This window comes from Pistacia vera, unplaced genomic scaffold (assembly GCF_008641045.1).
Source record: "Pistacia vera cultivar Batoury unplaced genomic scaffold, PisVer_v2 Contig593, whole genome shotgun sequence".
Classification (NCBI taxonomy): Eukaryota; Viridiplantae; Streptophyta; class Magnoliopsida; order Sapindales; family Anacardiaceae; genus Pistacia; species Pistacia vera.
This window is the reverse complement of record NW_022196438.1, coordinates 142,858-214,946: the sequence shown is the minus strand read 5'-3', so window position 1 is coordinate 214,946 and position 72,089 is coordinate 142,858. Positions and strand designations below refer to the sequence as shown.

At 37.0% G+C, this 72,089-nt stretch overlaps 4 protein-coding genes across 4 annotated transcripts; 3 read left to right on the top strand and 1 right to left on the bottom strand.

The window, feature by feature from the left end:
- Positions 1 to 12,616: 12,616 nt before the first annotated feature.
- LOC116110043 (calcium-dependent protein kinase 24) lies at positions 12,617 to 16,465 on the top strand. Its single transcript, XM_031396283.1, has 8 exons — positions 12,617 to 13,195; positions 13,741 to 13,864; positions 13,968 to 14,111; positions 14,388 to 14,540; positions 14,671 to 14,786; positions 15,374 to 15,541; positions 15,657 to 15,890; positions 16,289 to 16,465. The coding sequence occupies exons 1-8, from the start codon at positions 12,617 to 12,619 to the stop codon at positions 16,463 to 16,465; spliced, it is 1,695 nt and encodes a 564-aa protein (XP_031252143.1).
- A 1,787-nt stretch (positions 16,466 to 18,252) lies between these two features.
- On the bottom strand, positions 18,253 to 26,677 carry LOC116110048 (probable E3 ubiquitin-protein ligase ARI7). The gene is made up of 15 exons (XM_031396289.1): positions 26,313 to 26,677; positions 24,760 to 24,884; positions 24,573 to 24,678; positions 24,357 to 24,447; positions 23,801 to 23,973; positions 22,823 to 22,927; positions 22,650 to 22,738; positions 22,419 to 22,526; positions 22,104 to 22,194; positions 21,892 to 21,981; positions 20,641 to 20,688; positions 20,033 to 20,104; positions 19,344 to 19,443; positions 19,117 to 19,243; positions 18,253 to 18,789 (listed from the first exon to the last, which is right to left on the bottom strand). The coding sequence occupies exons 1-15, from the start codon at positions 26,487 to 26,489 to the stop codon at positions 18,609 to 18,611; spliced, it is 1,683 nt and encodes a 560-aa protein (XP_031252149.1). The 5' UTR covers positions 26,490 to 26,677; the 3' UTR covers positions 18,253 to 18,608.
- Positions 26,678 to 45,846: 19,169 nt separating this feature from the next.
- LOC116110057 lies at positions 45,847 to 48,958 on the top strand. The gene is made up of 4 exons (XM_031396296.1): positions 45,847 to 46,443; positions 47,791 to 48,375; positions 48,495 to 48,783; positions 48,871 to 48,958. Exons 1-4 carry the CDS (start codon positions 45,847 to 45,849, stop codon positions 48,888 to 48,890), a joined length of 1,491 nt encoding a protein of 496 aa, XP_031252156.1. The 3' UTR covers positions 48,891 to 48,958.
- Positions 48,959 to 56,600: 7,642 nt separating this feature from the next.
- Positions 56,601 to 63,695, top strand: LOC116110042. Its single transcript, XM_031396282.1, has 7 exons — positions 56,601 to 57,000; positions 57,093 to 57,559; positions 60,629 to 60,781; positions 61,667 to 62,269; positions 62,478 to 62,765; positions 62,868 to 63,017; positions 63,090 to 63,695. Exons 1-7 carry the CDS (start codon positions 56,601 to 56,603, stop codon positions 63,693 to 63,695), a joined length of 2,667 nt encoding a protein of 888 aa, XP_031252142.1.
- Positions 63,696 to 72,089: the final 8,394 nt, after the last annotated feature.

The window sequence follows — 72,089 nt, the reverse complement described above, 5'->3', positions numbered from 1 at the left end:
CAGGTCGAGGCGAGGAAGAATCCAGTCTCTGGACTGTCCTGAACCGCAACCGAGAAGAGAGGGCTCGCACGGGTGAAAACAACCCCCAATTGGCTCCATTACTGCAAATTGAGGAGCTGCAGCGAGCTCTAGATAGGTTAAAGGAGTAGCAGAACGAACAGGCGCAGGTCGCCTCTACATCCTCATTTTCTCCGGAAGTGCTAGCTGCCCCACTTCCACCAGGGTTCAGAATGCCAGATATGCGGCCGTTTGATGGAAACTATGATCCGCAGGATCATTTATATGAGTTCAACGACCTGATGGAGCTCCACTAGGTTTCAGACCTTGCGAAGTGTTGTTGTTTGGCTGTGACGCTGACTTCTCACGCCAAACGGTGGTTAAGGTCGCTCCCAGCAGGATCGATCAGTTCGTGGCCTCAGATGAGCACGACGTTCTTGCGGCATTTCCAAGCCAACCGGAAATTTTCAATGCCTTTGAGCTACCTCAGCAACATAAGGCAAGAAAGAGACGAACCCCTGCAGTCTTACGTTGATCGCTTCCACAGGGAACTCAACAAGGTGGCTCATGCCCCAAAAGAGTCCATCCGAACTCTTATAATAGCCGGAGTTCGCCCGCAAACCGACCTGTGGAAGGAGCTGCAGGCGGATGACGATATTTCCCTCACCAGATTCTACAACCTGGCTGAAAAATATCTCCGAATAGAGAATTCATTGGCGGCACTTCGTCGTCGCGATCACGGCACCTCTAGCAGTGTGTCAGGTCGGGGAGACAACAGGCGAGCTAATCGCAAAGGAGACAATGACGATCAGCGAAAAGGGAAAAAACCCCGCTACGAGCAGAAAAAGTCATATGCTCTTGTTCCCCATCACGACCGCGACAGGGTCCAATACACTCCGTTGAATGTGTCCATATCTGCGATCCTCGACAAATCCGAGGAAGCCAACCTGCTCGGTGAGCCAGAACCTATGAAAACTCCTGCAACGGCCAGGAACAGCAAGAAATACTGTCATTATCATCGGGATAACGGGCATCACACTGATGAATGCCGAGCTCTAAAGCAGGCTATTGAAGAGCTTATCAAGAAGGGACACTTCAAGGAATACATTGACGACTCCCCTAAAGAAAACCAAGGGGAGCGAAAGAACAAGCGCCGTGGTCGCAGCGGGTACAGCAGTGTGAACCTAATTTTCGGAGGTCCACACCTCGCTGGAAACACGCGAGGGGCGCAGGACAGGTATGCTCGGGAAGCACATCATGACCCGATTAGGGTCATGAGCACATCACAGCGACCTCAAAAAGCCAGGAAGGAAGAACCAATCACCTTCTGCGAGAAGGAGGCAGCTCGCTTGCACCACCCGCACGAGGACGCTCTGGTAATCACACCCCTGATAGGGTGTCACAATGTCTGTAGAATGCTTGTGGACAATGGAAGCGCTGTGAACATTCTGTTCAAGTCCGCTTTCGATAGAATGAACCTGGTCGAGGCCGACCTGAAGCCAGCCTTGATGCCTCTATACGGTTTTACAGGAGATCACCTGATCCCCAGCGGAACAATCCAGCTCCCAGTCACGCTCGGTGACTACGACGAGGTGACTAAGGTTACAGAGTTCCTAGTCGTGGACTGCACGTCGGCCTTCAATGGAATCCTAGGGCGACCTCTACTGAGAACCTTCAAGGCAGTTACTTCCATTTATCATCTCAAGATGAAGTTCCCCACTCCATCGGGGATCGAGGAGGTAAGCAGGTCACATAGCGCGTCACGCGAATGCTATGTAAAGGCGGTCCAAATGGCCGACAAAGGGAAGGGCATTTCGCGGTGCGCACCCCGCCAGGCTATGGCGATCAGCCGGATCGAGCCATAGCCTGGTCCAGCGGAGGATGATATAGATCCACGAATCCAGGAAATTCCCCCCAGCGGCCCGGTTGAGGATCTGTCCGAAGTTTTGGTTGATCCAAAAGAGCCGAGCCGAATGCTAAAGATAGGGAGCCGTCTCAATCCTCAGCTCGCTTTCGAGCTGGTGAACTTTTTGAAGGAGAACATTGATGTGTTCGCCTGGTCGCATGCTGACATGGTCGGGATCAGCCCCGATGTTATTTGCCATTCCCTGAACGTCAGCAGTGAAGCTAAGCCGGTGCGCCAAAAGAGAAGGGCGATGGATCCAGAGCGGTACGCCGCGTTAAAATCAGAAGTGGAGAACCTTCTCCGAAATGGATCTGTTCGCGAGGCTCTCTATCCGACCTGGGTCGCCAACCCGATCCTGGTAAAGAAGCCAAATGGCAAGTGGCGAACCTGCGTAGACTTCATTGACCTGAACAAAGCTTGCCCGAAAGATAGTTTCCCCCTGCCAAGGATTGACCAGCTCGTTGATGCCACCTCAGGGCACGAGCTGTTAAGCTTCATGGATGCATACTAGGGATACAATCAAATCCCAATGTATAAGCTAGATGAGGAGCATACGACCTTCATTACGGATCGGGGGCTATACTGCTACAAAGTAATGCCATTCGGCCTCAAAAATGCGGGTGCGACCTATCAGAGGTTGGTCAACCGAATGTTCTCCGACCAGATCGGGAGGACAATGGAGGTCTATGTAGACGACATGCTGGTTAAGTCCCAGGTCACCTCAGAACATATTAAGCATCTCGCTGAGATGTTTGACATACTCCGACTCTACAGAATGAAGCTGAACCCTCTCAAATGTTCATTCGGGATATCGTCAGGAAAATTCCTGGGGTATATGGTCAACCAGCAGGGCATAGAAGTAAACCCTGAAAAGATTCAGGCTCTGCTCGATATGAAGAGCCCGAACAGCAAAAAGCAGGTCATGAGTTTGAACGGGCGAATAGCGGCACTCAGTCGCTTCATATCAAGGCTAACCGACCACTGTTTACCATTCTTCAATGTTCTGAAGGCCAATAAGAAATTCGAATGGACTTCCGAATGCGAGCAGGCATTCCAGAGTATAAAAGAGCATCTGTGAAAGCCACATCTTCTCTCTAAACCTCTTCCATAGGAAATCCTGCTTATCTACCTGTCCGTGTCTCGGTTCGCGGTCAGTGTAGCTTTAATACGGGAAGAGGGAAAAGCTTAGTGGCCAGTGTATTATGCAAGTAAATGTCTATCGGATGCCGAGATGCAGTATCCGAAAATGGAGCGACTAGCTTTTGCCTTATTGGTCGCGTCTAGAAAGCTACGACCTTACTTCCATGCCCATACGATCAATGTAATGACAAATTACCCCCTAAGGCAGGTCCTCAAGAAACCCAAGGCATCAAGAAAACTGCTGAAATGGGCCATGGAGCTGAGCCAGTTCGACCTGAAGTATACGCCCAGGTCGACCATCAAAGGGCAAGCTGTTGCAGACTTCATCTCGGAATTCTCCTATCTCCTAAGCGAGCAACAGTCTAGCGAAGTCGGGCAAGAAACTATTCGGGACCTATCGACCTGGAGCCTCTACGTCGACGGGTCATCAAACAGGAAAAGAGCCGGTGCCGGTCTTCTCCTGGGAAGCCCTGAGGGGATCCGAATTCATAGAATCCTCCGATTTGGGTTTAAGGCGACCAACAATAAGTCTGAATACGAAGCTCTGCTCGCCGGGTTGTGACTCGCCAAAGAGATGGGTGCAACCGCGATCAGTATTTACAGCGACTCCATGCTGGTCGTCAACCAGATTCTAGAAGAATACCAGGCCAAGGAAGAGAACATGGTCCGCTACCTGAAAGAAGCTAAGGTCTCTCTGGGGTCGTTTAGGCACTTTGAAATCGCTCAGATCCCCAGGGAGAGCAACTCTATAGCGGACGCCTTGGCAAAGATAGCCTCATCATTAGATTCTGAGGCTCCTGATAGTATTCCTGTTCGTTTTGTCGACGCTTCGACTATCAGCTCGACCGAACAGGCTGTGAACGTGGTTCAGCCAGACTCCTGGATGACTCCCATTGTACAGTACCTCAAGGACGGGACCTTGCCTAGCGACAAGGTCAAGGCAAGGATCCTGCGAGTAAGGTCTGCTAGTTTCACACTCATCGGGGATCAGCTATACAGGAGAGGATTCAATGCCCCTCTCCTCCGATGTGTAACCAGTGAAGAAGCAGACTACATCATGAGGGAAATTCATGAAGGGATCTGCGGTAACCACACAGCAGTTCGATCTCTCGCAAACAAGATTGTTCGTCAGGGATATTATTGGCCCCAAATCCAAGAAGGTGCGCACAGCTTTGTCAAGAAGTGCGACAAATGCCAGCGGTTCGCGAACATTTCGCGAACACCATCTCACGAGCTGGTTACTATGTCAAGCCCCTGGCCATTTTCTATGTGGGGGATCGACCTTGTCGGCCCCATGCCAGTTGGAAAGGGAGGGGTCAAGTACGCCGTGGTCGTGGTTGACTATTTTACAAAATAGGTCGAAGCTGAGCCGCTAGCCACGATCATGACCAGGAAGTTAAAATACCTCGTTTTCAAGAACATAGTGTGTCGCTACGGAATTCCTCACACCCTTATCTCAGATAATAGAAAACAATTCGATAATGAGGAGTTCAAGCAGTTCTGCGACGAGCTGGGCATCTATAAAAAATTTGCCTCAGTTGCCAGGCTGCAAGCGAATGGCCAAGTTGAAGCAGTCAATAAGACCATCAAGCACACCCTGAAGGCCAAGCTAGGGGCAGCCAAGGGAAATTGGGCTGACGACCTCCCCGAAGTTCTATGGGCGTACAGGACAACCCCAAGGACCTCCACCTCGGAAACCCCATTTTCATTAGCCTATGGCTGTGAAGCGATGATCCCTGTAGAGGTCGGGACCGGTTCTCTTCGGAGGGACCTGTACAACGAGGACGACAACGAAGCACTTTTGAGAGCAAGTTTGGATCTAATTGAAGAGCGTCGCAGCAAGGCTTCGCTAAGGATAGCAGCCTACCAGCAGCGAGCAAAAAGGTTCTTCGACTCAAAGGTCCGGCGAAGAGACTTCCAGGTCGGAGACCTGGTGCTAAAGGAAGTTCTCCTCGGGACCAGAGAGCCAAGTGCGGGGGTACTAGGGCCTAACTGGGAAGGTCCGTACCGGATCGACAAAGTGATCAGACCGGGGAGCTACCATCTCAAGAGATTGAACGGCTCCAAGGTACCCCGAGCTTGGAACGCCGAGCACCTTCGGCCATACTATCAGTAATCCCAAACTCAGCTCAGTTTTTGATAATTTCTTTTTCAAGCATTACTCTGTTTGCTTAAAACAGTTCGAATGTGTTCTGTTCGCATGTCAAAATTTATATGTAATCGCTCATGTAAATCACAATTGTAAATAGTGCATATTTATAAAAAAGCAAACTTCAATTGCAAAGAAAGTCATATACAAAAAGTCTAAGACTCGGGTACAGTGGGAACAACTCTCTTAACACTAAGGCTGGTCGGGAAGATCCTTCGAGCCAGAGCCACCTCCCTGATCGGGTCCCTGGGCGGTCGCGGCGGCCCGGTCCTCCTCGGCCATGATCCGAAAGGTCGTCTGCCAGAGCTCCAGGAGGTCGGAGAAGTCCAAATCGGGGTTCTTTGCACACAGGGTGTAAATGGATCCGATCACCCAGTCCGCGGCCTTCTCCTCCATCCCCTCAGATTGATTCTGCATTTCCGCAGCCAGTGCAGTAACCCTCTCCCGACTCTCCTGAAGCTCGACCTCAAGGGCTAGCCTTTCTTGTTCGAAGGCCCCTTTATCTTCTTCAGCTCGCTGAGCCCGTTCGAAAGTCGCCCGTATTTCCTGGTCCTTTTCGCCGACCTCCTTGGTGAGCCGGGCGGTTTTCCTTTGAAGCTCTTTGATCTCCTCCGCACGTCGGTCGAGCTCAGCCTTTTGGAAATCCACTGATCGCAAGGCGGCATCCTTTTGGTGCAGATACCTGTCCGCTGCTTCGAACGCTTGTGTTCTTTCAGCTTCGACGGACGCCAAGCTCTGCTTAAGTTTCGCGACCTCCTCTTCCATGTCGCTTGTCCCCTTTGCGTCCCCCAGACGCGTCTTCTCCATGGACATCCTCATCACATGCAATCCCTACGAGCAGAGTACAAGTTAGAAATAGACCGGATTGAAATTTCAAGTATGGCTAATTTACCTTGCTCAGATGCTGAAATGACGTAGCCAACAGGTCGTCACCCGTGTCCGCAAATTCGTCATACGACTCTGATAGCTCGCAATCTAGCAGGCTGTAAACAATTGGTTGCAGGTACTCGGGTAGACTCCCCAACGAGTCTAAAACAGGTGCATCCTTCGCCTTGTTACTAGCACCTGCCTCGCCGACGGGCTCCTTGCCTGACCTCCGGGATCCCTGGCACGACCTCAGAGGTTCTCCCTCAGATTCAGTCTCCGGCCCTTCGGCCTGAATCTGTTTCCTTTTCTTCGACCTCTGGGCTGGAACCTTCCGCTTGGGACGAGCAGTCGGCGCCTGAGCGGCCTGTTTTGACCTGGTTGCCCCTTGCGGGGCGGGGCGGGGCTGAGGAGCTGGGACTGTTCGCACCAGCTGTGCCGGGACGGCACAAGCAGCCTCAGCCTCCCTCTCAATTCTCGATCAAGGAAAGACAAACGGTGCTCGGCGGGACTGCCCAGACTCCTTTGGGGGCATCGTTCCTGCATTCAAGGTCATTAGTAAACGAAACCAATTCACGACCAGAAGGGGACCAAATGTAACTTACCTTCTGGAGGTTCTAAAGACGCCTGGTCGCTGAAAAAACCGTACTTCCGCAAGTTCGCGGTGGTCACAAGCTTTCTCGTGTCGCGACTATCCTCGTCCAGTACCCCGAAGGATACAAGCCTGTCCGGATCAGTGAGTAGCGACTGCTGGGTCGTTCTATTAACTGCAAAACAAAGCAAGTCATTATTTTGGATCAGGCAAGCAGATAATGAACTCAGCGAGAAAACCTACTTGGATCTTGAAAACGGCCATAGCCGTTGTAAAAGAAAAAGAAGAACTTCGTCTCGTAGGCTCCCGCATTGCTGGGATAGCTGTGTATCCCCGCGGCGATGGTAGGTCGCCGAGACAAGTAGTACGAGTCCTTGTCCCTACTCTTCTTAAGGTAGTAGGCGACACCAAGCTCCACCGCCGTCGGCTCTCCCAAGCCGCTCTCGCAGCACGCGATGTACATCGCGACAGCGATGACATACGCGTTNCAATTTATTGGGTAAATTGTGAGTAGAAGAAGTGTTAGGTTCTTCTGATTGAGACGCTTGTAGTAGTTGTCTTTGAGAGTAGATTACGGGTGATTGAAGGTTGGATGATTGTGTGATTTGAGTGGCTATTCTTGATTGAGTTGTAATCTGTAATTGGATTGATCCTTATAGTGCAGTGAGCCTCCATTTTACTTGGAGCTCAACGTGGCCGTAGTTTATTCCTTTGGGATAAACGAACCACGGTAAAATTGGCTGTGTTCTTGGTTCTTGTTTTTCGTTATTGTTTGTGTTATTTCTTAAGTGTTTGCTGGTCGTGGTTGATAAGGAACAGGTTAGATTTGAGTTTGATTGATTCTTAACAAAAAATAATTATTTTCCAAATTAATTAATCTTCATTAAAAACTTTAAAAAAAAAAATACCAAATAAACACTAAATAAAATTCATCAAATTACTAATCGTTAAACTCGATCATATATATGTAAACGCTAAATGAAATTCCTGAAAACAAATCCTTGAAAAGATCATCCACATCTTCTCCATTCCAACTCTATCTCCTCCACTTCAACCCATTGAACCGACTCCATTACCTTATTCATTTTTAATTTTAGCATTTTGATGTTTGTGTATTATAAACTTAAGTAAGAGAAATTCATGGGTTTAGAATATTAGATTTTAGGGTTTGATTAGGCTTTTGTTTTTATTTTATGTTGGATGAGAATAAAAATGCCCAATAAATTAATGGATCAACGTAGATGGTTAGGACAAATTAAAAATAGGGTGGATAGGCAATGGTTCCATTTGAGTATCCGCGATTTAATTGGGGGGCCATGGCGGTGGGTGACTCCACTAATCCTTCACGAGGATTAATCGAGATGCACATAAACTGACTCAAACACTTTGATTACAAGAAGAAGAAAAAGAAGAAGAAGAAGAAGAAAAACAAATGGTAATAAGAATCATTTCATGTTTTGGCGTCACATTTTTCGCTCAAACACTTAATTTAATGTGTTGACATTTACTAAGTGAAACCGCATTAGTGCCTTTGCGCCATTAAGTTTAATGTAGTTTCCAAACTGAGAGGTGGCAATCCATTCCCCAAACTTAGGGTGGAAAAGTGGTATTTAAACCTACAAGTTTTAACCATTATTCCAACGAAATCTAATACTTATTATTTTAATACCAATTCAGCAATTATTAAACCATTAACTTATAATATCTCAAGCACTAGAATTAAATTAATTTTCTGCCTCAATAATGAATCTACCAATGGAGTGGGTGATACGTTGGTACATATAACCTGGTCCTGGTCCTAATTTAATGCGTTTATAAATACACTGTAGATTCTATAAAGATTTAGTGAACGTGCATCTATGGGCTCATCATGCATGAAAACGACAAATTAAATTAGCTACATTATAAAGTACTAATCAAATAACACCACTTGACCAACTTTCTTTTGAGATTCAATGAATTAATAAACTCTCTCGCAACTTCCATCACTTTTCTGACAAGCTTGTATACATTGAATCTTTTTTTCTAGATATATATAGAACCAAACGATACTATATCTTATAAATTATCTTCTGTTTTCTCCCACAGCTCTCTGAAAAATGTTGTCGTTCTTCAATTTCACAGAAGAGTTCTATCTCTGTGTGGCCATCTCACTGCTTCTTTTCTTCTATCTTTTCTTGGTTGTTTTGGAGTCTTCATGGAGCAACAAAGGAGTTCAATATTGGTTGCCTCAAGATTGTTCTTTTCCATCACTTGTACCGTTAGCTTCTGAATCTAACATCTCCAAAATGAGAGATTGACTTTCTTTTTAATATGGCGATTTTGCTTTTGTAGAAAAGGAGATCAAGATCTGGAAATAGGAGGAGATTTGGTGTGCTTAATTTTTAGTTTACAGAGAATTTTGTTTATATTTCTATGTACAAATTCGGGAATTGTTAGCTATTATAAACCCTTGATTAAATTAGCCATATTTATTTATTCTTGATGTTTGTTCATCTTGATTGATTGTTCAAATGAATGGTTATAATTTCGAGGAAATTTTCATTGATGATATAATCATTTTAGGGTTTACTACTTAACTGGAAAAGTATTGGTCGCTGAAGTGGGTAACGATACTCCCTGTAAAACCTGTAGATCTCACGGATCATATTGGGGGTATAACATACCTTCAATTTTCACCCTTTGTGTTTTTCTCCAGGGTTTATGTTCTGAGTCAAGATCTAATGGCCAGTAGTTATTGCATATACGGATATATTCTGCATTATACCATGATCAAATTATTGCCAAATTATATGGCTTCATTTAGGTTCTCTGGTAAATCTGTTACATTAAATACATTAAATAGATACGTTTATATAATTTAATGATCGGTTTTTTTTGATAAAGTCTATAAATCAATTAAATTATGGTATAGGTGATTTTTTGGGTGTCGTCTTTTATAATTGATGAACCTATTTCTAATTTTCAGTAAAATCAATACTATAGTAATTACTATTTGAACAATTATATCAATTATTAGGCATCACTATAGAAATTGCGATTGCACTGTGGACAGAGGCTTATATAATATATTAATATGAGTTATACTAACATCATTGGTGCCGCTTCATGATGTTCCTCTCTCAAGGATGAGATAATAAATCTGAAAATGTAATAGTGTGAGATATTTGGAACAATAATTGAGCTTGTTTAGGGAAAGCCCTTTGCAGTTCTACTAGTTTATTTATTTATTTATTTTTCTCACATAATAATGAGCCCACATGCATGACCGCAATACTATTCTGAACATAGATAATAATTGAAGCAATCCTTCCAGAAGATATACAGCAGGGGCCCTGCCTTCTACCGTGTAAAAAAAAAAAAGGAAATACTCTTTGTTATTGATAAAAATAGATGGTTTCCTCCAATCAAGCAAATAATAAATTTTATGAATATTTTACATTATTTTTGTAGCAATAGACACGTAATACTATATTTTTATTGGTAAAATTAAAACATATTTAAAGAATAATATTATACATATAAAACAAAAAATCTTCCGTATAAAATGACTTCACGAATAAGAATGAATGAAGTTATAAAAAATAAAAATAAGTCTAATAAAGACATATAAAATGACATGACTATGATATGTGCTCACACTAGGGGTGTGCAAAAGAACCGGCCCGAACCGAAACCTATGGCTACCCGGAAACGACCCTTATAGGGTAAGTTTTGGTTCTAGAAATCAAGAACCGACTAGTTTCGGTTTCACCTCTGCAAGAACCATGACTTGGAACCAGAACCAAGATCCGGATATCCAAGTAGAAATCGAGACTAAATTGTAATGTTTATAAACTCTTGGGGGTATGTTACAGTTTTTAGAGGGTTTATTTGTCATTTTTTAAAAAGTGGGGGTAATTGAAAGTAACCCAGGTACTTGGAACCGGAATTGGAACCAATGTTTCAAGTTCCGGTTCTTGGGTTCTAGGAACTGGAATCAATCAGTTCTGGTTCCCGTTCCAAATCCAAGGAACTAACCAGTTCCTGTTCTTTTGAATTTGGGTGGGTACCCAAACTCGCTCACCCCTAGCTCACGCCAAGTTAGCCAAGTTATAATAAGTCTTTAATTATTTTTACTGTTATTGTGTTGATTGTTATTGGAACGAGTCTTGTGTTAGTGGAGTCTAGGTGTCAAGATAATATGTCCCATCATTTAGCTTAGTGGAATTAGTTTAGATGTAAGAAGCCCTCTCTCTCTTTAAAAGTGGCAAGGGGTAATTGAAATTAACTCGGGTACTCGAAATCAAAACTAGAACCAATGTTTTAGATTCCGGTTCCTGGTTTCTAGGAACTGAAACTAGAATCATCGGCTCCGGTTCCCGTTCTCGTTCCAAATCCAAGGAACTGATCGGTTTCGGTTCTTTTGAATTTGGGTGGGTACTTAAACCCACCGACCCCTAGCTCACACCAAGTTAGCCAAGTTATAATAAGTCTTTAATTATTTTTACTATTATTGTGTTGGTTGTTATTGGAAGGAGTTTTGTGTTAGTGGAATCTGGGTGTCAAGATAATATGTCTCATCATTTAGCTTAGTGGAATTAGTTTAGATGTAAGCACTTATCATCATAACATTCCGAAGCCCCCTCTCTCTCTCTCTCTCTCGTTAAAAGTGGCAAAGGCCAAAGGAGAAGGAGGGGGGAGGACAACAAAAAGGGACCAAACAAGAAGAAGAAAAATTTCTCTGTGGTCCAAACATCAGCTCCAAAACCCCAACACCATCCCACACACCCCACCCCACACCACCACCACCTCCCCCCTCCCTCCTCTTGTATCCCAATGTCGAATGACCAAATAAAATATCAATGGCAATAGGCCTTATTCGTTTCTTGGCTGAAACCATTTTAAAAACATCTAGTTTTCACACCATCCTTCGGGAGACGCATTACTACCTTGGCCACCACCGTGTGTGGGTTGAGTCTTCTTTGTTGTTTCCCAGAAATCACGCACCCATCCTATTCGGTTCTCCCCAGAGTCAACCGAATATCTCTAGTTGACATGTGTTTTCGTCTCGACGCTGTAGTTGGTACGGAAATTCACATCAGCACAATTTTATATGGTTGTATTATAGCCAAAGCCACTTTTCAATTCACCCACAGAATATAGAGAGGATCTAAAGTCAACAACAAGACCCCTTTAAATCAAATCTTCAATTCCCCCTTAAATTTTTGTCTAACTATAGAAGAGAACTAAATATGATGTATTACTCATAATCATATCGAACTAAAGGTATATATTGAATATTTTATTATAAATATAGCATTACAATTAACAGTAGTGTTATTAAAAACGAAACAAAATTAATAGTATTATTTGAGCCCTTGAAAAAGTTTCTAATTTTAATTTATTTAAAAAAATAAAAAAAAAATCCTCCTCTCTATGATCCTCAGATTTTGTAGTCTGTATTTTTTTTTTTTTTTTCATATTATGTTTTAGTTAGATATTCAATTATTTCATGAGGACTATAGAAAGATTTTGTTCACTAATTGAACACATAATTTTTCTTTCCTTAATTTACCTTTACATCACTTAATTGCATAAATAGTGTCTTCGGGTCAGCTTTCAAACATTCATTCTCAAAATATTTTAGTTTTTATTATTATTCTTTTATATGATTTTTTTTATGAAAACTCATCAAAACTGTTAAATATGTACAATGTTCAAACATTTCCTAAAAATATGGCGGGACTAACCAAAATGAAAGAATCCTATAACTACTTTTCAAACTTGTTCAACTATCTTCTCTAAATTTAGTCTCTCTTTGCTGTTAGACTTTCTATTTTTCTCTCTCTCAGAAAATGGGAAAAAGCTCTCTCGACAATATTCTCAATTCGATGTCAGCTTCCCATGGGATGTTCTTGCTCTTAGCTTGAAAAATTCTTATCATCCCAAAAACAACCCTAACCAAGCATTCATAGCCTAATATCTTATGGGAAACTGCATATCCTACACTAGAAAATCTAGTGCTACGAGCAAGAAACGACATGGAAATCATAACTACGAGAGCACGAAAAACCCGTCCTCGAAACACGTTTCCGATGAAGTAGTACCTGTACAAGAACCGAAACAAAGTTTCAAAGCAATGTCTTTGACAGATAAGCTTATGGGGAATGTACAGATCCAGAATATTATTTCGAACCCTAACGAGGGCAATATCTATGAGAAATATAAACTTGGAAAAGAATTAGGGCGCGGCGAGTTCGGGATCACGTTTCAATGTGTTGAATTAGGGACAGGTGAAACTTATGCATGCAAAAGGATTACAAAGGAGAAGCTGAAAACTGAGGTGGATGTGGATGATGTGAGGAGGGAGGTGGATATCATGAGGCGATTGCCTAAACATCCAAATATTGTGAGCTTCAAGGAGGCTTATGAGGATAAAGAGGCTTGTTATTTGGTTATGGAGCTCTGCGAAGGCGGCGAGCTTTTCGATCGGATCGTTTCTAAGGGACATTACACTGAACGTGCTGCTGCTAAAACTGCCAAGACCATTTTGGAGATTGTCAAGGTAAAATTTTCTGTGACTGTTGGGTGTATTATATATTATGGATTGAAATATTGTTTTTTTTTTTTTTTTAATTATTAGGATATGATTTTAAAATCTCGGTAAAATGCAGTTCTCTAATTTTCTTTTGAATTATTGTTGTAGAGGGGAATTAATCAAAATTTGTAGATCAGTTGTTCCCAAGATTAAGATTGACTATGTACATATTGTTTTACATTCCATGTTAAAATTGAAAAATGATAAGATATATAAATGAGAAATTGAGATGTTTTGTCAGATTGTCCAGGAATATTTGTTGCAAAGATTTTGGTTGTGTTTTCGTGCTATGTGATTGTTGTTTCACCCTTTTTTTGCAATTCAATAATATTTTTTCGTGAAAAAGAATAATATTCGGGATATGTTTATATCTGAATTTCGTCCACAATTTTTCAAAAACCACAATGAGAAATTTTAGTTTGACATTTTCTAGAGATTTTACAAATGATTGATCTCTTATTTCTTATTCTTTGTCACTTTGAAGTATGATTACTTAATAATCCTTGTTGCAGGTATGCCATGAAAATGGAGTAATACATCGGGACTTAAAACCGGAGAACTTTTTGTTTGCCGATGCCAGTGAAAACTCCCAACTAAAGGCAATTGATTTTGGCCTCTCCATATTTTTTGAACCAGGTAATTAAGGCTATGCATTTAACTAAATAATAGCTTGCTTATGCATTTTTTTTTTTTTTTTTTAGCTTCAGAATTATATTTGAATTTTAAATTTGTGTGGCAGATGAACGCTTCAGTGAAATCGTCGGAAGCCCGTATTACATGGCGCCGGAAGTTCTCCGGCGGAGTTATGGACCAGAAATTGATGTCTGGAGTGCTGGTGTAATCCTTTATATCTTGCTTTGTGGAGTTCCTCCATTTTGGGCAGGCAAGTTTCTTTAAAATGTATATTGGTATGATTTTGGTGAAATTTGAGAAAACATTTGTTATTTCCATATATTCGTTAAGAACCACATTGAAACATATTGTTCTAAGAACATATGTTAAGAAAAAAATCTTCTAATTATGTCTTATAAGTTGAATTATATCGATGCATTTACGAAAAATTGATATGAAGTGTAACATTTGAACAGGTCATTTTATTTTATTTTTTTTTTTTTTGTGGGTGCCATTATTATTTGGATTTTGTTATGAATGAGTGCAGAAACTGAGGAGGGAATAGCGCATGCAATAATTAAAGGGAAAATAGATTTTGAGAGGGATCCATGGCCAAAGATTTCTCAAGAAGCAAAAGAATTGGTGAGGAGTATGCTTGATGCAAATCCTTACAATCGCTTAACAATTCAAGAAGTTCTTGGTACGTTCTTTTATTGGTCTACATTAAAAGGAGATGCGTTTTAAATTATTCATAAGTTTTTAAGACACTTCAATAGAAGGCGTTTTTGTTTTATGAGTGAACTAATGATTCTGTGCCATGTTTTGTGAAGAGAACCCTTGGATACAAAATGAGAACCATGCTCCTAATATCTCCCTGGGAGAAAATGTGGCATCAAGGATTAAGAATTTCTCCTTGATGAATAAGTTCAAGAAGAAAGTTCTAAGAGTAAGTACTCTCTCAACCATTTTCGGTGTATTTTACGTTTGATAATATTATCACATCAATCTAATAATCAAGAACAATCATACATTTTTCAAATAAAAAACCAGAAGAAAAAAAATCTCAACGAAATAAATGTATGTACACCTATCTAATCGTAGTAGATGTAATATGCTATCAACTTGCTAAAGTTATCACGATTAATCTAATAATTAAGAACGATTATATGGTTGAGTAGTGCTACGCTGCTAGCTGTTTTATCATCTCCAATAGCTGTTAAGCCTCTGCATGACATGTATACATTTTCACAAAAATAAATACATATTAATCACATTTGCGGTTACAACTAATATTTTTTCAAAAAAAAAAAAAAAATTGTAGGAAAGTCTTCGATGAAACAAATATAAGTACGTATGTCTAACCATAATAGATTTATAAATTATGTACGAGCACCCAACCATCACCCTGAAGAATTTCTGGGGAATTTCTATGATGCTTAATTAGTGATATAACACGGTGGTAGAATGAAATGCATGGCTCTATGTTTCTTCAAAATGAATTGAAATTCTGATGGTGGTGGTGGGTGATTTCAGGTGGTAGCAGACAACTTGCCAAATGATCAATTAGCAGGATTAAAGAAGATATTTGACATGATGGACACAGACAACACTGGAGACTTGTCATTTGATGAGCTAAAAGATGGTCTCAATATGATTGGGCATAAAGTTTCTGATCCTGATGTCAAATTGTTAATGGAAGCTGTGAGTTCTTTTTATTCATGACTTCTTTTCTTCTACAATGCATTCTATATATATATATATATATATATATATATATACATACAAAATAAAATTGTGTTTATTTTGTGATGAAAAGGCGGATATGGATGGAGATGGGTGTCTGAGCTGTGAGGAGTTTGTGACAATGTCAGTTCACCTGAAAAAAATCGGCAATGATGACAGTCTGTCTCAGGCTTTCAGTTACTTTGATAAGAATCAAAGCGGGTTTATTGAGTTTGATGAATTGAGAGAAGCACTGCTAGAGGATAATCTTGTTCCCAACAATGAACAGATTATTCATGACATTTTGTTGGATGTCGATTTAGATAAGGTAATCCTTCTCACTTTACTTGTATTTATCTTGCATGATCATCTCTGTAGAGTTTTTTTTGTTTTGATACATTTTAGGATTGTATCAGAAAATTGTTCCGAAAACATACCCATTTTCTAAAAATTTCTTTACAATTCTAAATGAAACGCATTTGTTTTTCGACATACATATATCCTGTATGATCATCTTAGTGATTAATGATTTTGAAAACGCTTTGATGTTTGAGAAGTAAATATATATTTTTTTATCATTTGATATAGTATTTGAAATTTGTTTTCCTATGACTATATGCTACATTTTAAGACTATATGAGAAAACAGTTTTCAGAAACATTTGAAACAAACCCATGACATTCTAACACTTGCTAAATCATCAAATACATTGTTGATGTTGAACAGGATGGTCGAATAAGTTTTGAAGAGTTTAAGGCAATGATGAAATCCGGGACAGATTGGAAGATGGCTTCAAGGCAATATTCGAGGGTATTCCTAAACGCATTGAGCATCAAATTATTCAAAGATAAATCAATGGAATTAGTGAAACTCCCAAATAAACAAGCTTCGATTAAAGTGTAATGTAATTGTTCCATTTGTTTGCAAAGCAGGAGGATACATAGTATATCATCTTTAAAGTTTCTCGTAGAATAATCGGGATTGTTGCAAAATCATATGTGAATTGAAAATGAAGGGACAATAATTATTTTTAGTTTTTTCTTTTTTTGGTAAATTAACAACTTTCCATTTGATTTTGGCCACCATAATATGATTTAGACTCTATTTTTCATTTTTTTTAAACATAAAGAATGAATCTGTACTATCAAATATTTGCTTCAGCTATACCTCCCACTTCAAAAGCCAAAACAATCAAATAATTCTACATAAAATACCTACCTACATAAAGTAAAAAAAAAAAAACCCTTAATAAATATGTAAAGCCTCTTAAAAGAAGATATTAAATGTATTCTGAAAATGAGTGAGATGCTTGAAATTTAAGGGTGCGTTTGTTTTATTATTCCCTATCATATTTCCAATCATATTCCCAAAATACATGTTTGTTTAATTATTTGGGAAATACTATTCTATTTTTTTAATTACTTTTAGACCCCTTAAGTTTATTAATTTAATTAAACACCCCTAGAAAAAAAGGTTTAAAAATTAACAAAAACACCCTCACCCACCCATAGTTGCCAAATTCCGACAACCACCGTCGACAATTGTTGAAATCTGTCACAACAGCGTAAAAACGATCGGAATTGGCCGATAATCTGCTGATCTGACAATTTCCTATCAGATCCACAGTAGATCTGGTCGTTGACCAACAACGACAACCATATCTTTGACCGTCACTAACAGCCAAATCTGGTCTTTTGCAACCGTCAACGGCCAAGTCTGGCCTTTTACGATCGCCTGCGGCCAAATTTGGCCTTTTGCGACCGTCAACGGCCAAATTTAGCTGTAGATCTGACATTTTCCAACCAGATATGTGGTAGATCTAACCAAAAAAAGCGATATCAATGCACGATCGGTCAAATCCGACCGGTTTGGGTCATAATGTCATTTTCTGGCCAAATTCCGACGGTAGTGACTGGAATCTAACACTGTAGGTGGGTGAGGATGTTTTTATTATTTTACAAAAATTTTATATATTAGGGTGTTTAGTTAAATTAGCAAACCTAAGGGATTTTTTTGTTAATTTTTAAATTTTACCTCATAATACTCACCCTATTCAACTACCCAATATTATTTCCAAAATAATAAAACAAATACACCTTAAAAATCCATAGGGGTACTAACCCTTCACAATATAAATAACCTATTAGAGACCTGACCTTAATAAGGATTAAAGAATCGGAGTACACAATCAGCAACACTTTCCGTAATACAAATTATGCAACAATCAATAAACAAAAATATTACACTTATAAAAAAAAATCTTGTAAAAATTTTCATATAAAGTAAAGTAATAAAAAATAAGTAGAAGAAGTGAAGTAATAAAAAATAAGTGAAAGAATAAAACTTATTATATTCACTCTTCCATTCATTTTTTACCACATCACTTTTTATAGAGATCTTTATAAGATTTCTTTGTAAATGTAACATTACTCAATTAATAAAAGATAGATTTGTAATACTGAACCACTAACTAGAACTTTCATGAAGGGTATCGTTTGAGTATGGGAACAAAATCCTTCATATAGAATAAAGTAAGTACAACCATATACAATAATTCATTGGAAAGCAACACGTATGAATGCAATACTTATAAATCTAAAACATGTAAGGGAACAAAGATTATATAAAGCAGATAATTTAGGCTATTTATATATATTATTTTATACATATGAGTAGTTTCCGGTACGGTCAAATATATAATATATTAACACAACTTGCTGAAGCTCATTATGTAGATATATATACATGAGAAATCACAGATTATGGTGCTCTCCAACACACGATTGAATAGAAAAAGAGGCTCATTTTCTTCACTCCGTTCATGCCTACATACTTCTACATGTTAAACAGCCTCCGGAAAGAAGGAAGAGATCAAACCCAAGAAAAAAGATACACAACAAACGATGGAGCCACCATTACCTACACCAAGAATTCCCTAACTAGAGAATCGCCGGAAAGGTTTCTTTCCGAGTAGAGCACGCAAGATGGGATGTTCTAAACAACTGCTGACACAACTGGGTATGTTGAAGGTATAACAGATATAAGATTATCTACCCGCATCGTGAGAACCACTGCTTCTACCACTCCCTTTTCCTCTCCCACTTTTACCTTTGCTAGCCGGTGGAGGTTTTGAGATACCTGCCTTGCTGCAAGCTGCGTGGGAGTCGACATCTGCTAGGCCATTCTCTAGGGCTCTGACCAGGTTCTCAAAGTAATTTTTAGTCACACTGTTGCAGTTGAAAATGAGAAGTGCGTAATCAGAAGGTTTTGACACCAAGTAATAAAATAATTCACGCAGAAAGAATAGATGTAGGGATTTTCTATTGGCCAAAATAACCTCTGTGGTGCTTTTTAAATGGAATATTTCATGTTATACTAAAACTGAAACCCAGTTCTAAGAAGAAAGAAACAAGAATAAAATAAAAAACAGTAAATGTTATTCACGATGATGGAATCAAAATTAAAACCAGTTATACATCCTTTATATGTTATAACATGAAACATTACATATCTATATGTTGGTAACATTAGCATAGTTTCAATGTGATAAGTACCTGGTCAGCCCGGCTAACTTTGTACGGAAGTCATTAAACTCTTTTGATGGGCTATCATCATTGAGGAATTGTTGTAGTTCCTTCTCCGCACATTGATGAAGCCTTTCCAAACCTGATTCCGCCTCACCTATATAGAACCAAAGGTCATTGCATAGCAAAGTAGTCAAAATAAAGCACAAAGACAATTTTCATTCAATTCCCACCACTGTTTTTAGAAATATAGATACCTTGCAAGTACTCAAAAAACTGTCTCTTAGCATGCTCATGCTCAGGTAGATAATATCCATATGCATAGGTCCATTTCAGAACTCTTCGACATTCGACTATCTGCAAATGTATATTATAAGATCGTAAGTTTAACAACACATTTAACTATTTGCGTAGTAGAAGAATGCTTTGATAAGTCACTCCCACTTTCTTAATACCAATTTCTAACCATAAATTAAAAATATTGCTAATATGTGTATCAATATTCTCAAGTGCAAATGTCCTAGTCGCTGAACTTCGGTCCACTCATCAAAAACTTCAAGAAGTCAGCACCAGAGATTGACTATATATATATATATATATATATAAAACAGATTGTTCGCTAGAGAAATAAGGACTTGGGACAGTTAATTGTGTGTGGTTCAGACCAGGTTCTGAGGAAATGACCAATGTCACAATACAAATATAGCATATGATATATGATACAGAGGCCGAAAGCCCAAAAATGCCCCAATTCTCTAAGAACTAACAGTATCTAAAACCAAAACCAAACAGTATTTAGACAAAAATTTTCAAAATTATGATCTTTTCATATTTTCTAATTCAATCGCAAGAATACAGAAAGTAATTGAAAAATAACACCTTCAATTTTTGCAGAGAAAAAGAAGCAACGGTTTGCACATGACTGATGATGAAATGCTAGATTTACCTGAAGCCAGGCCTCAATGATGAACTTCAGCTGTGATTCAGGTGTGCATTGGGTGTCACTCAGCTTCTCAAGCTGGCAAAAAACAAACATTTAGTCATTAGAAAACCCTGTGGAACAGAACATCCAAAAGTCTAAAGGGTCAAACTATTAAATAGTATAAAGGACCCATCTGATGCTCCTTGATAACAGAAACTCAACCCAATGTTCAGTAAGATGCATCCATCATGAAAATTAATGCTCCATATAAGTTTCCATTGTTTTTTCTCTTGACAAATCTCAAAATTTCTGCACAAGGCATCTCCCCATACTACCATAAACAGATGATAATAAATTCATTTTGGAGTTCAAAGATGAATACCATGAATTGGCTAAGTTTTTATTAGAGGGAAAGCAATGATATACACCAAAAACATCTATCATAGATCACTTCAATCTACAGAATAATTCCAGAATATCAGTAATTTTCAAAAGAGACAAAGACCTTTATCAGAAGTTGACACAATAACAGATGTCGGGACCACAAAAAAGGAGGAACTAATCTTGATTGTGTAGACACCTTAACAATATGAGGTTGATGATTGCAACAATTATGAAAATTAGATACTTACATGCACAGTCTGCATTTGATGTAAATCCGCTAGAGCTTTTTGCCTCGACTGTCAGATCAAAACACAGAACCGATGTTAGTTAGATAAAATTCAAATGCAAAATCAAATCCCAATACTAACAGGGAAGAAGGTGATAGACAAGGAAATTTTCACTTAATAAAAACATTGTGTAATGTACGACTCTCTAAATGTTCTAGCGAGAGGGAAGAAGGTACTAGATGAATATATTTTACTTGACCAAAATATCAGAAGTCTAACAGCCTACAAATTTACACTACTAATCGTGTAAGATCTTAAAAATAAGTCATCTTCCATATGTATAAATATTGTTTTATTTTATTCTACCAAATCTCTTGTCTATTAATAAGTTTCAATCAAAAGTGACATTGAATGGATTTTTACAATTTAACTCACAACTAAATCATGCAGGTTTGGTAAAAAAGAACACTCCCAAAGTTTCATAACTTTTGGAGCATATTCTTCTATGAAATTTCCCCCCTTCCTCCATTCCCGATAATTTTCAACTTGATATGATTACACATTTAATATAATCTGGCATCAAGTTTTAAGTATGCTACCAATAAACTATGAACACATTTGACGAACTCACACTTGTAGGATGTAACACAAATACTTAAAGTGAATTTCACAGTTTTTCAGATATCTAGTGTTTGAAAGTATTTTTCAACATTGTTTACCCAAAAAAAATTTCAACATTAAGAAAAGGAAAAGTGATTTTTAAGAAAATTTTATATGTACCTTCTTAAAACTCACTTAGATAAGAAAAACACTAGAAATGATGATTTAAAGAGCACCAACAAGATGATTTTCCAGAAAATATTTTAGAGGTTTTGAAGAAAGTACTTTTTTCAAAAGGCAATGTCTAATAAAGTGCTCCCAATCCTGAAGGCTCCCTCACTTATTTACGTATATTTGAAAAGCACTACATCAAACAACAAAAACCTTCAATACAAGAAGTGTACATGGTGGTCTTCTGTGGACCCAAGAAGTTTAGTTCTATTGTGATATACAATATGGGTAGTAATATATTTCCAGTTTAAAAATTTGCATCAAAAACACTTTATGACAAGAACAATACGTTTAGGTGTCAAGAAAACTTTGGTTGGGAGAAGTAACGGTGACAACAAAATAACTTAGAAAAAAGAGAGAAAGAGAGAGAGAGAGAGAGAGAGAGAGAGAATCAACTCATATCATAGCATAGAAACTGAATCAGGAAGAAAATTTACTTACTGATTGATTGCTCGCCCACCGTTCATAATAATGAGTGTATTTCTCCAGAGAATTCTTTGCCATCTCTCTTCTCCTCTCAGTCTCATCATACTAGAAGCAAAGATGTGAAAATTGTAGGTCAAAGAGCACAAAATCAGCCACTTTCAAATTGCTAGCTCATATTTGCAGATACGATAAGCAAATTATTAAAAAGAGATCAATATTTCTCTTACATCTCCCTGTTGCTTAGCTGACTCATAACGGTTACAAGCATAGAAACCACCAGTCCTTTCACCATGGTCTGACCATGCACCAAGGCAGAGCCTGCATCCAAATAACAGGAGTCAAATAATATGTGCACATAACAAAATGGTAGCTATAAATGGGGAAAAAAGGCACTCTTTTTATATTTATGGTTTTCTAGTATATACAACATAAAGTGCCGAATATTTCACAAATAAATTTCTTGATATGTCCAATTCAATGACAAAAATTCATTAAAATAGAGGCAAGCATACTTATGAATTAGCTTTGGTTTAGAAGCTTACCAACAGAATTCAAATTTACAAGGTGGTGAGCATGTCATGTGCATGCACCCTTGATTTTTTTCAATTGGTCGCTTACACTTTGGACAGGGCTTAGAATTGGCTAGTATCCTGAAAATTATCACATCAAAATTAGTGTAGTGCAACAAAAGTTAGACATCAATATATCAATAATTCTATCTCACTAAATTTCCAATGAAACAAACAATTCTTAATGCATTATAAATGCTCAACCAGTTCATGTTCTCAGACTCGGCACAGTTCTTCAGGATCCACTTCGACACAGTGCCACAGTCAACTGGACGATGAGCTTCTTCAGTGCACTGCAGTTCAATAACATACATCCAATAATTCTAAGAATATAATCATAGTGATTTTTTGAGAGGAAAAAAGAAAATGAAACTTACATTCCAGCAAAAACTATGAGAGCATAAGCAAGAAACATCAAAAGTTCCACCTCCAGCAGCAAAATCAATAGCATAGTCACACCCTGGAGCAGGACACCACTTGGTCTGGCAGTAAACAAAGTGAATATAACAGCAGTCAGAACTACATGGAAAACAATCACAGGAAACATGGAAAGAAGCAAACTTGGGTTATATTTGGGGCGAAAATAGACAGTAAGACAGGCTGAAGATTAATGTTAGATTAATATGATGCACAGAAATAATGTAGATACATAATATTTGATTGTAGTATTGCTTATAGCAAATAAGGCTCATGCTTCAAGCGATATCTAAGACAACCTTCCAGATTTAAATGTATTGGAGCATCCACTATCACAGAGGATATCAAACATTCAGAGAACAAATTGAGTTGATATTTTAGATTAATCTGATGCACAGAAATAATGTAGATCCATAACATTTGATTCTAGTATTGCTTAGGGCAAATAAGGCTCATGCTTCAAGTGATATCTAAGACAACCCTCCAGATTTAAACATATATGAGTATCCACTATCAAAGAGGATATCAGACATTCAGAGAACAAATTGAGTTGATACTTAAATGTACATGATATTCAAATTGTAAAGGGGAAATTCTGTACACACATGAGTACATAATCAAAATAAGATAGAGTAGAGTTGGTGATAAAGTTACAACAAATTGAGTAAAGAAGAAAGATAGAGAACCACCAATGACTAGTAGTATAATACAACAGAAAGTGAGACACAAAGATCCACATATATGTTTCTTTGAGTTCATGAACTTGATTGTTTGATGAAAACTAAAGGGGCTGAATGCTTTTCCGGATCAAAGTAAAAGGAGTCACAGTGTGGGCTAAATAAAATAAGTTGCTTCACTTCCGATCATTCAGAAGTCAACCAGTACTTGTAGAGGGGTTAGTGATAATAAAAATGAAAAGCTTCTAATTCCATGCATACCTTCCTGTTGTCTTCAACGTAAGATCTACGAAGGTAACGAGTATACTTCTCCTTATCATCAGCAGAAGCCAACATGTTGATCATGTCTTGACCAACAGCAGCTCGGCAAGATGGATCAGGGCATCTCAACATCAAACATCCAGGACCATCATTAACCGTTGCACTAATATAACCTATCACAAAATACAAAAGTAGCATAAAAACCCATAGGAAAAAGGACTACAGGAAGTGGAAAAGACTTAGAGAAGGATAGAAGAAAGATTTGAATTCTACAGCAATCGTTTGATTAGATGCATCAACTAACAAAATGTAGTTGATACATGAATATGACTAACACCAGCATGTTCATGATAAGACAAAAGAAAAGAAAAAATCACTAAGGCAGAAGTATAAAGTTGCCTACAAAAGCAATTTGTAAGAGAGAAAACATTAACGAACAATTAGAAAATATATATATGAAGATTTGATACCGTAAAAAACATCATACAGATTTGTGCGGGAAAACAAAGAATAGAATATCAGCAACAGGATTTAAATAATGGCATAAAAGACAAACCTTTCCAGCATGTACAACAAAAGGGATGACCACAAGCAGCTGACATGACTTTGTCACGAGTATAGGGCTCAAAACAAATCCCACAAGTTAGCTGACCAAAGAAACAATTAGTGTATTGTCAGTAAGGAACAAAAAAAAAAAAAAAAAAAACAGAGCAAGAAAGTGAGTAACACAATCAAAGTAAAAACTTCGCACTCATAGACACAGATGGCATACTTCTTTAGCATTGGAAAATTGAAAAACTGGTTTGTCCAACAAGCCAACTGATTTTCGCACTCCATCTTCATCAGCAAACCACGCATCATGCACCCTACTAACACTCCTGAAATGACCACCACTTTTTTCAGAATATCAACCCAACAAGAAATTACAGCTGACAAGCACCAAAAGGGGGATGACCTACCAATTATATTGACGGAGTAAGATACTAGCATCTACCCTTGATATTGAAAGGACAATGGAAACTCTTGTAATGTCATCCTCCTGACGTTGTTGTATATCCTCTTCTTTTAAGACTGTGTAACTTTGCTGAAACAGAAAACCACACGTGTAAAATTTGAAAGAGACAAAAGGAATACAGCAGAACCAATCAACCAGGGTCAAGCATTAGAGTTTAAACGAATAAAAGTTATATTGCATAATTTACAATAAAAAATTAAATTCGTGATTTTATCTAAATCAAGGTTTTCCTCTTAATACATACTTCACTTTTTCAAGATGTATCCAAAATAACTCAACTGAACCGAAAAAATCATTCCTACTGCTCCTCATATTATGAAAGATATTTAAAAAGAAAAAATCCAATGCCATTTTCTCTTTCTGCTTCTTTCTTTCCACTGCTTGGAAACAAAACAAACATTTTGAAAGGGCAAATGTAAGGGAGTTGTAGGGTGACGAGATATAACCCCAATTCAAATCTCTTTGTATCTAATTTATGTTTGTCAGATTCTACATTCACCCAATAAAGCTTGAAACAGAACAATTTGAATACATAGAACTCAAAATCCTCATAAAGCAAACAGAGAGAATTAGTCAATACAGTTTCAACTCCAAACCCAACCATATTACCCACCTAATCCAGAACTTCTTTATAACACTCAAATCAAACAAGGCACACCAAACCAAACTTACACAAAGCAGATTCACTAATCCAGTTTCTCATTCCATTCCATAAACACTGCAATAGAGATAAAAAAACAATTGCTCTTCTACCGCAAGCTCTTTTCACTTGAAAGTACTCTCTGCTGTTTTCCCCAAGACCGAAGCCCTCACCCAATTTTCCATCATACAACAGAAAAACAGCCATAACAGACACCCAACAACCCAAATCACAAGCAAATGCTATCTCAATCCCAACAAGTGAAGAAGAAAAGGAATTTCTCCAAAATTCCTTGAAGTTGAGACCCAAAGAATGTCCAATTTCCAATAAGAACTGTTTCTGTTTACCTTAAAAGACTCTCCGGCTTATTTCCTACCAAATACCCAAAGAACAGCCACAACCACACACATTCATGGCACAGTTACCTTCTTTCCTTGACGAATCCTCTAGGCTTCTAAATCAGCATAAAAACACAAGAGAACAGCACAACCCAACTCACCTTACCAACTCAAAAAGCAGAAATCACAAATTCCACACAATGGAGCAATAATAATAACAATAAATAAACGATTTCCCCTTGCATCCTCCACATATCAGACCACCATGATGCCCTTTCCCTTCGAATCAAACAACAGGAATAATCTTTCCACGAAAAAACCATCAACGAAAAACCAAAAAAGTTAAAAAGAAGAAAGAAAAAAAATATATTCAACCACCACTCAAATACCTAAACCAATTAAACTTAAAATTCCCGCAATCATAACCACCAAAGCAACACTAAGTTCAAAACCCTCAATTTCTCAGCAACCAAACAAGAAATTCGAACTAAATAAAAAATTCAACAAACCAAGCCAAACCTGCTGACGACTGACGTATTCCTCATCGACCTCCTCCATGAACTCGTAATCATCATCGTCGTCGTCCTCATCCTCATCATCGTATCCGTCTGCGTAAGCGGCGTCGTCGGTGTTGTAGTAGTCGTTCTCGTCATCCATTGCCTCGCCGCTGTAGAAATCGTCGTCCTCGGAGTCCATGGCGCGCACGATCGGATAAACCCTAGAGAAATAGTCTAAACGAGTGTTTGGATGGCGAGAAAACAAGAAGGGAAAGAAAAAGAATTAAAGAGTAACATTAAGAGAATGTTAAAAGTTTGGTACGGTTGTTTAAAATAATTAAAAGGAGTTCGTGATTTTTATTTTTTTTTATTCAATTAAAATTTATAATTATTAATTAATTTATTTGTTATTTGTTTCGGAATTGAGTGTCCCGAGTGGAGGGTTGGTTGGGGGGTTTATATATGCTCAACGACGACTCAACTACGAATTTGAATGGGATTGAAAGATTGAGCGAAGATTTGAGGGCGGTAGAAGAAATTACCAAACAGGGCCTGCCGAACGTTCTGCCTTAAAAGCCCATTAGGCCCAATAATGCAGACCGGGTTGGCCCCCTGTGGTCTTTTGACCTTTTTTTTTTTTCAGTGTGAATTTATATAAAATTTTAAGAAGTGTGTTTAAAAGAAAAAAAAACATTATACAAATATGATTTTTTATATGAAAGTGAATACTAATTTTAAAATAAAATGTTATTTAAAATTGATTTCCTAGTGACGTTAGTATTAGAAATCTCATCTATTCAAGAACAAAAATAATATGTTAAATTATGATGTTGTGGATGTTCAGTTTCATATATATATGTTAATTATTTATTTCATCTGTTATTATTATGTTTGTATAGATTTAGAAAAAAAATGTTACATTACAATTTATATATTATATATTACTATTTTAGTATCAAAATAATACATTTCTTTATTACCTTGTATGTATCTATTTTTTATAAATATAATGATTTTATATAAAATTATGTCATGCTAATTTTGTAAAAACCTATTATCTGATACATGTTACATTCAACCTTATAATTTTACAAGTCAAAATGCATTCGGTTTATGTCTTTACAGTTGAGGTGGTTGTCAAAGCCAAGAAAATAGGGGTTTACACTTTTGAGCTCTTTCTTTTACCAATACGATGTTTCTTTCTCTGTATTTTTTTTTTAACCTCCATTTACGATCCTTGTTTTCACTCTTCGTTTACCTATTATCTCTCTATTTCATCATCCTTAGCAAATCCATTCGTGAACCTCATAATCGTTGATTTACTAGCTTTTTTCACATGTTACTCTTGAAGTATATAAGTTACAAAATGGTCTATCACATATTCTCTATTTTTTAGAAATATTTTAGAAACAGTTTCATTGGGAATTATTTTCCAGAATAACTGACTGGAACGGACGTTTTATCTGCGTAAACGGTTGTTTCACATGAAAACTGCATTTTTATTTTGACTATGACTTATGTCATACTTTTGCACACTTGTTAGTTCTTTAAACATTTTTTTGATTAGTTTCGATACATCAAAACACATGATGGTTCAACAAATATGATTTTGGATGAACCTATTAAAATATGTTTATATTTGAATAATGAACAACATTCTTTTTTTTTCTAATCTTTTTTATTCTAAATTAATGGAAGGTTTCTTATTTTTCTTCAATGTTGACTTCCATGATATTCAATCAAATTGCACAAAATATACCTTTTTGAAAATAGATGGCGTGCATGACATTTTCATTAATATTGGTACAATTTGTGTTGCCTATTACATTGTTTTCAATCAAACTGCATAAAATAAATACTGCTTTTACTCGATAATAAAGAGAAAAAGCTATTCATTGTCTTCTTTATTTCTAGAAGTAATTTTATTCAAAATTTGAAATTATTATAAATATTACTAAGATATTTATATTGATAACATTATATGTTTTCCTTTAAAAAAAAACACTCTACCAAGCACGTCTCTTTGTTTTCATTTTAGGTATCATATCAAACATTGAATCCTAATCAATTATTGAAAATAGATGACAGTCTAGATGAGCAAAGGGTGAACATTATCATTATATAATTTCTTTTTGTTATTTTTAATATATAATAATCACTTTAATAAGGGTTATATCAATTGGAGAACACCTTTTTTTAAAACTAAATAAAAAGGATACGTTTTAATTGTATCAATTAATGACACTTTTATCAATCAACGGATACTTTCTATTAATAAACATACGCTTTTTCAAAAATTTATCAATAAACAACCACTATTTCACTAAAAAGTGTCATTTGATTAATAAGGTGTCTGATATTGTTAAAAATGAAATTTATTTCTTTTTTTTCCTTAATTATATATATTATATATAATATATATATTTATAATATATATATATAATATATATATATATTATTATATATTATTTTTTTTTTTTTTTTTTTTTTTTTTTTTTTTTTTTTTTTTTAAAGTGTCTTCCAATCTATAATAACCCTTTTAATGATTTATTAAATTTTTAGTTATAAGAATTTTCTTTTTGTTGTTAATTTTTAGGATGGTTCGTTAATAAAAAAAAGTAAAAAGTGAGATTTAATATCGCTAAATATGTATTAACATTTCTTGATGCCGAAATTTCTCACCACATAAAATTCACATTTTGCCCTTAATTAGGCCATGTTGACCTTCTAATATGCTTTTTGATGGAATGCTTTGCTATCAGCTCCCTGCAAAACTAAAGGGTTCCCGCGGCTAAGTAGGGTTAGAGGCTGAACAGGCTGCGGTCAAGATCAATTTGGAATGCTCGAAGTGTGAGGCTTTTCCAAGAGCGAATTAACGTAATCATTCCATGCCTTTAGCCTCCTTTATATAGTGAAGTAGAAATAGTTAGGGTTTTAAGTGAGTGGGGATACGGCTCATCTAAAGGATACTGAGTGGTCTAGGAGTGTTTTGAAGATCTAACTCCCTATTTGGACTGGATCTCTTGACTTATTACTTTCCTCTTTCAATTTGCGTGTTTTCAATGTCCATTACTTTTGTTGGCTGAGCCATACTTGGATTGTTGACAATTTGCGGGGGTATTTTCTTTACAACTGTGCTATCAGAAGCATAGGCCATTCGGCTAACACATCTACTCTAGAGTTTTGAATCTTGGGACTTATTCAAGCTTAAATTTTTCAATTCTCCTAAGCAATTATATGTAAATCTTCCGGTATATTATCTATTATCTTCTTAGGCTTGATACTCTACATTGACTTGGCTGACTATTAGTTGCGAGTTCGCTCTTGATCAAAACCCTTCATGCACTCCATTCCAAAGCGAGCTTTAACCTAGCTATTAGGGTTTCATACTGTGATTCATGGTTTAAGGCTTCGAAATTGAACTTGATGTGAGTATGATCCCAACACTATTGCCATGTGCTATTGTAGAACTATCTTATGTGCAAAATCCAAAGTGGATTACTTTGATTTTTGTTGTTGGGACTTTGCTACTTTCTGAATACCAAAGTTTGAGACAAAGTTTGAATACCAAAATTCCTCCGTAGTTTTGCTACACATTTCACTCCGAAAGTGACGTAAATGGGAGCCGCCAAACACCCATATGCTCTAGACGCATTCTATAGAGCGATAAGGCATGACAAACTTTGGTCATCCTTTAGAGAACGTAAGCCCTCAAACTACATGAAGGGAAGAAGACGTGCTCTTTTCGTTGTGGATATCTAGGAGCAAATGGTCAGAAAACGGGAAGGACTGAGGGAAAAGAAAGAAAGAACAAGTTTTTTTAAACGGTTTTCAAGAATTCAGCTGAAAACAATTTGGGGATGATTTTTTTCCATCCTTAAACTATATGTAAATCATCTTTGCCCCTCCCATATTGGGATTTTGTCCTACTTGATTCCAATTTGATTTTACATGCCAAATTTTGCCTCTAAATCAAGTTAAAAAATGTCATAGGATGTGTTTGCGGTATGTACTTTATTGGATTGATTATTTTGTACTGGATTGAAGTGAATTAAATACAAATATTGGAGTAGATTAATTACAATATAGTCTTGTTTTTCGTGTGTAACACTGGACTATATGTATAATTAATTATCTAACTGAAGATATGTTGTTTAAAAAATTAAATTCTTAAAATATTTAAAATATTTAAATAAATAATAATCGTTATGCCTAAAAAATTAGGATTGACATAAGCTTAAATTAGCGCGCACCAATCAGTGTTCAGGAAGGCTTTGCGTAACCTGGAATGTGCCACGTCGCCTCAAGACAAAGTATATACGACTGTCACCAACTCAGCAGGCTCAAGTTTTGTCTGTGAATGAATGAGATCCGCACACATGTCTAAGCCCCATATAATTTAAAGATATTTCCTAAGTTATTAGCCAATGGGATATAAGGTAAGACTTACACGGTACCTATCTACTTGCAGACTTGTAATCATTATCTTGAACTCAGGAGCTATGAATAGAGGACTCATACTCATAAAATCACAATCTTTTGATTTTAACAGTAAAAATAGTAAAAACAACCCACGAGAAAGAGATTGACTTAATATTTTCTCTGAATACCAAACTCTTGTAATTCTGTTCACAGTTCGCGACCTCTTGTAACTTGGCTAATAACCAAGAACACTCATATAAAAAAAAAAGATGTAGGAATCGCTTTAAGCTTTTGAACCACTATAAAAAATTTTACTGTTTCATTTATTATTAAGTCCTTGTATTCAACTGTGACTGTAATCCAAATCTCAAATTAAACATGTATAATTTCTAAGAGCTACTTAGTATTTTACACGGGCGAGGTTGTGATATGAAAATGAAACATCAACAATAATAAATATTTTAGATAAAAAATGGATTATGAGGTCAATGACTACCTACCCAACAATACAAATGGGGAAGCCGCCAATGACAGTATTTCGCTAGAAAACTTTCCAAAAATCTTCTTTAGTTCTTTGACATTTTTTGGGGAAATGTCGCATCGACGACTTTTTCGTTTGCATCATTTGACAGATAACCCAATGCCAATGGCCTATCCAATGACATTAGCGATAGTGCCCAAATGCCAAATCCTACCGTGGCGGCTGGTCAGTAATTCTATTGGCTAATTTTTTATTCTTTAAATTTTATTTTATAAAAAAAATTATAATTTTCTTTTGCAGTGCAAAGAAACCCGTCGGTGAATAAATTTATTCTTTAAATTTTAATGCACTACCCCTCTCTTAAATCAAACCAAACACACGACATTTCCATAAAAACACAATTTGCTCATTTAGTACAGTACTGCAAACCAAATATACCCTATATTGTTCATGACTAAAGTCTAAAACTAAAGGTATAATCGTAACCCATGCTTAAGCCACAAAAAATGAGAAACAACTCTGTCTTGTTATATATAATATCGTTTTCATTTTGTTGGTTGGTAGAAGCAAACATAAAAGATATATTCGATTATTTCAATCTCTCAAGTATAAGTTGACTTGTCTACCAATGAGTCTATTAAGTATATGTATTAAGGGCTTAAGGGAATTTGTGTAATTTCTCTTTTACTTGTAAAAAGTCTATAAAGACTTCATTGTATTTACACGGTGTCTGTGTGATGAATAAAAAAATGGAATTTTCCCCTTTCTTCTCTCCAAACACGAATCCAACATGGTATCAGAGCAATGATGCGATTCTTCAATAATCACAATAATCGGTCCTCATTTCTCTTCTTTTTCATAGCCCTAAAACACATCTTAGCTCTATTTCTTCCAATTCGTTTTCAAAGCAAAATCAAATTGATTTGCATGAATGGAGCAACAAGGGCAAACTACAATGTTGGCGTTGAATCAAATCGATTTTCACAATCCACTCTATCTTCATCCAAGCGATACTCCTGGTGCAATGATTGTCTCTCAACAATTAACAGGATTTGAGAATTATTCACATTGGAGCAGAGCAATGATAGTTGCGCTTACAGCCAAGAACAAGATTGGCTTCATCAATGGATCTTGTACCAAATCCACTCTTGATTCATCTCTACACAGTCTTTGGGAGAGAGTAAATGCTATCATACTATCATGGATCTTTAATTCAGTGTCTAAAGAAATTTTTGGGGGAGTTGTTTATGAGACAAATGCATGTATTGTTTGGGCAGATCTCAAAGAACGATTCGATAAGGTCAATGGAACAAGGATATATGCTATACACAAAGAAATAGCTTCTGTTAATCAAGGTACGCAAAGTGTTTATGTCTATTATTCGCGTCTAAAGGTTCTTTGGGATGAATATTGGTCCATGGTCAGTTTGCCTAATTGTGCTTGTGAGGGATCGAAGAAGTATCAAGCCCTTCAAGAACAACAAAAGCTTCTTCAGTTCTTAATGGGTCTCAATGAGACTTTCAATGTGTGTCGGAGTACAATATTGATGATGAATCCGTTGCCCACAGTAAATCAAGCCTATTCGATAGTCACTCAAGATGAATCACAAAGACAAATTGTCTCTAGACAATCCAACAATGAAGTTACTACTGCATTAGTTTCTACAAATAATGCAAATAAAGGGGGAAATTACAAGGGCAAAAAGCCTTTGATAATCTGTGAGTATTGCAATAATCCAGGTCATAAGAAGGACAATTGTTGGAACCTTCATGGATATCCAGAAGGACATAAGTTCTACAAACCAAAAGGATAGAGTGGAACCAAAGGGAACAAGACCGCAAATTCAGTTTCCGCAAACATCTCAGCATCCACCACTAGCAATTCTCAAGGGCAAATGCAGACACAAGCCCCTGTTCTAACTACAGAGCAATACAATAATCTCCTTAAATTGCTTGGCAAAGAAAACATACAGCATTCTGCAGATCTAGCAGGTACTTATACTAGTCTTTTAAGCTCATTTAATAATACTAATTGGATTATTGATTCTGGGGCAAGTCATCATATGACATCAAGCAAAAATCTTCTTGAATCATGTGTGTCTTTTCCTTCCGATTCTGACTCATTAGTATCTCTTCCAAATGGCAAACAAACTCCTATTACTCACATAGGTTCAGTTTCATTAAATTCTCACTCATGTTTAGATAAAGTATTTTATCTCCCAGATTTCAAATATAATCTTTTGTCAGTGTCAAAATTCACAACTGAAAACCACTGTAGTGTCACATTTTATCCTCAACTGTGCACTTTTCAAGACCTCTCGAGTGGAGTGTTGAAGGGGATTGGTAAGGTCAAGCATGGTCTTTATCAACTTGAATCTTTTCTTGATAAAATTTGTAATCTTGCACAAATAAGTGATTTTCACTCTACTTCAAATGGTTCTGTTTTCGATTCTGATTGTAATGATGTAGATTCATGTAATGCAATTTCTTTTCATATGAATAAAATGTTGACTTGTTTCTTCATCACATACTGAGTCCAATCTTTGGCACAAAAGACTCGGTCATATTTCAAATTCAAGAATGAAACTTATCCCACATTTAGCTGATTGTAATATAACTGAATGCATGATTTGTCCTGTGGCAAAACAAACCAGATTGCCTTTCCACATAGTCATTCAGTTACAAAGTGAATTTTTGAGCTCATTCATGTAGATTCATGGGGTCCATATAAAGAGCCCACTCATAATGGTGCACGATATTTTTTAACTATTGTTGGTGATTTTTCTCGTGCCACTTGGGTTTTTTTGATGTCTTACAAATCTGAAGCCTCCACTTTGTTACAAAAGTTCATTAAAATGGTTGAACACCAATTTAAAACTCATGTTAAAAAGGTTAGATCTGATAATGGCTTGGAATTTCTTAACAATGAGACTTGCATCTCTAGGAATAATCCATGAAACATCGTGTGTGTACACTCCACAACAAAATGGTTTGGTGGAAAGAAAACATAGACACATATTGAATATTGCTAGAGCACTTATGCATCAAGCTTCTATTCCTTCAAAGTTTTGGGGAGAATGTGTTAAAACTGCATCATATCTCATTAATAGAATTCCAACTCCCATTCTCAAAAACAAAACAACTTGTGAAATTTTATTTGACACATCTCCTTCAATAGATTATCTTAAGGTTTTTGGATGTCTTGCTTATGCCACTAAGCTCAATAATCATGATAAATTTTCATCTCGGTCAATTGCTTGTGTATTTTTTGGTTATTGTGTTACTCAAAGGGCATACATATTATATGATCTTGAATCTGAATTTTTTTTTGTGTCACAGGATGTCATTTTTTATGAGTCTACATTCTCATTTGCATTATCTACATCTAACAATCAGTGCCAAATTCCAGAATCGTTTGCTATGGATACTGATACACCACTTTATCCTATACCTCATACACATGATCATCTCCTCATTGATACACCACTGGATAATACTGCTTCTCCACATACCACACAACCTGCACCACCAAATATTCCACCACCAGTTTCTGAATCATCAACCTCTATATCTAACCATATTGTTCCTGTTCCCACATTAACACCAGCAGTCCCATCATTCCCCTCTAGACATTCTACTCGAGTGTCCAAGCCATCAATTTGGTCCAAGGACTATATATGTCCTACTATCAAGTCAAACACATCTTCTTGTTCCATTAAATATCCTATATCCAATTATGTTTCTTATGGTAATATTTCTCCAACATATTTGGCTTTTATTTCTTCCTTTTCTTCTTTGGTTGAACCTACTTCATTCTCTGAAGCTTCTAAAGATCCATTATGGATAGAAGGTATGAAACATGAGATTCAAGCTTTAGAAAACAATAATACTTGATCAGTGGTAGATTTGCCTGAGAATCACAAGCCAATTGGGTGTAAATGGGTTTATAAGATAAAATATAAGTCTGATGGTACTATAGAAAGGTATAAGGCTAGGTTAGTAGCAAAGGGATTTAATCAAAAGGAGGGGATTGATTTTAAGGAGACCTTTTCTCCTGTTGCAAAGATAGTGACAATACGATCTGTTTTGGCCTTAACTTCAATTAAGGGCTGGTCTTTAAATCAAATGGATGTATATAATGCATTTTTGCAGGGAGATCTCTATGAGGATATTTACATGAAAATGCCTCCTGGTTTTAATTCTAAAGATGAGGCACATAAGGTTTGCAAGTTACAAAAGTCTTTATATGGCTTGAAACAAGCCTCTCGGCAATGGAACTTGAAATTTAGTGCTGCTTTGATTGAAAGGGGTTTTCAACAATCCAAATATGACTATTCTCTTTTTATCAAAAAGAACAATGGTCTACTAACAGTTTTGCTTCTATATGTAGATGATATATTGTTGACAAGAGATGACTTAGCTGGCATTGAGCACACAAAGGCTTATATTGCTTCAAAGTTCCATATTAAAGATCTTGGCACACTAAAGTATTTTCTTGGCCTTGAGATAGCTCGATCTGATCAAGGAATTTGCCTTAATCAACGCAAGTATGCTCTAGAATTGATCTCTGAAGCTGGTTTGAGTTCTGCCAAACCATCGAGCATACCTATGGAACAAAACACAAAGTTGACTAGTTTTGCATATGACAACAGTGATCAACAGCAGGTAGATCCACTCCTTGATGAGCCTGATGTATATTAGTGGTTAATAGGTCGTTTGATCTATTTAATGATGACAAGGCCTGATATTAGTTATGTGGTACAACTCCTTAGTCAGCATATGCACAAACCCAGACGATCACACCTTGCTGCTACCATGAAGGTAATCTGATATATCAAGTTGAAACCTAACTCTGGTTTATTGTTTCCTTCTTCTAGTAAATTAGAGTTAAGAGCCTTTTGTGATAGTGATTGGGCTTCATGCTTAATGAGTAGAAGATCTACAATAGGATTTTGTGTGTTTTTGGGTAATTCCTTGATATCATGGACATCTAAAAAGCAAAAGACTGTGTCCAAGTCTTCTACTGAAGCAGAATATCGATCGATGGCAGCACTATCCTGCGAGCTTACATGGATTATTGGTTTATTTAAAGAATTGGGTGTTGATTCATTAACTCCTGCCAATATGTATTGTGATAACACTGCTGCTATTCATCTCTCGGCTAATCCTGTGTTTCATGAGCGCACGAAACATATCGAGATCGATTGTCACATTACAAGAGAACGGATCTTAGAAGGTCTCATCCAAATTCATCATCTCTCCACAACTGAGCAGGTTGCTGACTTGCTGACTAAACCCTTAGTCGAAAACAACATGACTACTTACTTGGCAAGTTGGGCATGATTAATTTGTATCATGTACCAACTTGAGGGGGGATATTAAGTATATGTATTAAGGGCTTAAGGGCATTTGTGTAATTTCTCTTTTACTTGTAAAAAGTCTGTAAAGACTTCATTGTATTTACATGGTGTCTGTGTGATGAATAAAAAAACAGAATTTTTCCCTTTCTTCTCTCCAAACACGAATCCAACAGAGTCATTTATATAATAAATAATAATTTAGGATGTGATTATTTATATAGAGAGAAAAATGTGTGTTTTTCCTTCCGATTCTGACTCATTAGTATCTCTTCCAAATGGCAAACAAACTCCTATTACTCACATAGGTTCAGTTTCATTAAATTCTCACTCATGTTTAGATAAAGTATTTTATCTCCCAGATTTCAAATATAATCTTTGTCAGTGGCAAAATTCACAACTGAAAACCACTGTAGTGTCACATTTTATCCTCAACTGTGCACTTTTCAAGACCTCTCGAGTGGAGTGTTGAGGGATTGGTAAGGTCAGCATGGTCTTTATCACTTGAATCTTTTCTTGATAAAATTTGTAATCTTGCACAAATAAGTGATTTTCACTCTACTTCAAATGGTTCTGTTTTCGATTCTGATTGTAATGATGTAGATTCATGTAATGCAATTTCTTTTCATATATAAAATGTTGACTTGTTTCTTCATCACATACTGAGTCCAATCTTTGGCACAAAAGACTCGGTATTTCAAATTCAAGAATGAAACTTATCCCACATTTAGCTGATTGTAATATAACTGAATGCATGATTTGTCCTGTGGCAAAACAAACCAGATGCCTTTCCACATAGTCATTCAGTTACAAAGTGAATTTTTGAGCTCATTCATGTAGATTCATGGGGTCCATATAAAGAGCCCACTCATAATGGTGCACGATATTTTTTAACTATTGTTGGTGATTTTTCTCGTGCCACTTGGGTTTTTTTGATGTCTTTACAAATCTGAAGCCTCCACTGTGTACAAAAGTTCATAAAATGGTTGAACACCAATTTAAAACTCATGTTAAAAAGGTTAGATCTGATAATGGCTTGGAATTTCTTAACAATGAGACTTGCATCTCTAGGAATAATCCATGAAACATCGTGTGTGTACACTCCACAACAAAATGGTTTGGTGGAAAGAAAACATAGACACATATTGAATTGCTAGAGCACTTATGCATCAAGCTTCTATTCCTTCAAAGTTTTGGGGAGAATGTGTTAAAACTGCAAACCAAAAGGACAGAGTGGAACCAAAAGGAACAAGACCGCAAATTCAGCTTCCGCAAACATCTCAGCATCCATCACTAGCAATTCTCAAGGGCAAATGCAGACATAAGCCCCTGTTCTAACTACAGAGCAATACAATAATCTCCTTAAGTTGCTTGGCAAAGAAAACATACAGCATTCTACAAATCTAGCAGGTACTTATACTAGTCTTTTAAGCTCATTTAATAATACTAATTGGATTATTGATTCTGGGGCAAGTCATCATATGACATCAAACAAAAATCTTCTTGAATCAGCAGGTAGATTCACTCCTTGATGAGCCTGATGTATATCAGCGGTTAATAGGTCGTTTGATCTATTTAACGATGACAAGGCCTGATATTAGTTATGTGGTACAGCTCCTTAGTTAGCATATGCACAAACCCAGACAATCACACCTTGCTGCTGCCATGAAGGTAATCCGATATATCAAATTGAATCCTGGCTCTGGTTTATTGTTTCCTTCTTCTAGTAAATTAGAGTTAAGGGCCTTTTGTGATAGTGATTGGGCTTCATGCTTAATGAGTAGATGATCTACAATAGGATTTTGTGTTTTATTGGGTAATTCCTTGATATCTTGGAAATCTAAAAAGCAGACCAGTCTTCTGCTGAAGCAGAATATCGATCCATGGCAGCACTATCCTGTGAGCTTACATGGATTGGTTTATTTAGAGATTTGGGTGTTGATTCATTAACTCCTGCCAATATGTACTGTGATAACACTGCTGCTATTCATCTCTCGGCTAATCCTGTGTTTTATGAGCGCACGAAACATATCGAGATTGATTGTCACATTACAAGAGAACGGATCTTAGAAGGTCTCATCCAAATTCATCATCTCTCCACAACTGAGTAGGTTGCTGACTTGTTGACCAAACCTCTTAGTCGAAAACAACATGACTACTTACTTGGCAAGTTGGGCATGATTAATTTGTATCATGTACCAACTTGAGGGGGGATATTAAGTATATGTATTAAGGGCTTAAGGGCATGAGTGTAATTTTCTCTTTTACTTGTAAAATGTCTGTAAAGACTTCATTGTATTTTACACGGTGTTAATGTGATGAATAACAAACATAATTTTCCCCTTTCTTCTCTCCAAACACGAATCCAACAATATGCATTCGCGCTTTCAATAAGATCTTCTAAGTTTAACTAGAAAGGACAACTTTAAATCAGAAACTATCAATTAATGTCACTTCAGGAGAAAGATGATGTAGAAAAGGTCTGCAATCTACTCACCCATTCATTGAAGAAAAAGTTAACCAGCAATTTTCTTGAAGGGACTGGCACAAAAGCTACTTCTTGCATAACTCTAGAGGCGATACAGCAAATGAATCCCGAAGAGCGCATAGAAAACATGGATTTCCAGCATGTCTGGCTCTGGCATAGTTCTGATCTACTCATGGACTTGTCGCGAAGCTGTCTTACCCGCCATTGCGACTACAGGGCAATAGTATCAGTAGAAAGTAAGATGTAAATGAGAAGTGCAGATGATTCTAAAAGGTTTAGTATCATTTAGTTATGCTATAGCAACCTGTATACTTACATATTGGTATACAGCTAGCAAGCAAAACTGTTGACGCTTGATTTTGGACGCCAACGACTCGCACGTGGGAAAAGCTCGGTGGTACAGTTAAGAAAATCTTCCAACAACTCCAACTTCAGAGAGGGATTTTTGCATCGAATGGGAGCCGATTACCGACGGGTTTCACGTTAAGTTGCGAACGCGATATGAAGTTCTTGAGAGCGAACGGAGGCACGCCGCCATGGAGAAACTCGGTTACGCATGATGTTCCCAATAGAACTGCAACACAGAGTGGGTTCTTTGGGATGTTGATGTGGTGAAATATTACTGGATTTTCATTCTTTATCAGATTGTGATACTACTAATGCTTCTAGTCATCGGAGTTTTTCTTCGACTCGATTCGTATTCACAGGTTTTTACAGATTCAGAAAACGGATCACCGGCAAGAAGTTTAGTTAAAAGAGGGTACAAACTAATTTATCAAGTCAAATACATTTTAGTTTTGATTAAGAATTATTAGATGGTTCAAAAATTAATCATTTAGAATTTGATGCCAATTTTTTGAAGATTTTTCAGAGTTTCGTGGTATTCATTAATGCATTGATCATCAACTTGTTGTCCTTGATAAAAGGTGGACCTTTCAACCAGTCATTTAATGTCCTTTTCCTCATTTTTTTTTTTCTTATCTTATTGTTCATAGTTCTCTTGTGTCAAATATTTTACATTCATTAATATGATAGCCAATCATTTTAATCGACCGATTTAGATTATCGTTAGTATTCTTTTATTAGGCACTACTGTAAATTATTTGTTACAAGTTGTATAAATAGAGATGGTCAGCATCAACTCTCAATTTCCAGTAAAACCATATTATACATACTCTTTATTTTTTTAAACTATTTCGATGGTTGATAGTTTTTAAAAGAGTAAACATACATTTTCCTACAAAGGTTTGCCTTAATGACAATTTTCCACCTAAAAAGTTTAAAATACCACTTTCTCACCCAAAGATAATATTCCTTACTACCTAAAGCAAATTCCAATGGCCAAAATTCTCTTCCCACCACCATTTAAACCTTCATTCTTCTCCTACAAAATCTCTCCTACTTTGATACTGATTTTTCGTCGATTCCCAGCCATTAAAAGCTAGGATTTACTGTTCTTAGCTGATTTTCCGCAATAAATATTCAATCAGCAGCACCATTTGATCCACCGACTACAATCTAACAAAACCTTCTTACTTCAGCTCTTGATAACTTGCCGAATGCCGATTAAAAATGAAGTATATTTTTAGTATTAATGAAATAAATATTGGATGGGAAAATGTCATTAAGGCAAACCTTGGGTGGGAAAAAGTCGTTTACCTTTTTAAAAGAGTTCATTTTATATACGTTGTGGGCCTAAGAATAAATGATCCCATAAGAAATGTATGAAATAACCTATTTTTAAAAGATAAACATTTTATTAATCAAGAATGTGAAGATTATATCGTTCTATGATAAAAAATATCTAAATCTCTTATAACGAAAATTACTCTCTATTTTAACCCAAAATAGCAAATTCTTTACCCTAATTCAGTCATTAATCTATGGATCCTTTAATTTCTCTCAAGCTATAGCTTGCTGCCTCATGTTCTCTTCTTCTTTCCCACTAACAAAACTTGCCATTTCAACACATCTAGGTAATTGTCAATCATTTAATTCTTTTCTTTCCTGCCCTATTGTCATACTTTGATTCCATTTTCAACATCTTGATTTTATTGTTTTTATTATATATTCTGCCATGGAAATCTCCAGAAAGCACACGTGGTTCGTTTCAAGAGCCACCACGACAAGTACTGTTAGCTGACGAAGATGAAGAACACGTTTGCCAGACCGTAATGGCGCCTGCCAGAATGCAAATGGAAGTGGGATTTGTCCGAACGTAAACGTTGTACGTTTAAAAAGCTGTTATGGGAAATACTTAACAGCTTCAAACATGCCGTTTTTACTCGAGTCACCGGGCAGAAAGTCTGCAAACTCTTCCGAAAGATTGGATTCGTCTCTCGAATGGGAGCCCATTCGGGAGGCGTCCTTTTAAGCTGAAGACGCGGTATGGCCATTATTTGAGGGCAAACGGCGCGTACCACCGTGAGAAACTCAGTCACGCATGACATTCCACATAGAACTGCCACACAGAATGGGTTATATGGATGTAGATGTGTTAGAGATTCAGAAACCCAGCTACGATTCTTCGGTCGCCGACCCGCCCGCCACAGCAACGCGTCCAGTTAAAATTCTTGAGAAGAATGCACCATCTGAACACCATTTCTCCTACCGCCTATTGGCTAAAGTCTCCAACAAACGAGGTAATTTGAGGTGCTTTTACCAAAAACATAAACGAATAGCACCAAATTTCTTAAAATCCGAAACAGAGGGTAAAAATGCTCTAATTTGTATGTTTGATTTATATAACTGTATGCAGACTATTAATTTATTTGCAACTTCACCATTGAAAGCTGAGGGAAGACATATTATTATGACTTAACTGATGAAAATGGCAATGTTGATGAATCAAGAGAGAACTTCATTTCACATTTAAGGAATTGGGGCTGGGAGAATTGAAACAATCTATAAAAAGAGACAGGGTTGATGATATCGTCGTTTGTTCGCGAAATCCATTGAATGGGAAGCTGTATCCTCTCAATACATCTTCCTCCAATAATGTCACCATGCATGTTGTTGTGGTTCCTTCAACGCTGAAGGTATAATTAAGTGTTGCTTTTTAATTTTTAACCTCAGTTAATTTATGAATATATACTTTGATTGTTGCATTAATTATTTCCAGTGGCAAGGATCTCAAGTAATAGCCAGCTGGGGATCTTCAGCTAGCATAGTATTATTGTAACATATGATGTATGTTGTTTGGGTTTCATCTTGCTTTTTTGCATGGCATTAGAGAAATAGAATGAGTCTGATATTGTATTGTAATTTCTATTGATAAGCTATATATATAATCCTCATTTGTCCAATTGTGCTCTGAAAGGCCTCTTGTGTAGCTTCATTCTTCTATTCCTCTCAGCTTCCACTCTTCAGCAATCTTCATTACTCATCACACAGTTGTTGTTTCAATTCATATGTATTAATATATGTATTAAGGGCTTAGGGCATGAGTGTAATTTTTCTTTTACTTGTAAAAAGTCTTAAAGACTTAATTGTATTTTACACGGTGTTTGTGATGATAACAAACACGAATTTTCCCCTTTCTTCTCTCCAAACACAATCCAACATGGATCAGAGCAATGATGCAATTCTTCAATAATCGCAATAACGGTCCTAATTCTCTTCTTTTAATAGCCCTAAAACATATCTTAGCTCCAATTCTTCCAATTCGTTTTCGAAGCAAAATCAAATTGATTTGCATGAATGGAGCAACAAGGCAAACTACAATGTCGGCGTTGAATCAAATCGATTTTCACAATCCACTCTATCTTCATCTGAGCGATACTCCTGTGCAATGATTGTCTCTCAACAATTAATAGGATTTGAGAATTATTCACATGGGAGCAGAGCAATGATAGTTGCGCTCATAGCCAAGAACAGATTGGCTTCATCAATGGATCTTGTACCAAATCCACTCTTGATTCATCTCTACATAGTCTTTGGGAGAGAGTAAATGCTATCGTACTATCATGGATCTTTAATTCAGTGTCTAAAGAAATTTTTGGGGGAGTTGTTATAGACAAATGCAAGTATTGTTTGGGCAGATTTCAAAGAACGATGATAAGGTCAATGGAACGAGGATATATGCTATACACAAAGAAATAGCTCTGTTAATCAAGTACGCAAAGTGTTTATGCCTATATTCGCGACTAAAGGTTCTTGGGATGAATATTGGTCCATGGTCAGTTTGCCTAATTGTGCTTGTGAGAATCGAAGAAGTATCAAGCCCTTCAAGAACAACAAAAACTTCTTCAGTTCTTAATGGGTCTCAATGAGACTTTCAATGTGTGTCGGAGTACAATATTGATGATGAATCCGTTGCCTACAGTAAATCAAGCCTATTCGATAGTCACTCAGATGAATCCAAAGACAAATTGTCTCAGACAATCCAACAATGAAGTTTACTACTGCATTAGTTTCTACAAATAATGCAAATAAAGGGGGAAATTACAAGGGCAAAAGCCTTTGATAATCTGTGAGTATTGCAATAATCCAGGTCAAGAGGACAATTGTTGGAACCTTCATGGATATCCGGAAGGACATAAGTCCACATCTAAAAGTAATTAAAGAAATAATTAGTAGAGAAGGAGACCTCGATTGTTTCATTTTAAACGTGTTATTTATCGTTAATTGGAGATTAATTATTAACCTTATTTAAAACGTGTTATTTATCCTTTATTAGAGATTAATTATTAACCTTATTTAAAATCAAAGATATAGGAAATTACTAACGAAATTAGCTCATTTAAGTTCCTCACTGGATCATTTGTTTTCAAAATAATTTCAGTATATTCCAAAGGGAGAACGACATTTTCCCACCCGTCCAGGTTTAAAATGACACTTTTTCACCCTTGATTAGATTCTGTTAGTGTTTTCTATAAATATTTCACTGAAAAGACAAAAATACCCTTAAATATTTATTAAAACTTAGTTAATTTAAAGTCTTTATTCGATTATTTATTAATCCAAGTATAAGGATACATTTTTTTTCTTTGTTTATTTATTTAATTAAGAATATTGATTTTTTATGTTAATTAGTAAAAATGAAAAACAGTATAAATAATAGTGATGTGATATTGATGACATTATAAATAAATATTAAGATTATTTAACTTTAAATAATTTTGTAGCATTACTCCTAACTTTTTAGGTGGGGTTAACTATTTTTTCTTTTTTGAATTTTTAATATTTGACTTTTTGGCTAATTAAAAAATAATAATAAAATTTATAAAGTAAAATATTTAAGGGTATTTTTATCTTTTCAATAAAATATTAACGGAAAATATAACATAACATAACGAAAGGTGGGAAAATGTTATTTTGAAACTTGATGGGTAGAAAAATGTCGTTTTGCCAAACCTTGCCAAACCTTGGATGGGAGAATGTGGTTCTCCCTATTCCAAAAATCACATCTCAAAATATGGTAACCTCAAAATATGTGTTACCATATGTGATGCCAAAACAATAAAAGAGATTACCGACGTAGGTAACCACCGAATTGTAATCACCTTTAGGGTTCTCAATAATTCATTCAAAAAAATGCGAAGGAAATGAAAATTAAACAAAAATTACAAAACGTCTAAAAACTTGCAAAAACACCCTGAAAATTAAAATAAAAAGTCCAAAACCCCCTTCAAAACGACTTTGGGAGGCTAAAAAATGACGATATTATTCATGCCGTAGGACCTACATCAATATGTGGTCTTAACATATAAATAAATTAATAATATGTTAAATGCTATAACAATGTCACATAGGATAACACATCATTTAACATTTATGATGTAATTTTTGGGATATGTTCTGGGATAAGTAATATATATATATATATATTCGAGTTGATTCAAATTCAACCATTCTAGATCTCACTATTTACTCAGCTATTGTAAATACATTAACTAATTTAATTTCCCACCTCTGAATATATTTATTTGGTCTTATATATTACGTTGGTCTGGTCATTGCAAAGGACTTGCGAGACCTAGTCACTTTGACTTGGCCACAAGAGCACGGATCGAGTCCTTGAACAATGGTTGATTGAACCTTCCTGTTATTTCATTCATCCACTAGAGTCACCAGAAACTCAGTGTCCCACGAACTATTCTTCTTCTAAGTCAACTCACTCAAGTCCTCCTTGACAATTATACATGAAGAAGCATAGTACTCTCATATTTATATATGCAATTTAATTCTCCTACCTAACAACTTGATCATTTTGAACGGACAATTTGGAGATAATTAAGAAAACTAATTGATAATAATCAATGTTTATATACTGAGACTAAGTCTTGATCCGATCAAGTGGCTAGTCCCCAAGTCGAACAGTTTGACCAACGGGTCAGACAGATAATATTATATTAACGTTAGCATGATATGATAAAATTTTAAAATTCTAATAATTAATAGGAACATGTATTCTTTATCTGACTTAGCTGTTGAACCATGGTTCGACGCTGTTCTGGGTCAATATGGTCTAGTGACTAAAACAGAGTTTAGCTATTCAATGGATCAGATTAGGGACTGGTTCCTGATCGAACCTGCTGATCCGATTTGGTTAAAACTATGATAATAATTAAACATCTTTCGTTCTACACTTCATCACCAACAACTACTTCAACCACCCTTATAAATTGTAAGTCAATTCAATAATTATAAGTCTTTCATTGACAAAAACATTTTACATATAAATAAACCAAGAAAGTCATTTAAAACAAACAACTTGAATAGCTGCGCATCTTCATTATATTTCATATATTCATACAAACCACCACCAAGCTCAACGGATATTCAACAAGTTCAGAAACACTAACTACATGGAGTTCTTCAACAAAGCTAAAGCAGTAAGACTTCGCAGCCACCTCGGAAAGTACCTCACCGCCAACGACAACGAACACACTGTCTGGCAGAGCCGCAACGGTGCCTCTCGGGAAAGTCGTTGGACTGTAGAGTTTGTTTCAGGTGACAGCCACCTGATTCGCTTGAAAAGCTTATACAACAAGTACCTCACAGCCTCAAATGAACCGTTCTTGCTCGGGTGGACAGGTAAGAAAATCTTCCAGACAACTCCAACTTCAGAGAGGGATTTTTGCATCGAATGGGAGCCGATTACCGACGGGTTTCACGTTAAGTTGCAAACGCGATATGGGAAGTTCTTGAGAGCGAACGGAGGCACGCCGCCATGGAGAAACTCGGTTACACATGATGTTCCCAATACAACTGCAACGCAAGATTGGGTTCTTTGGGACGTTGATGTGGTGGAAATATTACTGGATTTTCATTCTTTATTAGATTGTGATACTACTACTAATGCTTCTAGTCATCGGAGTTTTTCTTCGAACTCGAATTCGTGTTCACAGGTTTTTACAGATTCGGAAAACGGATCACCGGCAAGAAGTTTAGTTAAAAGAGAGGTACAAACTTAATTTATCAAATCAAATACATGTTAGTTTTGATTAAGAATTATTAGATGGTTCAAAAATTAATCAATTTAGAATTTGATGCCAATTTTTTGAAGATTTTTCAGAGTTTCGTGGTATTCATTAATGCATTGATCATCAACTTGTTGTCCTTGATAAAAGGTGGACCTTTCAACCAGTCATATTAATGTCCTTTTCCTCAAAAAAAATTTCCTTATCTTAATTGTTCATAGTTCTCTTGTGTCAAATATTTTAACATTCATTAATATGATAGCCAATCATTTTAATCGATCCGATTTAGATTTATCTGTTAGTATTCTTTTATTTAGGCACTACTGTAAATTATTTGTTACAATGTTGTATAAATAGAGATGGTCAGCATCAACTCTCAATTTCCAGTAAAACCATATTATACATACTCTTTATTTTTTTAAACTATTTCGATGGTTGATAGTTTTTAAAAGGAGTAAACATACATTTTCCTACCAAAGGTTTGCCTTAATGACAATTTTCCACCTAAAAAGTTTAAAAATACCACTTTCTCACCCAAAGATAATATTCCGTTACTACCTAAAGCAAATTCCAATGGCCAAAATTCTCTTCATCACCACCATTTAAACCTTCAGTCTTCTCTCTACAAAATCTCTCCTACTTTGATACCTGATTTTTCGTCGATTCCCAGCCATTTAAAGCTAGGATTTACTGTTCTTAGCTGATTTTCCGCAATAAATATTCAATCAGGCAGCACCATTTGATCCACCGACTACAATCTACAAAAACCTTCTTACTTCAGCTCTTGATAACTTGCCGAATGCCGATTAAAAAAGTGAAGTATATTTTTAGTATTAATGAAATATAAATATTGGATGGGAAAATGTCATTAAGGCAAACCTTGGGTGGGAAAAAGTCGTTTACTCTTTTTAAAAGAGTTCATTTTATATACGTTGTGGGCCTAAGAATAAATGATCCCATAAGAAATGTATGAAATAAACCTATTTTTAAAATGATAAACATTTTATTAATCAAAGAATGTGAAGATTATTATCGTTCTATGATAAACAAAATATATCTAAATCTCTATTATAACGAAAATTACTCTCTATTTTAACCCAAAATAGCAAATTCTTTACCCTAATTCAGTCATTAATCTATGGATTCCTTTAATTTCTCTCAAGCTATAGCTTGCTGCCTCATGTTCTCTTCCTTTCCCACTAACAAAACTTGCCATTTCAACACAATCTAGGTAATTGTCAATCATTTAATTTCTTTTCTTTCCTGCACTATTGTCATACTTTGAGTTCCATTTTCAACAATCTTGATTTTATTGTTTTTATTATATAGTCTGCCATGGAAATCTTCCAGAAAGCACGAGTGGTTCGTTTCAAGAGCCACCACGACAAGTACTTGTTAGCTGACGAAGATGAAGAACACGTTTGCCAGGACCGTAATGGCGCCTGCCAGAATGCGAAATGGAAAGTGGAGATTGTTCCGAACGTAAACGTTGTACGTTTAAAAAGCTGTTATGGGAAATATTTAACAGCTTCAAACATGCCGTTTTTACTCGGAGTCACCGGGCAGAAAGTCTTGCAAACTCTTCCGAGAAGATTGGATTCGTCTCTCGAATGGGAACCCATTCGGGAAGGCGTCCATGTTAAGCTGAAGACGCGGTATGGCCATTATTTGAGGGCAAACGGCGGCGTACCACCGTGGAGAAACTCAGTCACGCATGACATTCCACATAGAACTGCCACACAAGAATGGGTTATATGGGATGTAGATGTGTTAGAGATTCAGAAACCAGCTACGATTCTTCGGTCGCCGACCCCGCCGCCACAGGCAACGCGTCCAGTTAAAATTCTTGAGAAGAATGCACCATCTGAAACCATTTCTCCTACCGCCTATTGGCTAAAGTCTCCAACAAACGAGGTAATTTGAGGTGCTTTTACAAAAAATCATAAACGAATAGCACCATAATTTCTTAAAATCCGAAACAGAGGGCAAAAATGCTCTAATTTGTAATGTTTGATTTATATAACTGTATGCAGACTATTAATTTATTTGCAACTTCACCATTGAAAGCTGAGGGAAGACATATTATTTATGACTTAACTGATGAAAATGGCAATGTTGATGAATCAAAGAGAGAACTTCATTTCACATTTAAGGGAATTGGGCTGGAGGAATTGAAACAATCTATAAAAGAAGAGACAGGGTTGGATGATATCGTCGTTTGTTCGCGAAATCCATTGAATGGGAAGCTGTATCCTCTCAAGTTACATCTTCCTCCAAATAATGTCACCATGCATGTTGTTGTGGTTCCTTCAACAGCTGAAGGTATAATTAAGTGTTGCTTTTTAATTTATTAATCCTCAGTTAATTTATGAATATATACTTACTGATTGTTGCATTAATTATTTCCAGTGGCAAAGGATCTCAAGTAGATAGCCAGCTGGGGATCTTCAGCTAGCATAGTATTAATTTGTAACATATGATGTATGTTTGTTTGGGTTTCATCTTGCTTTTTTGCATGGCATTAGAGAAATAGAATGAGTCTGATATTGTATTGTAATTTCTATTGTATAAGCTATATATATAATCCTCATTTGCCATATTGTGCTCTGAAAGGTCCTCTTGGTGAGCTTCATTCTTTCTATTCCTCTCAGCTTCCAGCTCTTCAGCAATCTTCATTACTTCATCAACAAGTTGTTGTTTCAATTCATATGTATTAAGTATATGTATTAAGGGCTTAAGGCATGAGTGTATTTTTTCTTTTACTTGTAAAATTCTTAAAGACTTAATTGTATTTTACACGGTGTAATGTATGATAAAACAAACACAGAATTTTCCCCTTTCTTCTCTCCAAACACGAATCCAACATGGTATCAGAGCAATGATGCAATTCTTCATAATCGCAATAATCGGTCCTAATTTCTCTTCTTTTTAATAGCCCTAAAACATATCTTAGCTCCAATTCTTCCAATTCGTTTTCGAACAAAATCAAATTGATTTGCATGAATGGAGCACAAGGGCAAACTACAATGTCGCGTTGAATCAATCGATTTTCACAATCCACTCTATCTCCATCTGAGCGTACTCCTGGTGCAATGATTGTCTCTCAACATTAATAGGATTGTAATTATTCACATTGGAGCAGAGCAATGATAGTTGCGCTCATAGCCAAGAACAAGATTGGCTTCACAATGGATCTTGTACCAAATCCACTCTTGATTCATCTCTACATGTCTTTGGGAGAGAGTAAATGCTATCGTACTATCATGGATCTTAAATTCAGTGTCTAAAGAAATTTTGGGGGAGTTGTTTATGAGACAATGCAAGTATTGTTTGGGCAGATTTCAAAGACGATTCGATAAGGTCATGGAACGGGATATATGCTATACACAAAGAAATAGCTTCGGTTAACCAAGGTACGCAAAGTGTTTATGCCTATTATTCGCGACTAAAGGTTCTTTGGGATGAATATTGGTCCATGGTCAGTTGCCTAATTGTGCTTGTGAGGAATCGAAGAAGTATCAAGCCCTTCAAGACACAAAAACTTCTTCGTTCTTAATGGGTCTCAATGAGACTTTCAATGTGTGTCGGAGTACAATATTGATGATGAATCCGTTGCCTACAGTAAATCAAGCCTATTCGATAGTCACTCAATGAATCACAAAGACAAATTGTCTCTAGACAATCCAACAATGAAGTTACTACTGCATTAGTTTCTACAAATAATGCAAATAAAGGGGGAAATTACAAGGGCAAAAAGCCTTTGATAATCTGTGAGTATTGCAATAATCCAGGTCACAAGAAGGACAATTGTTGGAACCTTCATGGATATCCGGAAGGACTAAGTTTCTAACAACCAAAAGGACAGAGTGAAACCAAAAGGAACAAGACCGCAAATTCAGCTTCCGCAAACATCTCAGCATCCATCCAGCAATTCTCAAGGGCAAATGCAGACATAAGCCCCTGTTCTAACTACAAGCAATACAATAATCTCCTTAGTTCTTGGCAAAGAAAACATACAGCATTCTACAAATCTAGCAGGTACTTATACTAGTCTTTTAAGCTCATTTAATATACTAATTGATTATTGATTCTGGGGCAAGTCATCATATGACATCAAACAAAAATCTTCTTGAATCAGCAGGTAGATTCACTCCTTGATGAGCCTGATGTATATCAGCGGTTATTAGGTCTTTGTCTATTAACGATGACAAGGCCTGATATAGTTATGTGGTACAGCTCCTTAGTTAGCATATGCCACCCAGACAATCACACCTTGCTGCTGGCCATGAGGTAATCCGATATATCAAATTGAATCCTGGCTCTGGTTTATTGTTTCTTCTTCTAGTAAATTAGAGTTAAGGGCCTTTTGTGATAGTGATGGGGCTTCATCTTAATGAGTAGAGATATCTACAATAGGATTTTGTGTTTTATTGGGTATTCCTTGATATCTTGGAAATCTAAAAGCAGACCAGTCTTCTGCTGAAGCAATATCGATCCATGGCAGCACTATCCTGTGAGCTACATGATTGGTTTATTGAGTTTGGTGTGTTGATTCATAACTCCTGCCAATATGTACTGTGATAACACTGCTGCTATTCATCTCTCGCTAATCCTGTGTTTTATGAGCGCACGAAACATATCGAGATTGATTGTCACATTACAAAGAACGATCTTAGAAGGTCTCATCCAAACATCATCTCTCCCACAACTGAGTAGGTTGCTGACTTGTTGACCAAACCTCTTAGTCGAAAAACAACATACTACTTACTTGGCAAGTTGGGCATGATTAATTTGTATCATGTACCAACTTGAGGGGGGATATTAGTATATGTATTAAGGCTTAAGGGCATGAGTGTAATTTTCTCTTTTACTTGTAAATGTCTGTAAGACTCCATTGTATTTACACGGTGTTATTGATGAATCACATAATTTTCTCTCTTTCCCTTTCTTTCTCTCCAAACACGAATCCACCAATATGCATTCGCGCTTTCAATAAGATCTTCTAAGTTTAACTAGAAAGAACAACTTTAAATCAGAAACTATCAATTAATGTCACTTCAGGAGAAGATGATGTAGAAAAGGTCTGCAATCTACTCACCCATTTCATTGAAGAAAAGTTACCAGCAATTTTCTTGAAGGGACTGGCACAAAAGCTACTTCTTGCATAACTCTAGAGCCGATACAGCAATGAATAACCCGAAGAGCGCATAGAAAACATGGTTTCCAGCATGTCTGGCTCTGGCATAGTTCTGATCTACTCATGGACTTGTCGCGAAGCTGTCTTACCCGCCATTGCGACTACAGGGCATAGTATCAGTAGAAAGTAAGATGTAAATGAGAAGTGCAGATGATTCTAAAAGGTTTAGTATCATTTAGTTATGCTATAGCAACCTGATATACTTACTATTGGTATACAGCTACAACAAAACTGTTGACGCTTGATTTTGGACGCCACGACTCCACCGCACGTGGGAAACGCTGAGCTGACTCAGAGACACACTGTATGGATCCATGAGATTTGAATATGGAGCTGAGATTATATATTTGCAGAAAAAATAATAAAAGTTGGCAGAGGGGTTTTTATAGTGGTTCGGATGCTCAACAAGCGACTCCTACATCTACTGTTATTTTATTGATCTCTCATATTTCTATGATTTTGCCCGTAAGGCATACAAAGATGAAGATACATGTTTTTTACAGAGAGAATGAAAATGAAGCTAAATCTCAGCCCAGCCACACCAGCCTCCCCCCTTCGGGAGAGAAATGCCCTTTATTCACATTTGCACTCAATGCAATGAGTGTTTTTCAAGCTGCCTTGACACATGAAGCCTCTCGTCCTTCATCTCTTTGAATGAGATAAAGTTGGTGAGAATATCTTTGGAGATATGGGCTTGGCAGCTGGTACAGAGAGACATTAATTGTGCTGACATAGGCTTGACTTTTTGAGCATAACAGAAGCCCCCCGTTTTTAAGTGCATAATCCGCTTCAAAACTAAGTCTTGGTCTGGCTGCTGCGGTCTCGAACTGAAGAGCTCGACTGAAGTCTGTTAGGAAGATGATCAGAAATCTAGGAAAACGACCAGAAATCTGTTAGGAACGACCAGAAATCTGTTAGGACCGACACCGAAATCTGTTAGGAAAACGACCAAAATCTGGTAGGAGAACGACCTGAAAGGTCATAACGAGCTCAATCTGAGCAAAACGAGCTCAACTGAGAGCAAAACGCCCTCGACCTGAGAGGTCAAATGAGCTCAAAAAGCAAACGACCTCAACTTGAGAGGTCAAAACGCTCAATAACAAAACGACCTCAACTTGAGAGGTCAAACGAGCTCAATGAGCAAACGACCTCAACTTGAGAGGTCAACGAGCTCAATGAGCAAAACGAGCTCAATGAGCAAAACGACCTCACTTTGAAGGTCAAAACGACCTGAATGAGCAAAACACCTCAACTTGAGAGGTCAAAACGAGCTCAATGAGCAAACACCTCAACTTAGAGGTCAAATGACCTGAATGAGCAAAACGACCTCAACTTGAGGTCAAAACGAGCTCATGAGCAAAACGACCTCAACTTGAGAGGTCAAAACGACCTGAATGAGCAAACCGACCTCAACTTGAGGTCAAAACGAGCTCAATGAGCAAACGACCTCACACTTGAGAGGTCAAATGAGCTCAATGAGCAAAACGACCTCAATTTGAGAGGTCAAATGAGCTCAATGAGCAAAACGACCTCGACCTGAGAGGTCAAAACGAGCTCAAAAAGCAAAACGACCTCGACTTGAGAGGTCAAAACGGCTCAAAAGCAAAACGACCTCAATTTAGAGGTCAAAACGACCTCTCCTCGACTTAGAGGTCAAAACGAGCTCGACCTGAAAAGGTTATGACGGGCTCGACCTGAGAGATCATAACGAGCTCTACCTAGAGCAAAGAGATCAGCGATCTCAGCGTGTGATCGCGATCTGAACACCGCGATTTGAAGCTAAAGATCCGCGATCTAAAGCTGAGGATCAGGATGGCATGGGGTGGATCTGCAATCTGGCCACGCGATTGGAGAACTCTGATGCTTGCGATCTGCGATCTCCACGCGGGAGAATTCTGATGCGCGATCGAAGAATTCTAACGCGTGCGATCACGATCTGGCCACGCGATCGGAGAACTCTGACTTGGGTTTGAGATCTAAGCACGCCATCAGGGAACTTGATGCAGGCTTGAGAATCGGACCTGCATAGGCCCCAAACTGTTGACGCTTGATTTTGGATGCCAACGACTCGCACGTGGAACGCTGAGCTGACTCAGAGACACACTGATGGATCCATGAGATTTGAATATGGAGCTGAGATTATATATTTTGCAGAAAAAATAATAAAAGATTGGCAAGAGGGGTTTTTATGTGGTTCGGATGGCTCACAACGACTCCTACATCCACTGTTATTTATTGATCTCTCAATATTTCTCATATTTTGCCGTAAGACATACAAAGATGAAGAAATACATGTTTTAACAGAGAGAATAAAATGAGCTAAATCTCAGCCCAGCCACCAGCCTCCCCCCTTCGGGAAGAGAATGCCCATTTATTCACATTTGCACTCAATGCAATGGTGTTTTTCAAGCTGCTTTACACATGGAAGGCTCTCGTCCATTCATCTCTTTGAAATAGATAAGTGGTGAGAATATCTTTGGAGATATGGGCTTGGCAGCTGGTACAGAGAGACATTAATTGTGCTGACATAGGCTTGACTTTTTGAGGCATAACAAAAATACACTCCATTTTAAACCTCAAATTAACCAACAAATTTCCAAAAGCATGGAAGGGAAGCACAAAATTCAGCAAGCTTCAAATTCAGCTCAAAACTCATCAAAAAGCAAAAATGGCCAACTATATTTAACATGCAAACATAAATATGAATTTTTAAGGAAAATCTTCATTTGATCCACTCACAACCAATTCTAGCAAAATCTGGGAACAGATTGCTTCAAATGGAATGCTGATTTCCTGGTGGCTTGTTAGCAGTTTGCTGGACGCCTTGGGGCCTTGGCCAGTAGAGCAAAGTTAGTTTTGCTTGGGCTGGGTTTGGGCCTTCTTTGTTGATTGGTGAGTTTTGGTCGTTCGTGGGCCGAGGAGTGCTGTCCCATGAAGATGCTCTTATGGGTTCTTGGTTGTGGCTTGTTCTCATGGGCTGCTGTTGTTTAGCCTTGTCCTTAATGGATCGGGATGAGGGTGCTGCTTGGCACTGCCGGTTGGGTTGGTGTGTGGAAGCTCTTTGTGCAGTTTTTTTTTTTGGGCTGTTGTGGCTAGGCCGGTTTTTTGAGGCCTGTTTTCGGCCTTTTTTTGTAAAGGCTGCTTTAGGTTGTTCTTTTGGGCTTGCCTGATTTTGGGCCTTTGGGTTATGTTTCAGTTTTTAGCCTTTGTTTGTTTTCAGGCCTCTTTTCCTTGGGCCTGTCCAAGGTGTTTCGTTTCTCTCAAGGGGAACCCCTTTTTTACAGTGTATTGTTTTTTATTCCTTTATACAATTATTGGGTTTACCCAAAAAAAATAATAATTAAATTATCATCTGGCATATAAAAATTCAGAACATAAACAACATGACAAGTCAACGTGTATAGTCAATGAGAGGAAAACAGAGGTACCAAATGTTGATCTCCAAATGTTGATCACAGTTGATTTTCTCATGTCTTCAGCACTTACAGAAACACTAATCTCTGGTTTGTTTGCGGGAGTTGGTTGAGGTTGGGTTTATTTTTACTGCCCCCCACCTGCTCGACGAAAGTCCTCACCCAACTGCATAGGGTATAGTTGTAATTTATATGAACTGTACATGGTATATTTGTAATATACGTGAAGAGTATAGGATACCGAGAACCGGTAGGTTCTGGTTTTGGTACTGTTCCGGTTAAAATGTTTAGAAACCGCACAATACCGTTTTCGGTTTTGGTTTCTAAAACTCAGGAAGTAGTATTATGCAGTTTTGATTCCAATTCCTTATTTTGTGGCCAGGTACCGGGACCTGCTCAGCCTTAGATATAATGACATTATTCTTAGAAAAAGGAAACTTGAGTTTATTAAATATAGTTTATAAATTTTAAGGACGATTTTGCAAAATTTTTAAAATATTGCAACTCGGCTTATGATAATTGTTAAGGGTTGAGATACGCCTCGTCGTTTGTGAGTTTCCGAATAAGCTGTCTAGTCGTCTCGTCAGTCGGGGTAGGTTCCCTTAAAACTATCTACCCGCTACAGGGAAATCCAATTGGGCAATCATGAACTTCACTTTGGCGCGGTTAGTACTCAACCCTGAAGTCTTTTCCAAAACTGCAAGTACCGGGAGAAACTATAGCAGCTACCTNAAATATAAAGTTATTTGAGTTTAATAATAATTAATAAATGATGTTAGAGTTTAATAATAATTAATAAATGATGTTAGAGTTTAATAATTAATAATGTTAAGTCCAGAGACATATTGTTGGTTAGTTCACAAAATTATAAACAAATAATTTTTTTTTTTTTTAAAAATTATCAGATTTATAGAAAGAAAAATAGGTACCTATTTAGGATTTTATAGAAAGTGTAAGCAAAAAGTTGAAAGGCGCGTGCTTGGGAAGTTTGAAATTTGGTAGAAACACAATGACGCGTGACATCACGAAAACACCCGTTATAACTTATAACATGCAGAGGTATATACAAACATATTACTATTCATGTCGCGCACGTAGTGCTTACTTTGATTATGACCTGCACGATTTCCTTTATTATTTATTTACTTAAATGTTTGTTTATTGTTTCAATTAACATTACATTATTAATCATTCTTCTATTACTTCTATTAAGTATATGTATTAAGGGCTTAAGGGCATGAGTGTAATTTTTTCTTTTACTTGTAAAAAGTTTGTAAAGACTTCATTGTATTTTACACGGTGTTAATGTGATGAAAAACAAACACAGAATTTTCCCCTTTCTTCTCTCCAAACACGAATCCAACATGGTATCAGAGCAATGATGCGATTCTTCAATAATCGCAATAATCAGTCCTAATTTCTCTTCTTTTTCATAGCCCTAAAACACATCTTAGCTCCAATTCTTCCAATTCGTTTTCGAAGCAAAATCAAATTGATTTGCATGAATGGAACAACAAGGGCAAACTACAATGTCGGCGTTGAATCAAATCGATTTTCACAATCCACTCTATCTTCATCCGAGTGATACTCCTGGTGCAATGATTGTCTTTCAACAATTAACAGGATTTGAGAATTATTCACATTGGAGCAAAGCAATGATAGTTGCGCTCACAGCCAAGAACAAGATTGGCTTCATCAATGGATCTTGTACCAAATCCACTTTTGATTCATCTCTACACAGTCTTTGGGAGAGAGTAAATGCTATCGTACTATCATGGATCTTTAATTCAGTGTCTAAAGAAATTTTTGGGGGAGTTGTTTATGAGACAAATGGAAGTATTGTTTGGGCAGATCTCAAAGAACGATTCGATAAGGTCAATGGAACGAGGATATATGCTATACACAAAGAAATAGCTTCTGTTAATCAAGGTACGCAAAGTGTTTATGCCTATTATTCGCGTCTAAAGGTTCTTTGGGATGAATATTGGTCCATGGTCAGTTTGCCTAATTGTGCTTGTGAGGGATCGAAGAAGTATCAGGATCGAAGAAGTATCAAGCCCTTCAAGAACAACAAAAGCTTCTTCAGTTCTTAATGGGTCTCAATGAGACTCTCAATGTGTGTCGGAGTACAATATTGATGATGAATCCGTTGACCACAGTAAATCAAGCCTATTCGATAGTCACTCAAGATGAATCACAAAGAGAAATTGTCTCTAGACAATCCAACAATGAAGTTACTACTGCATTAGTTTCTACAAATAATGCAAATAAAGGGGGAAATTACAAGGGCAAAAAGCCTTTGATAATCTGTGAGTATTGCAATAATCCAGGTCACAAGAAGGACAATTGTTGGAACCTTCATGGATATCCGGAAGGACATAAGTTCTACAAACCAAAAGGACAAAGTAGAACCAAAGGGAACAAGACCGCAAATTCAGCTTCCGCAAACATCTTAGCATCCTCCACTAGCAATTCTCAAGGGCAAATTGTAACACCTCCTCTTTAATACTATTCTTAAAATACATACCATGTAAATTATAGATATACATAGCGTATGAAAGATAGTGGGTTCAAATTTTTCTTTACTCATAAAATATAATTCTTTACAAATACAAAATACTATGTGTTAAAAACTTTCTACTGAATACAAAATATCATAACTGGTGGACAGTGGTGCCAATACTCTCTGCTCCTCGACTTCCATCCGACCGCTGCTTCTATTTCCTGCAAAACAGGGAAGAACAATGGGGTGAGCACAACAATGCTCAGTAAGTAAATCCTCTACTACCTGTCCCCGCAACTCACTTTTTGGTTCTTTTCTTACTCTATCGTTCTTCTATTTCTAATTCTCAGTATTTTTCTTTTTCTTTCTAATACTTTTATTCTCCTTTAACTCTGTTCTGCTCTTTTTATTCTTTCTTTCTCTTTCTTCTTATTCTCTTTTCTCCTTCTCTTATTCTTACTCACCATGAAGGAAAATCATGGTTCTCTCTTATTCTTATCATACTCACCATGAAGGAAAATCATGGTTCTCTCTCTTATTCTCGTCATACTCACCATGAAGGAAAATCATGGTGCATGCCTGTATGAGCTGTACATGCAATTAATACAAAAGAACTGCATGTTTTTTTCTTCTACTCTCTATTCTTACTAGCTCAAACTCTCTCATTCTTTCTCATACTCTCTCTTTCTATCTCATTCTTTCTCAAGCTTTCTCATTCTTTAATTCTCTCTATTATCTCATAATTCATTTCTACTAACTCGCTCTTTGAATGTCACGGCCCCATCTTATCGGAGGCATGGCCGAGACTTCTCCCACTCTACGTGACTTCTACTGATTCTCTTTCTCATAACTCTTTTCTGTTAACTTTCTGTTGTAGGTCACGACCTCATCTTACCAGAGGCACGGCTGGGTACTCATCCCAGTCCTCGTAACCCTACTCATTGTCTCTCTTTATTCTTTTTCATGTTTGCTCATTCTTCCTCACTTGCATGTCACAGCCTCATCTTACCGGAGGCCAGCTAGGTGGAGATCACAAAGCACCAATCCACTCTTCGTGACTTCTACTCATTCTCTGCCGATCGGACTCGGTCATGCATGGATTCGGAACCCTTGGCCACGTGAGTGTATTCTCTCTCTCTCTGAATGTCACGGCCCCATCTTACTGGAGGCACGGCTGGGGATCACAAAGCACCCACTCTCGTGACTTTACTCATCACTCACGGGTTTCCCATCGCACAACCTACTCTATTCTCTTCTTTTGCTCTTAGAATAGTTTATTCACAAAGGTCTCTACTCTTTCTCAAGCTAATACTCATAGTGTAGAAATTCTCTACTCTTTCTCAAGCTATTTCTCAATGCATAACCAATGCATATGGATGGCTCATGCTCATTAATGCACTCAAGAAATGCCAACATGCAATGTTGCAAGAATTAAGGTTCTCTACTCACACTCATGCTTCTCTTAGGCATTTCATCAAACAACTCATGTGCATACTAAAACTCTTCTCTAACTACAACTCTACTTCTCTTTTTAACCATCCAAAATGGGAGGAAACTCCCTTCTATGGACATGGTTCCTATCATAAAAGAACACTCCCAAAATATCTACTCAATTTCCTCCAACTTCATCTCAAACTCATCACACATCAACACTTCCCATAAAGGAAATATCCAACAAACATAACATGAATACTCTTCTCAACTCAATTTCTCAACAAGTAGACATATATCTCTACTCAATTTCTCAACAAGCATCCTATATACATGCATAAATAAATCTCTACTCAAGAATTTCTTAAACTTTAGCTTGAGTTGGATTTACTTACCTCATACTTGAGTAGTCTTCACTAAAACTCTCTACTCTTGTTGGACCTTAGCTTTCCCTTATTTCCTAAGCATAAACATAGTAGGAACTTAACCCTTACATAAATAAAACTCATATCTAGAGTAGAGATTCTTACCTCTTCTTGCTTAGGATCAATTCTTTGTCAAATTCCAACTCAAAACTCTCAAAAATCCTTTGGAAGATTGATTGAGGAATTGAGAGAAAATAAGGGATGAAGAGGCGGTGGAAATGGGTGAAATGAAGGGGTTTAGAGAACTAAACCCTTATTAGCTCATATAATATACACTCTTTCCCATTTTGCCCTTACTCTTTCTTGAAAATTCCACCTTTATCCTTTAATTCTTTACAAACTCACCCCCATTTTACACTATTCTCCATGAAATTTCCTTGCATTTTACTCCCCACTTTTCCTGCTAATTAGTGGTAAAATGGTCATTTTGCCCTTAGGAATGAATTCTCTAGAAACCTCAAGAAACTTTTCTGTCGTCCCGTCGCCGCGGCGAAGAAATTTCCGTTGCCCTGACGAAACATTCCAGAACCGACACTACTAACACAGAGCCAACGTCACTGCGGCGAAGCTTCTTCCTCGCCCCGGCGAAGGCTGCAACTCCAAAATCCGCCAAGTCTTGATCAATTCCAGGGTAAACACTCAACCAAACCCAAAACATAAACTCAACCAAGGGCCAACCAAACAACATGAACAATATACAAACTCATTTAGGAGCAATTCAGTAACCCTTTAGGCCATACCATAAACAATGGCTACGTATCTCAAGTGGGGCGTTACACAAATGCAGACACAAGCCCCTGTTCTAACTACAGAGCAATACAATAATCTCCTTAAGTTGCTTGGCAAAGAAAACATACAGCATTCTGCAAATCTAGCAGGTACTTATACTAGTCTTTTAAGTTCATTTAATAATACTAATTAGATTATTGATTCTGGGGCAAGTCATCATATGACATCAAACAAAAATCTTCTTGAATCATGTGTGTCTTTTCCTTCCAATTCTGACTCATTAGTATCTCTTCCAAATGGCAAACAAACTCCTATTACTCACATAGGTTCAGTTTCATTAAATTCTCACTCACGTTTAGATAAAGTATTTTATCTCCCAGATTTCAAGTATAATCTTTTGTCAGTGTCAAAATTCACAACTGAAAACCATTGTAGTGTCACATTTTATCCTCAATTGTGCACTTTTCAGGACCTCTCGAGTGGAGTGTTGAAGGGGATTGCTAAGGTCAAGCATGGTCTTTATCAACTTGAATCTTTTCTTGATGAAATTTGTAATCTTGCACAAATAAGTGATTTTCATACTACTTCAAATGGTTCTGTTTTCGATTCTGATTGTAATGATGTAGATTCATGTAATGCAATTTCTTTTCATATGAATAAAATGTTGACTTGTTCTTCATCACATACTAAGTCCAATCTTTGGCACAAAAGACTCGGTCATATTTCAAATTCAAGAATGAAACTTATTCCACATTTAGCTGATTGTAATATAACTGAATGCATGATTTGTCCTTTGGAAAAACAAACCAGATTGCCTTTCCCACATAGTCATTCAGTTACAAAGTGCATTTTTGAGCTCATTCATGTTGATTCATGGGGTCCATATAAAGAGCCCACTCACAATGGTGCACGATATTTTTTAACTATTGTTGATGATTTTTCTCGTGCCACTTGGGTTTTTTTGATGTCCTACAAATCTGAAGCCTCCACTTTGTTACAAAAATTCATTAAAATAGTTGAACACCAATTTAAAACTCATATTAAAAAGGTTAGATCTGATAATGGCTTGGAATTTCTTAACAATGACACCAAAAATTTCTTTGCATCTTTAGGAATAATCCATGAAACATCGTGTGTGTATACTCCACAACAAATTGGTTTGGTGGAAAGAAAACATAGACACATATTGAATATTGCTAGAGCACTTATGCATCAAGCTTCTATTCCTTCAAAGTTTTGGGGAGAATGTGTTAAAACTGCATCATATCTCATTAATAGAATTCCAACTCCCATTCTCAAAAACAAAACACCCTATGAAATTTTATTTGACACATCTCCTTCAATAGATCATCTTAAGGTTTTTGGATGTCTTGCTTATGCCACTAAGCTCAATAATCATAATAAATTTTCATCTCGGTCAATTGCTTGTGTATTTTTTGGTTATTGTGTTACTCAAAAGGCATACATATTATATGATCTTGAATCTGAAATTTTTTTTGTGTCACAGGATGTCATTTTTTACGAGTCTACATTCCCATTTGCATTATCTTCATCTAACAATCAGTGCCGAATTCCAGAATCGTTTGCTATGGATATTGATACACCACTTTATCTTGTACCTCATACACATGATCATCACCTCATTGATGCACCACTGAATAATACTTCTTCTCCACATACCACACAACCTGCACCACCAAATATTCCACCACCAGTTTCTGAATCATCAACCTCTATATCTAACCATATTGTTCCTGTTCCCACATTAACACCAGCAGTACCATCATTCCCCTCTAGACATTCTACTCGAGTGTCCAAGCCGTCAATTTGGTCCAAGGACTATATATGTCCTACTATCAAGTCAAGCACATCTTCTTGTTCCATTAAATATCCTATATCCAATTATGTTTCTTATGGTAATATTTCTCCAACATATTTGGCTTTTATTTCTTCCTTTTCTTCTTTGGTTGAACCTACTTCATTCTCTAAAGCTTCTAAAGATCCATTGTGGATAGAAGCTATGAAATGTGAGATTCAAGCTTTAAAAAACAATAATACTTGGTCGGTGGTAGATTTGCCTAAGAATCACAAGCCAATTGGGTATAAATGGGTTTATAAGATAAAATATAAGTATGATGGTACTATAGAAAGTATAAGGCTACGTTAGTAGCCAAGGGATTTAATCAAAAGGAGGGGATTGATTTTAAGAGACCTTTTCTCCTGTTGCAAAGATGGTGACAATACAATCTGTTTTGGCCTTAGCTTCAATTAAGGGCTGGTCTTTAAATCAAATGGATGTATATAATGCATTTTTGCAGGGAGATCTCTATGAGGATGTTTACATGAAAATGCCTCCTGGTTTTAATTCTAAAGATGAGGCACATAAGGTTTGCAAGTTACAAAAGTCTTTATATGGCTTGAAACAAGCCTCTTGGCAGTGGAACTTGAAATTTAGTGGTGCTTTGATTGAAGGGGGTTTTCAACAATCCAAATATGACTATTCTCTTTTTATCAAAAAGAATAATGGTCTACTAACAGTTTTGCTTCTATATGTAGATGATATATTGTTGACAGGAGATGACTTGGCTGGCATTGAGCACACAAAGGCTTATATTGCTTCAAAGTTCCATATTAAATATCTTGGCACACTAAAGTATTTTCTAGGCCTTGAGATAGCTTGATCTAATCAAGGAATCTGCCTTAATCAGTGCAAGTATGCTTTGGAATTGATCTCTGAAGCTGGTTTGAGTTCTGCCAAACCATCCAGCATACCTATGGAACAAAACACAAAGTTGACTAGTTTTGCATATGACAACAGTGATCAACAGCAAGTAGATCCACTCCTTGATGAGCCTGATGTATATCAGCGGTTAATAGGTCGTTTGATCTATTTAATGATGACAAGGCCTGATATTAGTTATGTGGTATAGCTCCTTAGTCAGCATATGCACAAACCCAGAAGATCACACCTTGCTGCTGCAATGAAGGTAATCCGATGTATCAAATTGAATCCTGGCTCTGGTTTATTGTTTCCTTCTTCTAGTAAATTAGAGTTAAGGGCCTTTTGTGATAGTGATTGGGCTTCATGCTTAATGAGTAGAAGATCTACAATAGGATTTTGTGTTTTTTGGGGTAATTCTTTGATATCCTGGAAATCTAAAAAGCAGAAGACTGTGTCCAAGTCTTCTACTGAAGCAGAATATCGATCCATGGCAGCATTATCCTGTGAGCTTACATGGATTATTGGTTTATTTAGAGATTTGGGTGTTGATTCATTAACTACTGCCAATATGTATTGCGATAACATTGTTGCTATTCATCTCTCGGCTAATCCTGTGTTCCATGAGCGCACGAAACATATCGAGATTGATTGTCACATTACAAGAGAACGGATCTTAGAAGGTCTCATCCAAATTCATCATCTCTCCACAACTGAGCAGGTTGCTGACTTGCTAACCAAACCTTTTAGTCAAAAACAACATGACTACTTACTTGGCAATTTGGGCATGATTAATTTGTATCATGTACCAACCTGAGGGGGAATATTAAGTATATGTATTAAAGGCTTAAGGGCATGAGTGTAATTTTCTCTTTTACTTGTAAAAAGTCTGTAAAGACTTCATTGTATTTTACACGGTGTTAATGTGATGAATAACAAACACAGAATTTTCCCTTTTCTTCTCTCCAAACACGAATCCAACAACTTCCTTCAAGTAATACACCTAAATCTACCAAATTACAGATCAATCAAAAACACAAAGACACCAATTTACTGTAGTTCACTTGTTCAAGATTGAACAAACTACGTCCACGTTGAGCTCTAAAACACCAAGGCCTGCTACATTAGAGTTATCAAATGTGTTTACAGAGTATAACAATCGTTCATCAAGAATTGCTCACTCACTAGCTAACTAATCACTCAACCCTTCATAATAATCTTACCCAGCTCCTTTAATCCTTGAAGGAATCACAACCCTCAATAAACAATCTCGTCGATTGTACAAAGATTACACAGTTTGAGTACTACCAAGAACCCTAGAGTGAAAGATTAAAGATGAAGAGAAGATAAATATTGCAATATTGAACAGGAACTTTTTGGGCACTTTTATAGTGTTGACTTCAAGGTGATTTGCGGCTGTTAGATGCCTCTTGAATTGATGATCAGGATTTAAAGAGAGGAGTCCAAAACGACAATGCTTTATTTTTCCTTTAGACGACGTCGTTGTGGGCTTCAACAATTAACAATCTCTACTTTGAAGCCTATAATTTCCCTTCAGCAGCTTCTCACTAGTACAACAGGCTTCTCAAGTATTCTTTCTCAGCTCTAATACATCACCTTATGTGTAGCAAGTCCAAGCAATGCTTGAACTTTACGGTAGTCACCACTTTGGTCCCCATATTTGCTAGATTTTCTTCACTTGGTATCTTCATCCGGTTGAGTTGGCCATTTGAGATGAGATCTCTCACGAAGTGAAACCTTACATCCCGTGCTTGGTTCTCTCATGGTATATGGGGTATTTGCTCAAACGGATGACACTTTGATTGTTTGAGTATACAGTCACAAGTCCATCCAGTAGGTTGGCTTCTTTCAAGATTCCTTGAAGCTATATAGCTTATTTGAATGCGTCAGTCATGGCCACGTATTCAGCCTCTGTTGTGGATAGTGTAACTAAGGGTTGTAATTGTGACTTCCAGCTTACACAATTACCCCCAAGAGTGAAACAATAGGCTGTTGTAGACTTTCTCATGTCTCTATTACCTGCAAAGTCAGAATTTACATACCCAACTAGATCAAGTGAGGTGTTTCTTTTACAAAAGTCTAAACCAACATGTATAGTGCTATTAATGTACCTCAGCATCCATTTTAAAGCAATCCAATGTTTCATTCCAGGATTGGACATAAATCTACTTAACAGTGATATGGGAAATGACAAATCAAGCCTAGTGCTAATCATGGCATACATCATTGATCCTATGGCATTAGAGTAAGGGTTGTTTTCCAATTTTAACACTTTAGTTTCAGTTTTGGGACACTACAGCTTGGTAAGAATAAAGTGACTTGCTAAGGGCATGGTAACTAATTTAGAACCAGCCATCCCAAATCTAGAGGACAATTTCTTTAAATAAGGCAATTGGTGAAGTTTCAACTTATTAAGCCTTTTATTTCTATCAATCACCATCCCTAATATTTTCTTTGCACAGCCTAAATCCTTCATGTTAAATTCAGTATTCAATTTTGCTTTTAAGTCATCTATATGAGCCTTAGATTTACTTATTAATAACATATCATCCATATATAACAACAAGTATATAAGCATGTTATTAATGCAAGCAAAATAGAAACAATTGTCATATTTGCTCCTAGTGAAACCAACTCCTACTATGAATGGGTCAAAACATTTATACCATAGCTTAGGGGACTGTTTAAGTCCATAAAGAGACTTATGAAATAAACACACATGTTCAGGTAAACTTTTATCCTTAAAACCAGTAGGTTGACTCATAAAAATCTGTTCTTCTAACTCACCATGCAAAAAGGCAGTCTTAACATCTAATTGCTCTAATTCTAAGCCATGGTGAGCTATAATTGACAACATTATCCTAATGGTTTTGAATTTAACTATAGTCAAGAAGATTTCATTAAAATCAATACCTGCCCTCTGTGTGAAGCCCTTTGCCACAAGCTTGGCTTTGTATCATGGAGGATCTGATATGCTGATGCCTTCCTTTAGCTTAAAGAGTCATTTGCACTCCACCAGCTTATGGTCTTTTGGCTTTGGGACTAGGGACTAGGTCTTGTTTTGCTTTAGGGACTCCATTTTTAACTTCATGGCAGCAAGCCACTTCTTGCTGTCCTTGGAGTTTATTGCCTCTTCATAGGAGTCAGGCTCAGACCTCTGAATGTCTACACTAGCAACTAATGCTGTGTAGATCAAGTCTGCATAGCTGAATCTGGCTGGAGATCTAATCTGCCTCCTAACTCTATCCCTTACTAGCTAGTACTGGTCCAAGTCTCCATGTTGGGCCACCTCCATGTGTTCTATCACATTTCCTTCATTATTTTGGTCATGGTAAGGATGCAATAGTTCATCTACTGGTTCTATGTTCTCGGTTGGGACAGGCAACCTAGTGTGGCTTGTTGGCTCCACCTCAATCTGAGTGGTCTCAACTGGATCAGAATTCAGAGAATTAATTCTAGAGGTACCTACATTTGTGTTAGTAATCCTACAAGGGAACTCCTTCTCATTAAAAATCGCATTTCTATTAAATATAATTCTAACCCTTTGAATATCTTTTTCCCAAAGTCTATACCATTTTGTCCCTTCTTGGTATCCTAGAAATACACACTTAAGGGATCTACGTTCCAGTTTTCCACCACTAGTGTGAGCACATGCAACACACCCAAAGACCCGTAAGTGGCTCAGAGTTGGTCTTCCCCCAGACCATCTTGCTTCAAGGCAATCAAATTCTATTGAGCTAGATGTGCTCCTATTGACCAAGTAGGCTGCTGCTATTAAGGCTTCCCCCCAAAATGTTCTAGGTAGGCCAGCAATGAATAAAAGACATATTTCCTTCTCTAGAAGTGTCCTATTCATCCTCTCAACAACTCCATTTTGATGAGGGGTTCCCCTAATAGTCCTATGCCTCAAAATCTCCTAACTACTACAGTAAGAGTCAAATTCAGAGTTACAAAACTCCAGCCCGTTATTTGTCCTAAGGGCTTTAACCCTCTTATATACTTGGTTTTCAACCAAGGTTTTCCAATCTTTAAACTTGGTTATGGCCTCATCCTTAGTTTTGAGGAGGTACACCCATGCCTTTCTACTATGTCATCCATAATGGATGTGGCCTAACTGTTCCTACCATGTGATTTGACTCTCTTTCAGCATGCATATAATCCAGGCAATTTGCAGCCAGATGAGTTCCTTTTGGGAAACTTATTATGTGATATTTACCCAAGAAATGGGTTTCACAAAAGGTTAGGTAAGAAATAGACTCATTTCAAAAATACCCCTGCTGTTTAAGTACAACCATACCTTTTTGGCCCATATGATCCATTCTCAAGTGTCATTTCTCTACAGCAGACATGTTAGTAGATAAAAGAGCATAATTAAAAACATAAGAGTATTGTTGCCCACACAATATGTACAGACCATGTTTTTTAATCCCTTTAAGCAGTAATTTACCATTCTTTATGTGCATTGTAACTACAGCCAACTTCATCAAGAGTTCCAAGAGAAATCAAGTTTCTTTTAAGTTCTAGTATATATCTTACTTTAGTTAGCAATATTACCTTGCCATTATCAAGTCTTATAGTGATATTACCTATGCCTTGAACCCTAAATGAGTGGTTATTGCCCATGAATACAATTTCTTGTTCATCAATTTTAAGATTTTGAATCTAACACCCATTCCTTGAAACTAGCAGGGTTAGAGACTGTGAGGGCTTCATAAATTTCAATATTACTACTAATGCAAGCTAGGTAAGTCTTAGTGTCAGCCTGTTTCTGTTTCTTTATCCATTCATAGCAGTTCTTTTTTAGGTGACCAAGTTTGTTACAATGGAAGCACTGCCTAGGTTCTCCCTTAGGTCTACCATTTCTCTTTCCCTTTTTTTTGTTCTTTAAGCCTAGGTTGTATTGAGAACCTTTTCCACCCTCCTTACTAAACTGACCTGAATCTATCCTACCCTTAACAAACAAATTGCTTCCTTACGTTTTTGGATCTTTAGTTCAAGATCCCTAGATTTCAATCCAACCACTATCCAGTCAACACTAGGGACTATCCCACTGTACTGTAAGACATTCTTAACTACAAGGTAATGCTTAGGTAATGAATTTAACAAAATCATGGCTAAGTTAGAATCTTTTAGTTCCTAGTCAGTCCCTTTCAGTATTAGTGTCATCTTTAAAAACTCATCTAAGTTTTTATCTAGTGACTTAGTGAGGTCTATTTTATATGAAAACAATGTACCTTTTAAAAAAGCAAGATTAGGAGTAGATTGCATGGCATATAAGGTTTCAAGTTTACCTCAGAGTGTGATTGGAGTTTCCAAGTTGTCCACCTTTCGCAGCACATTGTTTGACATATTCATGATGATGAGGTTGTAAGCTTCCTCATCTACTTCTGATTTCTTCTTTAGCTTTTCCTTGTACCATTTGGTAGCATCTTTCTCCAATGCAATGCCCACTTTGTTGTGTGATAGGAGGGCCTTTATCTTCTTTTTCTAGCTGCTGAAGTCTATCTTCCTATCATACTGGGAGATCTCCATATGCGTCTTACTCATGGTGTTGAGTTCAGTAGCAAACTCAAGAAATCAAGATTGATTTCTGACTTGAACTTTAGAGATCAAAATTGATATATGATTTTCAAGATTTAGTTATAGACTTAATGATTTAGAGACCCTTAGGACTCTAGAAACTGTCAAAACAAAAAACCCCCAAATTTTTGACAAACCCTAGAAATCATGAAATCACTAAATCATGAACGATCTTTGCAATAAATTCCAGCTCTGATACCACTTTTATACTTAGAGTCTAAACACACACCTAAATCTACCAAATCACACAGATCAATCAAGAACACAAAGACACCAATTTACCATGGTTCACTTGTTCAAGATTGAACAAGCTACGTCCATGTTGAGCTCCAGAACAATGAGGTTCGCTACACTAGAGTTATCAAATGTGTTTACAGAGTACAACAATCGTTCATCAAGAATTGCTCACTCACTAGCTAACTAATCCCTCAACCCTTCATAATAATCTTTGATCCAAGAGAAAGACTACCCAACTTCTCTAATCCTTCAAGGAATAACAACCCTCAATCAACAATCTCACCGATTGTACAAAGATTACATAGTTTGAGTACTACCAAGAACCCTAGCAGAGTGAAAGATTACAGATGAAGAGAAGAGAAATATTACAATATTTAACAGGATCTTTTTGGGCACTTTTATAGTGTTGACTTCAAGGGTAGCCATTAGATGCCTCTTGAATTGATGATTAGAATTCAAAGAAAGGAGTCCAAAACGACAATGCTTTAATTTTCCTTTAGACGGCATTGTTGTGGGCTTTAACAATTAACATAACTATTAAATTAGATTATGTGTCTTGAAAGGAATCGTGAAACCGTGCTTTGAAAAAACTCCTCTTTGTAGAAAACTCTCAAAACCTAGAAATGAGTTTCTTTAAGACATTTCATCTTTAGATAGCCCGCCTTTTTAGAGGTGGACAATGGACACATGTCAACCATTCAATTAGACCTCGAAGAATGAAACCCTTTGTTTTCCCACCTCTTGCATACCACATGTGCATCACACACATACTGCATGCTCATGACACGTGTATCTCATACTGCACGTGCGCCTGACACGATCCAAGTAAACATCTACCAACATAAGGCAAACTTCTCTAGTTGGCACATTATCGATTCGTCAAATGCCCTACTATAATGGGTAGTTGACTTGGTATGACAACTCAAATATCACCACATTAGGTGACTACGCCTGATTGCTACAAATCAGGAGCAAACCAAATCCAATCGACTAAGTGTCGACTGAGGTCAATTCCCTCAAATGACGTATCAAATCGATGACATGTCCAGTCAAGCTCTTCAAGCTTCAGGTCTAAGATCACAACTCATTAGTCCCAATGCTCCACTCGACATGGCATGACAAGTGGAACTCCATCATTTAATTTAGCACGACTTTCATCGAGTCGGAAAACATACATCTTCCTCCACTCAATAGTGTCCCACACTCCATTCGAAAAAAACATGTCGAGTCGATTGCTCTAGCCTCAGTTGACTAGGACTGCATCACTCATACTTGAATCAATGTCGAATGAACATCTTCTTTTTCGCCAAGTATGAAGAAGATTAATCGACTCACCCTCTTAGGGGCGCCATTTCACTTATTCAACACCTACATCTGACTCGAACTACTCTCTAGGTTAAGAGCCTCTTAACTCTAAGAGTGGGGGACAAATTGTATGGGCAAAAGTCTGTATTAGACCCTTGAAAGGCCCAATAGAAAAAGGCTCCGTGCCAAGGCCAAACTCCGGTTGGTTTCATGCCAAAGCCCACTCCATGAACTGGGCTAATCCATGAGTTAAGCCTTTCTATGATCCGGGCTGCTACACCCTTTAAGCCCATCTATGAGTCAGACTCAACATTTACTCCTCTAGACTTCGAGTCGACTGAGGATTCCTCACCTCTTGGGACTCCAAGTCTCATAAGGATTCCCATATCACAAGGATTCTGAGTCCTACACGAATTCATATACTCAAAAAGGTTCCAAGTCTAACACAACATCTTCCTCTTCGAGTACTCCTAGCTCCAAAGGAACTCGTACTCTAACTTCATTAAGGACTAGAATTTTGAGTTCTACTAGGACTTGGATAACCTTGGCTCCCTATAAATTTAAAGTCAAGCCTCTCAGAATAAATTCACATACAATCTTTCTCCTTGCTTTTTTGTTTCTTGTTCTCTCAAGAACTGCTTATAATCGCTGTAGAATAGTCGTGCCACCGCTCCATGCTCATAGTAAACCCTACCTTGCCTTATTGAATTTTCCTCACAGCTGTGCTGACTTGAGCGTCGGAGTGCCTACGATCGACACCACACTGGTGTCCTTTAGTCTTCGTGTTCACTCTTCAGAGTCTCTATTTGTAGGTCTAAGAGATTGTTAGTGGACTCTTCCACACAAGATCATTCTCACGAGACTCGTGGTAGATCCCGACCATCTACAATAAATAAAGACTTTTTAGAGATAAATCATATTTTCTAAAATAAGATTAAACAAAAATCGGGATTTTCATTAAAATAAATTAATAGATCTGTAAAAAAAGATAAGATGAACATTGTGGCATTTATCTTAGGTTTTAATAAAATATTTAAAAAAAAGAAAATAATTAAAATTACGGCTGCGTTTGTTTCATTATTTCACCACTATTCTATCCTTATTCCAAATACAAATGCGCGTTTGTTTCCCTATTTTCAAAATCATATCCTAAATTAAATTTTTTAAACCCCCTAGGTTTGTTAATTGACAAAAGAACCCCCAACAAAAAATTTATAAATTAACAAAAACACCCCCACCCACTCATAGTTGCCAGAATCTATCACAACGGTGCACTGCATGTCAGAACTGGCCGGTAATGAGCTGATTTGGCCATTCTGCAGAGATGGCCATCGTTGACTTTCAACGATAGCCATATCCTTAGCTATCGCTGGCAGCCAGATTTGTACGTAGATCTAGCCTTTTCCTGCCAGATCGATGTACGACCGGCCAGATCCAGCCAGTCATGTCTCGTAACGCCAGATTTCGGTGGTGGTGGCCGGAATCTGGCAACTGTGGGTGGGTGGGGGTGTTTTTGTTATTTTACAAAATTTTTATATATTAGGGTGTTTATTTAAATTAGCAAACCTATGGGGTTGTTTGTTAATGTTTAAATTCTACCTCTTAATTAAAGCTTTAAAATGGGCTTTTAGTAATTTTAAGGAAAGGTAATAATTGAAACAAATTTATAACTTTAAATCAGTAGGAAAAAATATTTAAAACTTCCTTTTAAAAGGAATTAAAAAAAAAAAAATAAGGTTTATAAGGCTAAAATAGTAATTTCTCAATAAAGAAACATTGTTATAAAATAAAATACAACTCCAAAAATTGTAACATATAAAATCAGAAAAAAAAAAAAAAAAGATTTCGTATTAAAAAGTCAACTTAAAAGGTAACAAGATGTCAAAATAGGGGTATTTTTGTAAGTTTGAGTTTTTAGCAATCAAAACCTGGAAAAAATGTAATTACACAATGCTATTTTGGAAGAGTTTTTCATAAATTTTAAAATTATTTTGGACTTAGGCTTTAATATCATTTTTGTTGCTTATTAAGACTAAGGTATCCAATTGGAATCCGCCCAAGTGGGTCT

Excerpts from the sequence above, each read along its gene's own strand:
- LOC116110043 (XM_031396283.1), top strand. The coding sequence starts at position 12,617 with ATGGGAAACTGCATATCCTACACTAGAAAATCTAGTGCTACGAGCAAG. Across the intron at positions 13,865-13,967 it reads CTCCATATTTTTTGAACCAG|ATGAACGCTTCAGTGAAATC; the intron begins GTAATTAAGGCT and ends TTTGTGTGGCAG. Across the intron at positions 15,891-16,288 it reads TGGATGTCGATTTAGATAAG|GATGGTCGAATAAGTTTTGA; the intron begins GTAATCCTTCTC and ends GATGTTGAACAG.
- LOC116110042 (XM_031396282.1), top strand. The coding sequence starts at position 56,601 with ATGTCGGCGTTGAATCAAATCGATTTTCACAATCCACTCTATCTTCAT. Across the intron at positions 57,001-57,092 it reads AATAGCTTCTGTTAATCAAG|GGATCGAAGAAGTATCAGGA; the intron begins GTACGCAAAGTG and ends TGTGCTTGTGAG. Across the intron at positions 62,766-62,867 it reads CTGGCATTGAGCACACAAAG|TGCAAGTATGCTTTGGAATT; the intron begins GCTTATATTGCT and ends TGCCTTAATCAG.
- LOC116110048 (XM_031396289.1), bottom strand. The coding sequence starts at position 26,489 with ATGGACTCCGAGGACGACGATTTCTACAGCGGCGAGGCAATGGATGAC. Across the intron at positions 23,974-24,356 it reads TTGTTGTACATGCTGGAAAG|GTTATATTAGTGCAACGGTT; the intron begins GTTTGTCTTTTA and ends ATTTTGTGATAG. Across the intron at positions 22,195-22,418 it reads TGTAAATTTGAATTCTGTTG|GCTCTGCCTTGGTGCATGGT; the intron begins GTAAGCTTCTAA and ends ATTTGGATGCAG.
- LOC116110057 (XM_031396296.1), top strand. The coding sequence starts at position 45,847 with ATGGAGTTCTTCAACAAAGCTAAAGCAGTAAGACTTCGCAGCCACCTC. Across the intron at positions 46,444-47,790 it reads GAAGTTTAGTTAAAAGAGAG|TCTGCCATGGAAATCTTCCA; the intron begins GTACAAACTTAA and ends TTTATTATATAG. Across the intron at positions 48,376-48,494 it reads TAAAGTCTCCAACAAACGAG|ACTATTAATTTATTTGCAAC; the intron begins GTAATTTGAGGT and ends AACTGTATGCAG.